This window comes from Nicotiana tomentosiformis, chromosome 12 (genome assembly GCF_000390325.3).
Source record: "Nicotiana tomentosiformis chromosome 12, ASM39032v3, whole genome shotgun sequence".
NCBI lineage: Eukaryota > Viridiplantae > Streptophyta > Magnoliopsida > Solanales > Solanaceae > Nicotiana > Nicotiana tomentosiformis.
In genome coordinates, this window is record NC_090823.1 from 4,083,176 (window position 1) to 4,155,264 (window position 72,089).

The 72,089-nt window shown below is 37.5% G+C and overlaps 4 protein-coding genes and 1 long non-coding RNA gene across 6 annotated transcripts; 2 read left to right on the plus strand and 3 right to left on the minus strand.

Annotated features, from left to right (window-relative positions):
* Positions 1-6,634: 6,634 nt before the first annotated feature.
* On the minus strand, positions 6,635-10,195 carry LOC138902180 (uncharacterized). The gene is made up of 5 exons (XM_070190018.1): positions 9,914-10,195; positions 9,016-9,127; positions 8,605-8,808; positions 8,179-8,400; positions 6,635-7,089 (listed from the first exon to the last, which is right to left on the minus strand). Exons 1-5 carry the CDS (start codon positions 10,193-10,195, stop codon positions 6,635-6,637), a joined length of 1,275 nt encoding a protein of 424 aa, XP_070046119.1.
* A 6,069-nt stretch (positions 10,196-16,264) lies between these two features.
* On the plus strand, positions 16,265-21,487 carry LOC104086052 (probable sodium/metabolite cotransporter BASS5, chloroplastic). 2 transcript variants are annotated; one of them, XM_009590204.4, is made up of 8 exons: positions 16,265-16,647; positions 17,598-17,683; positions 18,239-18,369; positions 18,982-19,175; positions 19,256-19,508; positions 19,592-19,845; positions 19,925-20,007; positions 20,928-21,487. In XM_009590204.4, the coding sequence occupies exons 1-8, from the start codon at positions 16,506-16,508 to the stop codon at positions 21,000-21,002; spliced, it is 1,218 nt and encodes a 405-aa protein (XP_009588499.1). In that variant the 5' UTR covers positions 16,265-16,505; the 3' UTR covers positions 21,003-21,487. The 2 variants fall into 2 exon arrangements, with proteins under 2 accessions (XP_009588499.1, XP_070047552.1); XM_070191451.1 differs by lacking the exon at positions 16,265-16,647 and adding an exon at positions 16,918-17,194.
* A 4,633-nt stretch (positions 21,488-26,120) lies between these two features.
* Positions 26,121-31,257, plus strand: LOC104114332 (uncharacterized). Its single transcript, XM_070191452.1, has 5 exons — positions 26,121-26,491; positions 27,922-28,000; positions 30,022-30,090; positions 30,682-30,850; positions 30,933-31,257. Exons 1-4 carry the CDS (start codon positions 26,154-26,156, stop codon positions 30,787-30,789), a joined length of 594 nt encoding a protein of 197 aa, XP_070047553.1. The 5' UTR covers positions 26,121-26,153; the 3' UTR covers positions 30,790-30,850; positions 30,933-31,257.
* A 254-nt stretch (positions 31,258-31,511) lies between these two features.
* On the minus strand, positions 31,512-33,027 carry LOC104114325 (uncharacterized). The gene is made up of 2 exons (XR_011412712.1): positions 32,770-33,027; positions 31,512-32,041 (listed from the first exon to the last, which is right to left on the minus strand). It is a non-coding gene; the product is annotated as an uncharacterized lncRNA (long non-coding RNA).
* Positions 33,028-44,654: 11,627 nt separating this feature from the next.
* Positions 44,655-47,023, minus strand: LOC104112958 (AT-hook motif nuclear-localized protein 24-like). The gene is made up of 2 exons (XM_009623009.4): positions 45,839-47,023; positions 44,655-45,394 (listed from the first exon to the last, which is right to left on the minus strand). Exons 1-2 carry the CDS (start codon positions 46,338-46,340, stop codon positions 44,973-44,975), a joined length of 924 nt encoding a protein of 307 aa, XP_009621304.1. The 5' UTR covers positions 46,341-47,023; the 3' UTR covers positions 44,655-44,972.
* Positions 47,024-72,089: the final 25,066 nt, after the last annotated feature.

Below are 72,089 nucleotides of genomic sequence, written 5' to 3' on the forward strand. Positions count from 1 at the left end.
AAAACACATAGCATGAAGATGTTAAGAATGTTTCAATTTCATTTTTCAAAAGATATTCTCAAGATTATTCGAGAAGATACAAACAAGTTTAATTAGCTATACTTTTATCACGAATCTTTAAAGTATTTTTTTTCAAATGACATCAATTAAAAATTGAATTTTATGTATTTTCAGTTTATCTCTCTTCAAAGGTTTCATTGTTATCGAGGTAGTGAGATTTTAGTTGCTGAGATATAAAAAAAAGAATTTATGATTTACATAACTTTGTCGAAACGTGTGTGGACGAAAACATATTACTAAAACATGAAAATTTAATAGGGAGGACAAATTAATATGAAGAGGTATACATACTAATTTAGATATTTTATTTCTTATATATATTAATTTTAAATTCCTAAATATTTGCACTTCCTACATATAGTTCAAATAAAAGAGATTTAATAGGGAAAATATTAATTAATTTTAAAATAAAAAATATTAGTAAAATATTTAAATTATATATTCATTTTTAAAAATATTTAAGGATAAAAAGTCAATTAGTATTTCTGGTAAATGTTTCGTTCCTTTGTAATATAGATTTAGTATGATAAATTTGCAATCAAATAATTATTTTGGTTTAATTGAACATGGATTAATAGTTTTGTGATTGAATTAAAACAAAATGCATATTTAATTGTCCCACGTTGCTTTGTAATTTAGACATTATAGTTCCACGATTGAATTGTAACTTAGACATCATTGTACATATTAAACAATTTTAATTATATATATAAATTAGAAGGAAGAGTAGTATCTGCATCCCCGGGAGCAGTAGCCGTTTCAACCGATGGCTCACCATCTTCGCCAGCTTGATATTGGGCATCATCGCCTTCCGATTCCTCTTCAGTGTCCGAAATCTCGAAAACAGAATCAGAAGGACATGGAACGTTAGACCGCGTCGGGAGTCCTTTTTTGTAGCTAACTCAAGCTCGCATGCTTTAGCAATTTTGGCATCAATATCAATAATGCCATCTTTGGTTACTTCCAAGGTTTTTCTCATCATGCTGTACATGGCGTAAGTTTTTTCAACAATGAGGGAAGCCTCTCGGTGCCTGAGTTCTTCTTTGAGTTGAGCGGTCTCGGCAGAAAGATTGTCCTTGGCGGACCTAACATACTGGGGGATAACATCGAGATCACAGACAGTTGAACTATAGAGTCTGTTGTGCTCGATAGTTTTCTTATGCTTCTCCTCCAACCGGGCATATCTTGCCTCCGCAGTAGTAAGCTCTTCGACCTTAGAATTCAAGGCTGCTTCTAAATTAGTTACCATTTCGGCAGCAGCAGCCTCACGGTCATTGGAAGCAAGAACGACATCCTAGACCTCATCCCACTTAGCTTTGACTTCATCAAAACTAGTCCTCAGCGGCCTAATTTTGTGGTTAAGGATCTCTACTTCCTGCTCACTTTGCTGCAAGCGGGCTTCCAAAGCCACGACCTCAGTAGCCCTGGTTTCCAGTTTTGAGAGGCGAAGAACGGTCTGGTCCCGTTCAGCCAAAAGTCGATCCCGCTCAGAAGAAAGTTCCTCCTTCTCACGGATTAACCGATGTAGGCCCTCGGAAGTAAGAAAATTGGCATGCAAGATAAGGAGAGGTAAAATTTAAAATGCACTCATTCAGAAGCTAAGAAATAGCAAGAGAAAGAAAGAAACATACCGATGCGACATTATGCATGGAATTGTTCAACAAACACTCTCCCGAGAGTGTCTGAGTCCTTTCCCAATCCTTCTCTAAAGCCAAGGGCTTCAGATAATTTGCAAGCTCCACCGACCGGGAAAGAAGGTTGCACTCGATAGAGATCGAAAGGGTAACACTCCTCCTCCTCTGAGAATCTTCAGAAGAGGCAGCATAATTTTGCTCCAAATTCCCATGAAAAGGAAACTGAGGAAGAGGAACGCCTTCAGCACGGTCAGGTGCGACCGTTGGAGATGATGTTATCGGTAGAAGCATGGATGAGGATGGAAATAATGTAGAAGTTGTTGGTGGTGAAGAAGGTAGTGATAAAGCTTGTGAATAAGAAGAACAGGAAACAACTACACCAAAGGCAGCACTGATAGTTGGGTGTTCACCGACCGAGGACGACAAGGACCCGGTACTCTGCCTCGCAGTACCGGGTATAACGATTGGGGCCCAAGAATGGGAGTTGGCATTTTCCACCAAATCAAACTCTCCCCAAAGTGCCGAGACATCATCCTCAGCGGATATTACTGTATCAATAGGTTGAGTATCATGTTGAGAGGATAAGGATCGTTGTCTTCTATGAAGATAAACTCCCTCATCACTAACTTCTTCAACATCAATCACTTCGGTGTCTATGACCGGCCCAGAGGGAAGACCAGCCAACGTCTCCACCTAGGATAATTCTGGGGCATCAACCTTTTCTCTCTTACTCTTCTCCCCGGACGCAGAAGAACAATTTCTTTTTGGTTTCTTGTTCTCTATCCGGGGACTCCATGAAGAAATATTTGTGCCCGGAGTAGACCCAGAAGCACCCGTTCGAGAAAGCGCCTCTTAGAGCAACCTCGCCGCATCAGCAGGGTCGGCCAAAACATCCTCTTTGGTAATCTTGACTGAGCCTGGGGTTAGACCTAATTTGACAAATAAGTCAGGAGATTCAGCCAAATATCCACATATGCAAAAATTGAAGCAGAGCAAATTATAGTTAGCACGATTTTTGGCTTTCCACCGGTATTTAATGGACAATTCTTTCCACAAGAGGATTTCGAGCGTGGTGATGTCCAAGATCTTTTGAACCCACCGGTCCAATCCTTCTACCACCGATGGGGGCCATCGGGTCTCTATAACATACATCAGTTGAAAGATCAATACATGCATAAAAAACATTTAGGATGGGAGAACGTATTGAAAGAAACTCACGGGAACGGTTCCAAGCAACCAGAAAGGATGAGGTCGTTATTGAAATAATGTCACTGGAAGCAATTGCAACAAACTGTTCCATCTACCCTCGGTCATTGTCATCATCCATGATGGAAATCAAAATGTCACGACCCAAACCGATAGGCCGTGACGAGTGCCCAAGTTCTACCTATCGAACAACCCTAAGCATTCGTCTAAGATATAAACATGAAATAAGTGTTGGTCATGCATAAAGTCTGGAAATAAACTACTAATTCATATGAACAACCTACGTGAGAAAACATGCCCAAAAGACATATATACATATATATATATATATATATACATATATATATATATATATATATATATGGAATACGGTAGGGCTAGCCGACAAGGCCACATACTATCTAACTATGCATGACTGTCTACAGACCTCTATTAGAGTGTACAACTATATAAAGGACAGGTCTGGGCCCCGTCGTACCCATATATGTATGTAAACACATCGTACCAAAACTCAAAGCAGCTCTGGATCAAATGGATCCCACCAACTCTCGCTGATCAAGGATCCTAAGAAGGGGGACCATCAGCCTGTCTACCTGCACCCGCGAGCATGGAATGCAGGGTCCCCAGGAAAAAAAGGACGTAAGTACGAATAATGTACTGAACATGTAAAGTATGAAAATCAGTACATAAAAGACATAGATGAAACATGGGGTAAAGAATTCCACCTGTGCGTCTAAATAATTTTGTGAATCCTGAAACATTTATAATATCATGCACGTGCATGTAAATGTCGTATCATGTATAGGTATAGGTACACATAACATCATCAAGCCTCTAAGAGCATCCCATCATATCATCTGGGCCACTGTGGGCAAATCATCAACGTATACCAGCTCATCAGGTGGCGGTGCGTATATAACGCCTTAACCTTTTCCCATATCCCATATACATATAATATATGCATATATAACGCCTTCTGGTCATGGGTCACTATACATATATAAATGCATGAAATGCATAAGAAATACGTTAATAAGATTTCTCGAATATCATAAAATCAATATGCCTTTCGGACGAACTTTATCAAATATGTATTTTTCTTAGACCCATGAATAGAGGATATAATAATAATTCACATAGGGAATCAAGAATATAGATACCCTACTTTCTATGAATAGAGTCATTTATGAAAGTTGCATATTTTGCTCGTTTCGTTTGTATCATTTGGATCATGCCAAAAAAAAAAGAAGGGATAGCCTTAACATATCTCAAGTCGTCAATGCAACTCAACAAAAAGCTTATGACAACTAGCGCACCAACCCTATAGCAAAGAAATACGTGTACAATTTAGATAGCGGTAGTATATTACGTATCTCAAACGATAACTCGATTCTAAGATAAAACGGGTATCATTTCCCCCGATTTTACTGCTCCCTCAAGACTACTATAGGCGAGATACAAACATAATACAATCAGCAACTCAAAACCAACCTAATTACAATCTGGGACCTTCAATATAACAAAACCCCCAAATATTCCATATTACACCCAATCAACAAGTTGTCAATTAGCCTGCAACTACAACGACGAGTGACCAACCTACTAAACTACCACATGTGGCGTTTCTCCATGCCATATTTATCCTTCAAAACTCCATAAATCAGTAGCACAATAGACATCCCAAAAGCAACACAAAACAGCCTACAAAACAGACCACTACAAGTCAAATAACCCGAATTCACGGCTTCCGATCACCGTCTCGTGAGGTCTAACTATTAGGAAATGAATTTATCAACTTTTCTTGATATTTTAAATCTTAAATACATAAATTAGGAATTTTATTAACTATTAAATACATTCCAAAACTCAAACTACAAAGAAAAAGAGAGGCGATATAGTGATACTTACGTCATAGGGATCTTCTGATGTTATCGCTTCCTGATTTCGTACCCGGGATGTTAGTATTATTTGAAGATATTAGAGAGCTCAAGGACTATTTTTCATGGTGCCTCTGGTCAGTATATAAGTAAAATGAAGAGAGAGAGAGACGAGTTAAAACATATTTATCAAACTTTTGAAAAGTCAAAAGGTACTAGCTTGGCACTCTCTCATTCGCCCATCTTCCGACGCTTAAATCTTATTATTCGGATGTCGTGTAAATGAACGGTTAAGAGCGCTGGAAATTGAATTCCAAGACCTTCAATTTGGTATATAATATGTCCGAAAAATTCCTCATATAGAATACGAAATATATTTCTCAAAAAGCTCTATTATATGGAAAATTCTTAGTCGATTTTTCCGCAACTTTAATCCGATTTTTTCCAAACTTTATGTGTTTTATGCAACATCATATATAGTCATGTTATGACTTTAAACTCATTTAAATCATGATTAACAAGTCTCATATTCATTATATGTCACCTTGGGACGTACACGGTGTAATAATCTTCCCCTCTTAGAAACATTCGTCCCCGAATGTTAAACTCCTAGAGATTTATAGAAATTTTGGCAGAGTCTCCTCTATAATGGTATCACTACCAACCTGTCATATAGAAAACCCAACAATACAAAGCCACACAGGTCCACAATCATCAATAACACCAATGGTCTTACACGACCAATGACAATAACTAACATAAGAATCAAGTACCATATACGTACCTAAGGCTATAATGTCTCAGTCCGATCCTCCTCCGAAAGCGGAAACAAGTGAGGATACCTAGACTTCATGTCTTCTTCAGCTTCCCAAGTCATATCCTCCACATTATTATTCATCCAAAGTACTTTAATCGAAGATACGTCTTTAGTTCTCAATCTATGAACTTGTCTATCTAGTATATGCGGTATTGAATTTGAGTATTTGACTTATGGTTACGGCTTTTGGTACAGACTGTTCAGACTTATACGGTACGTAGATGCAAACTTCTCATCTTATACGAAATTTGACTCAAAGGCTTGTGGGCTAGGTTGAATTGAGAAATTTCAGTTATGTTGTGCTATCGGACCTATATGGGATAGGGTGACGTGGGATCACCCCGCGTATATGCATGGGGAAGTTACACAGCGATTTAATGGCTTTTGGAACAACTCTGGGCACGTTCGAGGACGAACATATATTTAAGTGGGGGAGGATGTAACGATCAGACCGGTCGATTTGAACATTTGCACTTCGCTCGGTTATTTGAGGGCATAAGTAGCTCCGTATGATGTAATTTGACTGTTGTGAATCGTCGGTTTTGGGTTGCAGGTATTTTGGAATCGAATTGGAAGAAAGAATTTCATTGTTGAAGCTTTAAATTGGAAGAGTTGACCAAAATTTGACTCTTTAGCATTTGACCTCGCATTTGGAATTATGATGGTTCCATTAGCTTCGTTAGGTGATTTTCGACTTAGGAGCGCAACCGAAATGTAATTTGGAGGCTCGTGGTAGGATTAGGCTTGAATTGGCGAACGTTGGAAATCACCATGAAGTCGTACTATCTCCTTAATGTAAATCATTGTATAATCCTCTACTGAATACATAGTCCTGAGAGGCAGAAAATGGGCTTATTTTGTAAGTCTATTAATAATAACCCATATAGAATCGAACTTACGCTGGGTACAAGGTAAGCCTATGATGAAATCCATGTAATCACTTCCCGTTTCCAAGTCAAAATATCTATAGCCTGCAATAATCCACCGGGTTTCTGGTGCTCAATCTTAACCTACTGACAATTTAGGAACTGAGCAACAAACTATACTATATCCTTATTCATTCCGTCCCACCAGTATATTCCCTTGATATCATGATACATCTCCGTCGCTCCTAGATGAATGGAATAACGAGAATAGTGAGCTTCTCCCATAACTTGTTGACGCAACCCTACTACATTAGGAACACATAATAGACCTCGATATCTGAGGACTCTATCTCTTGTAATCTCCAATGGTGTCTTCTCCTTTTGAGGGGTTGTATCTCTATAGTGAGCTAGCACAGGATCTTCATACTGGCGTTCCTTCACTTCAGTTACTAGAGAGGATGTTGTCGTATCCTGAATAGTAACTCTGGTACGACCTGAATCTAATAACCGAACTCCAAGATTAGCTAGCTTATGAATCTCATAAGTTATCTCACTCTTCTCTGGCTGTAAATATGAAAAGCTACCCATATATCTACGGTTGAGGGCGTCGGCTACTACATTCTCCTTTACTGGATGGTATAAAATATCAACATCACAGTCTTTTAGTAGCTCCAACCATCGCCTCTAACGTAAATTCAATTCATTTTTCTTGAATATATACTGAAGGCTCTTATGGTCCGTATAGATATCAACATGAATGCCATACAAATAGTGCCTCCACATCTTTAGTGCATGAATCACTGCGGCTAACTCTAAATCATGGGTGGGGTAATTCTTCTCGTGGTTTCTTAGTTGTCTAGAAGCATAAGCGATAGCCTTACCATGTTGCATCAATACACAACCCAATCCAACGCCCGAAGCATCACAATAGATAGCATAACCATCGGTCCCTTCTGGAAGTGTCAGAACCGGTGTTGAAGTCAATCTGTCCTTCAATGGCTGGAAACTTCGCTCACAAGTATCAGTTCACTAAAACTTGGTTGCCTTCTGAGTCAAATTTGTCAATGGGGCTGAAAAGGAAGAAAACCCCTCTACAAATCTCCTGTAATAACCTGCCAAACCCAGGAAGCTATGAACCTTTGTCGGTGTCATGGGTCTAGGCCAAGTCTTCACTGCCTCAATCTTCTGTGTATCGACTCGGATATCCTCACCCGAAATAATATGACCAAGGAAGGCTACAAAATTCACATTTAGAGAATTTTTCATACAATTTCTTTTCTTGTAGATCTCTGAGCACAGTACGCAAATGATCTGCATGCTCAGCCTCTGAACGAGAATAAACCTAAATATCATCTATAAATACAATCACGAACAGATCTAGAAAGGGTCTGAACACACAGTTCATCAAGTCCATGAATACCGTTGGGGCATTAGTCAAACCGAATGGCATAACACGAAACTCAAAGTGTCCGTATATGGTCCTGAATGCTATCTTTGAAATATCATTTTATCTAACCATTACCTGATGGTACCCCGGCCTCAAGTCTATCTTTGAGAAACACTTGGCACCCTGCAACTGATCAAATAAATCATCAATCCTCGGGAGTGGGTACTTATTCTTGATCGTCGTCTTATTCAACTGTCTGTAATCAATAACATCCGCAAGGAACCATCTTTATTTCTCACAAATAACACATGTGCTCCCCACGGTGATGTACTGGGTCTGATAAAGCCTTTTTCAAGCAAATCCCTCAGTTGTTCTTTCAACTCTCTCAGCTCTGCAGGTTCCATTCTATAAGGAGTAATAAATATTGGCTGAGTATCTGGTAAAGTGTCAATAGCAAACTCAATCTCCCACTCTGGCGGAAGGCCTGGAAGCTCATCGGGAAAAACATTGGGAAACTCATTAACCACCGGAATAGATTGAAGGGTCGATGACTCTACTTTCACATCATGTACCCGAACTAAGTGATAAATATAGGCCTTTCTGATTATCTTCCTTGCCTTGAGATAGGAAATAAACCTACCTCTCGGCGATGCAGTATTACCTTTCCACTCTAGAACTGGCTCCCCTGGAAACTGGAACCGAACCATCTTTGATCTAGAATCAACGTTAGCATAACAAGAAGCCAACCAATCCATACCCATTATAACATCAAATTCTACTATATCTAGCTCAATCAAGTCCGCTACTGTAGAACGACTAAGAACTACTATACAATCTCTATATATCCATTTAGCTATCACTGGTTCCCCAACAGGTGTAGACACCTCAAAAGTTTTAATCAACTCAGGTTCTATCCTAAACTTGCTAAAACCCAACGGAGTGACATACGATAAGGTAGAACCTGGATCAATCAATGCATATACATCATATGAAGAGACTGATAATAAACTTGTAACAACATCAGGTGACGACTCCTGATCCTGCCGGCCCGCTAATGCATAAATGTGGTTCTGAGGACCGCTCGAGCTAGATGCTCTACTTCTGCCTCTACCACGATCGGTTGGTGCCTGTGATCCTTGCCCAGGGGGTCATCATAATGATGACAAACCAGCTATAGATCCTGCTGGCTGAACTATACCTGCACCACCTCTCGTCGGACAATCTCTCATAATGTGGCCTGGATAACCACAAGTATAATAAACACCCAGCCCCACGAGGCACTGCACGATATGATGCTTACCAGACTGAGCACATCATGAAAAGGGTGGCCTCATCTGACTTGACTCACCCCTATACTGAGAACGGGAGGCCCTGGAACTCTGACTAGGACCTGAATATGTTGAACGATCAAATATACTACCAAAAAATTGAGGGGTTGCACTAGTTGATGGCTGAGCTGGATACCTCGGGTACTACTGTCTCTGACCACCTTGAAACTCACCAGAAGGATCTGAAGATCTCGCTCACAATCGACCCTCTACTTCTGCTTACGCTCATCTACACCCTGAGTGTATGCATGAATACAAGAAATACCAATGCATGGATGAAGTGAGACCGACATACAGTCATTGAGCAGGTGCGGCTCCAACCCCATCACGAACCGGTGAACCTGATCCTCCATCTTAGCTACAATAGTGGGAGCATACCTAGCGAAAGAATCAAACTGAAGGTTGTACTCCCGAACACTTATATTACCATGTCGAAGGGTTAAGAACCTATCAACTCTAGCCCGTCTAAGCTCTGGTGGAAAATAATGATGAAGAAAACCCTATGTAAAAATCCTTCCATACTGCTGGATGGGAATCCTCACCTCTGGACAACTCCCAAGACTCGTACCAATTAATTGCAATATCCCGAAGTCTATAGGAAGATAGCTCAACTGACTCAGTCGCAGTGGTCTTTATTACCCTCAAAGTCCTCTGCATCCTATCAATAAATACCTGAGGGTCCTCATTTGGATCTGCTCCAGTGAATATCGGAGGGTCCAAATTAATGAAATCACGAACCCTCGCACTAATGGCCCTATCTGCATGACCAATACCAACCTCCTGACGTCGAGCTTGTGCGGCCACTAATCGAGTCAATAACTGAATAACATCTCTCATCTCCTGACCCGGTGCATCTGGATGAGGAGCTGGGGTCTCCTCTGGAGAAGGCAGGGTATGTGAAGTCTGAGATGGAGTCTCACTATGCGACTCTCCCCGAGACCTGGTAACTCGTGGCACTCTACCTGTAGTCTCATCATCCACGGACTTGCCCTTCTGGGCGATATTAACCTTCTTGGGCATCGCTGAAAACATAACATGTTGTTAGGAAAATGAATTCTTATATCGCACGATCAAAGATAAGAAAGAAAAGTAACCATCCTAAATATCTTGTAGCCTCATGTTTATAAGTGTGGTGCACAACACACCCATAAACGAGACTCTACTAGACACAGTCTGTAGACAACCCTAGGACATAACTGCTCTGATACCACTTTTGTCACGACCCAAACCGATGGGCCGTGACGAGTGCCCGAGTTCTACCTATCGAACAACCCTAAGCGATCGTCTAAGATATAAATATGAAATAAGTGTAGGTCATGCATAAAGTCTAGAAATAAACTACTAATTCATATGAACAACCTACGTGAGAAAACATGCCCAAAAGACATATATATATATATATATATATATATATATATATATGGAATACGGTAGGACTAGCCGACAAGGCCACATACTATCTAACTATACATGACTGTCTACAGACCTCTATTAGAGTGTACAACTGTATAAAGGACGGGACTGAGCCCCATCGTACCCATATATGTATGTAAACACATCGTACCAAAACTCAAAGCAGCTCCGGATCAAATGGAGCACACCAACTCGCTGATCAAGGATCCTAAGAAGGGGGACCGTCAACCTGTCTACCTGCACCTGCGGGCATGAAATGCATCATCCCCAGGCAAAAAGGGACGTCAGTACGAATAATGTACTGAGTATGTAAAGCATGAAAATCAGTACATAAAAGACATAGATGAAACATGGGGTAAAGAATTACACCTGTGAGTCTAAATAAATTTGTGAATCCTGAAACATTTATAATCTCATGCGCGTACGTGTAAATGTCGTAGCATGCATAGGTATAGGTGTACATAGCATCATCAAGACTCTAAGAGCATCCCATTATATCATCTCGGCCACTGTGGACAAATCATTAACGTATACCAGCTCATCAGGTGGTGGTGCGTATATAACGCCTTAACCTTTTCCCATATCCCATATACATATAATATATGTGTATATAACGCCTTCTAGTCATGGGTCACTGTACATGTATAAATGCATGAAATGCATAAGAAATACGTTAATAAGATTTCTCGAATATCATAAAATCAATATGCCTTACGGACAAACTTTATCAAATACGTATTTTTCTGAGACCCATGAATAGAGGATATAATAATAATTCACATAGGGAATCAAGAATATAGACACCCCTAGTATTTTTATGAATAGAGTCATTTATGAAAGTTGTGTATTTTGCTCGTTTCGTTTGTATCATTTGGATCATGCCAAAAAGAAAGAAGGGATAGCCTTAACATACCTCAAGTCGTCAATGCAAATCAACAACAAGCTTATGACAACTAGCGCGTCAACCCTATAGCAAATAAATACGTGGACAATTTAGATAGCGGTAGTATATTACGTATCTCAAACGATAACTCGATTCTAAAATAAAACGGGGAGCATTTCCCCTGATTTTACTGCTCCCTCAAGCCTACTATAGGCGAGATACAAATATAATACAATCAACAACTCAAAACCAACTTAATTATAATCCGGGACCTTCAATACAACAAAACTCCCAAATGTACCATAATACACCCAATTAACAAGTTATCAATTAGCCTGCAACTACAACGACGAGCGACCAACCTATTACCCTACCACGTATGGCGTTTCTCCACGCCATGTTTATCCTTCAAAACTCCATAAATCAGAAGCACAATAGACAGCCCAAAAGCAACACAAAACAGCCCACAAAATAGTCCATTATAAATCAAATAACTCGAACTCACGGCTTCCGATCACCGTCCCGTGAGGTCTAACTATTAGGAAATTTATCAACTTTTCTTGATATTTTAAAGCTTAAATACAGAGATTAGGAATTTTATTAACTATTAAATACATTTTAAAACTCAAACTACAAAGAAAAAGAGAGGCGATATAGTGATACTTACGTCGTAGGGATCTTCTAATGTTATCGCTTCTCGATTTCATACCCGGGATGTTAGTATTATTTGAAGCTATTAGAGAGCTCAAGGACTATTTTTTTTATGGTGCCTCTGGTCATATTCTAAGTAAAATGAAGAGATATAGAGACGAGTTAAAACATATTTATCAAACTTTTGAAAAGTCAAAAGGTGCTAGCTTGGCACCGTCTCATTCGCCCATCTTCCGACGCTTATATCTTTTTATTCGGATGTCATATAAATAAACGGTTAAGAGCGTTGGAAACTACATTCCAAGACCTTAAATTTGGTATATAATATGTCCGAAAAATACCTCATATAGCATAATAAATGTATTTATCAAAAGGCTCTGTTATAAGGCAAATTCTTGTTAGTTTTTCCGCAACTTTATTCCGATTTTTTCCAAACTTTATGTGTTTTATCCAAACATCACATATAGTCATATTATGACTTTAAACTCATTTAAATCATGATTAATAAGTCTCATATTTATTATACGTCACCTTGGAACGTACAGGGTGTAACATCAAAGCATGGTGACCACGCTTGCAAAGATTTATCATCCCCCGCGGAAGATCTTGGGGGAGTACAGATTCATTATATGAGCCAGGGTCAACTCTTCTCTGGTTTAAAATCACAGGCGCTGAATGCAGGCAACTGTCCTCCACACGGAGGGGCTTACTTGTGCCAAACATTCCTGGTAGCGAAGGCAAAATTTCGTTATCACGGAATCAAGCTCCCCACGCAAAGAGAACATACCCAAGGTAAAAGGGTACGTGTAAAAATATGTGAAACCATCTCTGGGAAGAGTCACTCGCTCCGATAGGTCGGGAGCGATGACTTCCAAATTCGGGCAGAAACAATCGTCCTTCACAGTAGTGATACTGGAAGGACGAATGGAAGATGGATACCTACTGACCGCCCATGTACGAGGGTTATCATTGGGAAATTTCTCTTCCAAATCCTTCAAAGTACTAAGCCTATTAGGGATTATGGAACTTACTGTTGGAGGAGTAAAATCTTTATTTTTGTTCTTATTTTTCGAAGAACCATAACGTTTAGATGAAGAAGCCATTAGAATAGGGGAAGAAGAAATTATGTGTTTGGAAAAAATTAGAGAAGAGATGAAGAGCAAGAATACATGTTGGAAGTTAAAGCAACTGGTAAGACACGAAGGAAAAGGGAGTTGATACGTATAGGTAAATTTTTGGGCGGCTAAAATACTTGGCTCTAGTTACCTCGACAGCAGAAGGCGTTCTTAATCATAAAAGGAAGCGTGTTCTAGGCATTAAATGCGGGGAGACAGGCATCTAATCAACCATCAGTACCCTACAAAAGGGATTCTAGTAATTCCCGCCAAAAGAGGATTCTCACCAACTTCCCCGTAACACAAAGTCGTGTCACCGGAAAGCAGGGGGACTATCTGTATTGGGTAAATACGTTATGCTTCGTGGCCACCTAAGAAGGGGACACGTGGAATCAAAACTGCGAGGATGGAAAACCGGGCACAACTACCTCGTGTGTCACCGAGAAAGGCAAGTTCGTAAGGGCATTAAGCATGCTACGCCCGATGACATTTAATAAAGAATATTTCACAGCATTAAAGAGTAACAACTTATTAAAAAAATCTGAGCATTTATGTTTACCATTAGGTTTCCATTATCATACTCCAATAATTGTCATTAGTGGTGGGCCCGACCAATACGCCCACTAAACTATAAATAATAGGCTCAACTATCATTGTAAGGCACAGTTTTTCTGGAATATATTGACTAAATTCCACACAACATCATTTCATCTACATTTTGAGCCAAGTATCTTACATCTAATCGATTAATTCATTATCTTTGGATCAAATTGATTCATCTGTCTAAAAATTACGAACAAATTCAGCTGTATCATTTTACGGGCAAACAAATATAGCATGAGTTTTTCCACTATCAATTACACAAATATCTTCATGATTGATCTTTGATCCAAACATAATTTGAGGATTATCCATATTTTTTAAAATAACAAACAAAATAAATATGATAGTAAATATCATTGTCAAAGCATAACTTTTATTTATGTACAACAATTACATAACCATATTATCTACGACAAAAAATAAAAATAAAAATATTTACATTTCTACGGATTCATCACCGATCACATGAATTGTTTCTTCTTCCGGGAGTGCAAAGTAATTAGCTACATCCAAATGCATGAAGTTTAAATTATCATCAGAAATAAAATTTTCTTTAGCATTTTTCTCTGTCTTCTTCAGGGAGGCTTGATACAACTCAACCAGGTGCTTTGGCATATGACATGTACCTGACCAATGCCCATTTCCTCCACATCTATAACATGCATTTTTTGTCTTTGCTGCTTACACCGCTTCATGCTTTCGTTCTTTCCTTTTCCACTGATGGTGGTGAGGAGGGTTATTTAGTGCATTATTATTACCATGATTGTGTTTCTTCCCCGACCACGCCCATGACCACGACTGGGGCCACGTCCTCTTCCATGCTTAACTTGGTGGAAGTTCGTCTCATTCACTTCAAAGAATGGACAAGAAGCAGTAGGTTGGCTTTCATAATTTTTCATTAATAACCTATTATGTTTCTCGGCTACAAGAAGATGTGAGATAGGTTAATAATACTTTTTGAATCTCATATCTCGATATTGCTACTGCAGCAGCATATTCAAGGCATGAAAAATGGTGAAAGTTTTCTCCAACATATCATGATCAGTAATATTATCACCACATAATTTCAATTGGGAAATAATTCTGAACATAGCAGAATTATACTCACTGATAGATTTAAAATCTTGTAGCCTTATATGAGTCAAATCATAACGTGCATGTGGAAGAACGACCATCTCCAGGTGGTCATATCTATCTTTCAAGTTATTCCACACTATGACTGGAATAGTGAGATATTCCATTTTCAAGCCTTCATCAAGGTGATGGCATAGGAATATCATTGCTTTGGCACGATCTTGGTTTGATGCTTGATTTTTGTCCTTGATGGTGTCTGCCAGACCCATCACATCAAGATGAATTTCAGCATAAAAAATGTAGCTTTTGCCCGTTATATCCAGGGCTATAAATTCAAGTTTAGAAAGATTTGACATCATTTAGAAAAAGAAAGTTCGTACCTCTGATACTTTCAAAGTATTTGCTCGAGATGACAGAGTCTCGTGCTGGTAACGTATTATAAAATAAAGATTGTAAAGTAAAGACAAGTATAGAGAGAAACTGATATATTATTCAAACTTCAAACTTATGTACATAATGAACTGAAATCTTCTCTATTTATAGAAGAAAGCAAGTTGCTTGTGCAAGCTGTTGTGTAAACTGCTACTGTACCAGATATAGATAATCTTTTACCAGGGTAATGTTTATCCATAACAGAGTATCAAAAGAATAAACTCATTGTACCAGATATTAGATAATCTTCTATCGGGAGTAATGTTATCCATAATGGGGTACCGAAAGGATAAACTCATTGTACCATGTATAGATAATCTTCTACCGGATGTGATGTTTATCCATAATGGGGTACTGTAAGGATAAACTCATTGTACCAGATATAGATAATCTTCTACCGGAGGTGATGTTTATCCATAACGGGGTACTGAAAGGATAAGCTCATTATACCAGATATAAATAATCTTCTATCAGGGGTGATATTTATCAATAATGAGGTATCGAAGGGATAAGAGGAGTTATTTCTAATAGAGTACTAAATAGATAAATATATTTACAGCGGAGTCTCATATAGATTAGCTTTTTCAAGAAACTTATTTACAACAGAGTACTAAATAAATTTCCATAATATAATATATTTATAACAATATGATTTTATATCCTCGTATTATAGTTTAATTAGAGATCATATAAAGGCACCGTATAAAGTGTTCTCGTCTTGATTTTACAAGTATTTATAAACCCATGTAACTCAAATCTACCGCTTAAAGTAAAAATAGCGGTGAATATATAATTCATATATTAGGCATGTATAATTGTATATAATCAGTGTATAATCTATGTATATAACTAAAAAAAAAAGTAAATAATTAATGTGACCGTGTAAAAATCCCTAAAAAATAATCAATACAGCACCGGCTGAGAAATAAAAAACAAAATCTCCCCGCCGATTTCGGTTGCCCGCTTTCTGGTGTAGGTTGCTAGGGCCTAGGAGCTTTGGTCCCTAAATAGGGAGAGAAAAGAATTCTCCCTAGTCTTTCCATTTTTAGTAATCAACTCATTGATTTCTAAAATTGGGTCACTGAATCATATAATTAGACACCAAAAACTGTACAAAAATTCGCTTTACTTTGTCTGAAAATTAAGATTAAAAAGAAAAATGAGTCTCAATAGTAAATTTCTTCTTCAGCAGCAGCAGCAGTATCATCAAGGCTTCAAGATTCTGCATCAGAAATCTCTGCCTTGCTTTGACCAACACCCTTTTGTTTCTTTTCCCAAGAAATGGAAATGCTTCCACTCAGGTTTGTTAATTCAAGTACAAAATAAGAGATTTTATGATTATTTTTTTAGTCTCAAGTATAATTCTACTGGCCCTTTTTATGAATTAGTCCAATTATACTTGTAACTTGTAAGTAGAAAAAAGAACAAACTTTTATGATCTTTTATCAGTATCTAGTTTATTTCTACCGTCCCTTTTGAAGAATTTAATCCAATTATACTGTAAGTAGAAATTATTGCTTCCTTTTCCCCCACTTTTGGGACTTCACTGGGTTTGTTGTTGTTGTTGTTGTTTGACTTGTAAGTAGAAAAAAAGAAGACATTTTTATGATCTTTTTTTCAGTATCAAGTGTATTTCTACTGTCCTTTTTGATGAATTAGTTCAATTTGTACTTGGATTCTTGAAGGATACGATTGATTTAAAAACAAAGAAACAGATTTTTATGATCTTTTTTCAGTATCAAGTGTATTTCTACAGTCCCTTTTGATGAATTGGTGTAACTTATACCGGTGTTCTTGAAGGGGTACGTTTAAAGGGGTTTTGATCAACTACGCAATCCACATTGGCAAGTGTTTTTGTATCCAATTGTAGTGTACTTTGCTTAAAGTTTGAATCTTTTTTGCTTCTCAAGTTTAGTTAATAATGAGGTTAATTTCATGTATGGTCACTAAACTACGGTAAAAGGGTCCGGGGAAGGGCCGCACCCCAAGGGGTAATGATGTAGGCAGCCTAGGCTGTTGCAAGTATCAGTAGTTGATTCCACGGTTCGAACCCGTAACCTATAGGTCACACGGAGGTAACTTTACCGTTATAAAGCTATAGTAAAGTCATAAAATTGTATTGGGTAAAATTTAGTTACTTTACTGATACATTGCTACAAAAAAATAGTTTTCTGACTTTACTATTATAGTGATCTTGGAATTAGCTCTTTTTGATGTACTCCTTACTTATAAATGTGATCTTTTTGTATAGGTGGTAATTCAAGACTGTTAATTAGTAGATGTATCTCAGAAAAGTTCTCTGATTCGCTTGGGCCTAGTGACTCTGAATCACTTGAGGTTTTCCTTTTGAACTTTTCAATCTTTCTACTCAAAGTTCAATTGTATGTTTCTGGCTTTGACTTGTATTTGTATGTGGAATAGAGCAATTAGAGACTTGTAATTTATTGGCAAAAACCTTTTTTGGGTACGGGTGTGAATAACATTGTTTCTTTGAAATCTGAGCTTGATCGGTAATATTCTCTATTTATGTGTATAAAGTCCCAAATATGAGAAGCATTTGATTTAGAAAGCAAAATTTCTTGCTCCTTTAGCCACTTCATTTTCCATTAAGCTGATGTACTATCTCTTATTACTATAGAAAGTGAAGGTTTGGATTGTTTCAGTACTTCTCTTCTCTAACGCTTCTTTCTCTTGAACCTGTGAAGCTAAAAGGTCTGAATACCTCACATCTTTGTTCTTAAACCTAATTTGCGTGTCCCCATATTTTAGAAAAGGAAAAGAAAAACATAATAGGGTAAAGAAGGGTTTAAGTTGTTTTCTTGGATGTTTCGAAGCCCACCTCTGAATTGTGGGATTTGACTATCTTTAACAATAGAATTTGTGCTATTTCAGAATCTGAAACAAAAAGAGAACACTCTTTTGACAATTTTGAAGGGAGCAAACTCTTTTCTGCCCCACGTGGTTCTTGGTAGCACAATTTTGGCTCTTATATATCCACCTTCTTTTACGTGGTTTACCAACAGGTTTGTATATCATTCGATCGATGCCAATTTTCTAAATGATTTTGTTCTATCCACAAGTCTCTCATGTTATCTACTTTAAGCCTCGCTGAAAACAAGTGCCTTCCATGTATTAAAGACAAGGTTGCAGGAAGAAACTTATATAAATTTTGCCTGTTCAAATAATTAACGGCATTCTTGACGAAAAAGAAAATCTTTATAACGCTTGGTGAACATCTCATTGGCTGATCATATAATTTGACTTATCCTCATAAATGTATATTGAGACTTCTATGTCTGGCCAATTACCATTAGTTGTAACAAGAGGTGAGGTAGAGACCTGCGCGAGAGGTGAGAGTAATACCATCTTACATGAGAATCATGTTGAAAGTTTTCCATGAAAATATCTAATTTTGTACCCATTTAACACCTCTAGAAAAGGATGGAGGTATAGACTTGAATGCTGGAAAAAGTTCGTCTTTCAATATTGCACTCTCACATTGTCTAGCTAGGAAAGCTAGAGAGCCGTATTATGAGACGAAAAGTTGCAGAGCGTAAACCAAAGAGTCCAAATTGCTTAGTTTTTTTAACCTCATCTTTTAACCTCATAGTTACCATGTCGTTTACCGTTTCTAGGTACTATTCTCCTGCATTGGGGTTTTTAATGTTTGCAGTTGGAGTCAACTCAAGTGAAAAGGACTTTCTTGAAGCTTTCAAGAAACCAGCTGCAATTTTTGCTGGTTATATTGGTCAATTTGCTGTGAAGCCCCTGCTCGGGTATCTTTTCGGCACACTTGCAATGACCGTATTTGGTCTTCCAACTTCCTTAGGTAAAATCTCTGATTACTTTACCGGGAAAGAAAATAGCATGTTCAATGTTGACTAAAGTTCTGTGAGCTGTGTATCACAGCTGCAGGGATTATGTTGACCTCATGTGTTAGCGGAGCACAGCTGTCAAATTACGCTACTTTTCTAACTGATCCACAAATGGCCCCTCTTAGTATAGTGATGACATCATTATCAACAGCTACTGCTGTTTTTGTCACCCCTATTTTATCGTTATTGCTTATCGGGAAAAAGTTGCCTGTGGATGTTAAGGGAATGGTTTCCAACATACTGCAGATTGTCGTTGCACCTGTTGCTGGTGGACTGCTTCTGAATAGGTAATGATGTTGTGAATACTCATTATGTGTATCCTTCTACAATCCGAACTTCACTCTTATGACTTTTGGTTTCGCTTCAACAGATTCTTTCCGCAGATTTGTAATGCAATTCGGCCGCTGTTGCCTCCACTATCAGTTTTTGTGACTGCTCTTTGTGTTGGAGCTCCGCTTGCTATTAACATAGAGTCTCTCGTATCCCCATCTGGAATGTCTGTTTTGTTGCTTATGATTGCATTTCATTTGTCGGCGTTCATCTTAGGTTATTTACTTTCCGGCATAGCATTCCACAAAGCACCAGACGTCAAACCTCTACAAAGAACGCTGTCATATGAAACAGGTTTGAAAGCTTACCTAATATTATCAACCTTCACTTATTGGATCTTGATTTATGTTGTCATTCTACGTCTCGTTTGCAGGCATGCAGAGCAGCCTTCTTGCCCTTGCTCTTGCAAATAAGTTTTTCCAAGATCCTCTTGTTGGTGTCCCTCCAGCTATATCAGTAAGTACACTATCGATTATATGAACTTCCGTATTGTAGAAGATAAAAAGGAGAGTTGATTTGGTAGTAGTGAAATTATAGTCTTTGGCCTAAGCTCTCTAATCAAAGTTCTAATTACTCAAAATTGCCTCGAAGGATTAGCTTTATATCTTTACATCTTAATTATGATACAAGTACTGATACCAGAGGCGGATATAGGATGTAACTTGAGGAGCAAATGCCAATGCATCCATTCGTCTCTCGAAATACTGGGTTCGGTTCTCTTAATATACATCAACTCTAATGAACTTCCAGTATATATATATATATATATATATATATATATATATGTAACGAACCCACTACTCAAACACTAGGTCCACCCCATGGTTTATACAATTCTGAATTGGGTCATTTTTATGAAAGAGGTGGCTCATTTCTATGATGTTTAGTTTTAGGTTGAAGGGACACCGGTACATCTATTTATGTGATATTAGGATTATCAGATAACAGCAAGTAAACGTCCTTAGTAGATGCAATTAGTAATCTGGTAAATAAGACAGGTTACTTGCTTTAACAGGTAAAATGCACTAATAACGTATAAATTCTTTACACTATCAGTGTATAGAAGTTAAAGTCCTTAGTTTAACTCTCCACTGCATTAATTATTTGGTGAACATTAGTGACAAAAGGTTGAAGCTTGTAGTTTTAACGTATGCTCACTTTTCCTTAGCTTGTTCTGAATACTTCTAGTCATTTCTTAGAACATCTCTTCTTTTTTTCTTTCCTTGAGCGGGGGTCTATCGGAAACAGTCTTTCTACCCTTAAGGTAGGGATAAGGTCTACGTACACACTACTCTCCCCAGACCCCACTCGTGGGATTATATTGGGTTTGTTGTTGTTGTGTTTCTTAGAACGTCTGATTTGTACCCTTTTTGCAGGTTGTGATCATGTCATTAATGGGCTTCTCTCTAGTAATGCTGTGGGCTAAGAAGAAAGAAACTGTTATTGGGTGATATAAGATATTATACTTCTAAAAGTGATCTTAAACAGATTATCCACCAAGTTCGAACCGTGCACCAGCTGACCTTAGGGGATTTCTCGGTTATCAGAATAAAAGAGAAAAAAGAGATCTTGAAAAAATCTCCGTCGTGGAAGTTCTTGTAGTGTCAAGAACCTTACAATTAAAAGATGGTATCATATCACCAAAATTTTATGTGGAGTGTGTTTTTTCTCCTCATCATTCCATCTGTAATTTTTCAAGAAATGTGTTGCCCAAAAGGCTCTGTGTTGAAGATTTCAATTGCCCAGTATTACTTTTTGGACAAATGCCCTGTATTATTAAGGGATTCATAAGCATACTGAGCTCACATTCATAGAAGTTTTAAGCTTCAATTTGCGGTATTGTGATTTAGATAGGTCTGCTTACACACTATGCTCTTCAGACTCTACTTGTAAGATTATACTGAGTTTTTTGTTATTGTTGATTCAGATTGTGACATCTTTGTTATTTGACTGTCGCTTAATATAGCGGCTTGTCGAGCATTTGACAAATTCACACCATCCATTTTAAATAGGATTTTTTCCCTGTATACACGAACAATCTAACACGTAGAAGTTCCTTTTCCTCTTTCCCTTCTTAGTTTTGTAGGCTTTCCGGTAATAGACATTTGGGGATTCCCGAGTCTTTCCTTTCTTGTAAGGGTGACATGTGGGCCGGTTAGGACCGGGACCGCAAGCCCACATGGGCGGTGGACCATTTAAAAACTAGCTGTTTGGTCTGCCAAAATAGTCGTTGGCTATTTGCAAAATAGCCATTTAACCCCCCAAATTTTGTTTTAACCCCAAACTTTTTATAATTACACTTTTTCCTTATTTTAACTATAAATACCCCATCATTCTTTCATTTTTCTCACAAAATCATCAATCTCTCTCTAATATTCTTCTATAATTGCTTACTTAGTTGTTACAATTTGTGCAAAATTGTGAAGTTGGTGAATTGAAGTCTTCAACGATAATTATTTTTCAACAAGTTCGTCAATTCGGTAAACTCGTTCCAACTCTTAAGTTTTAATATTATAGTTTTATTTGTATTTTTTACTTTGCTTGATTAATTAAGATAGCTTATTCCCTAAAAAAATATTTAGTAAAAATAAGGGAAAATCCAAGAGTGGTGAATCTAGTGGCCAATCTGTTCCTCCTCCGCTTCCCCCGGCTCCCCGGCCGAAACCTGTTACCCGTCCTACACCTCATATTCTTGATAGTGATAATAGTTTATTACAATTTATCGAGAGTCAATTTTTCCATAATATTGCACCTGGTGAACAATTAAACCATGAATATATGAATGCTCGTTATGGTAATCCAACTATTGATGAAAATGATGATGAAGAAATAGATTTTGATGAAATGCAACCGGATGACGATACACCCACTAGTCCTGCTTCTGAAGTTAACCCAATTAATAATAATCCAAATGATCCCCCGTCTGACCCTCCTGTTATTGCCCCTACTTTTTCTAGACAACCTTCTAAACGGGCAGAAACATCTCTTGTTTGGCCATTTTTTACTCAACTAAGAGAAAAAATAGGGCTAAGTGTAAAACTTGTGGCAAAGAGTTAGTTTTTAAATATGTTGGAAGTCGGGGGGGACGGAAAGTTTGACTAGACACATATTGCTACACCCTCAAGATAAAGCTAGATATTTTCGTATGAAAGCTTTGGCCGAGGGGACAAGTGCACCTAGTCAGGCTGACCATAGTACCAGGTCAAATCAATTTCAATCGGAAATTAACACTGCTACCGGTGATATTTTATATTATGATCCAAAAAAAGATCGGAAAGAATTGGCAAAAATGGTTACTGTTATGTGCTTACCTTATAGTTTTCCTTCTAACCCTCACTTTGTGCATTATATTAGAAAATTTTATAATCCTACTTATAAAGGTTTTCCTCGCACAACCGTAAAGAGTGATTTTATAAATATAAACATGAATATGAACAATATTTGCGCTATGTATTTACTCATATAAATTGTTGTGTTGCTATTACAACTGATATTGGTAGAAGTGGTAATGACTGTGATTACCTTATTGTTACCAGTCATTGGATTGATGAGGATTGGATAATGCAAAAGCGCATTATTGCTTATAGAATTATTAATTCACGCCACACAAGACAGTTTATTTCTAGCACGATTACGGATATTCGTAGATATTTTTGCATTAGTGATAAAATAATGTCAGTTTCAATGGATAATGCTACTAGTAACACAAATGTTGTAGCCTTGCTTACCACTACACTAAATCCTGCATTTAGTAACATTTTTCATGTTAGATATATTTGTCATATTTACTATTTAATTGTGGGTGATGGTATGCGAATTTTAAATGTTGAAATTGAAAAGGTTAAAATGGTTCTTAATTGGCTTTTTTATTCAAATCGTAGTAGACTTAGAGAATATTTTAAAAGATGCGATGAATTTGGCCTAAGAGAAAGAAAGGTTCTTAAACTTTGTCCAACTAGATGGAATTACATGTATGAAAGTTTAGTTGTTGCATATGAATATAGAAACTCCATAAACTCAACGTTTAATGCTCATGTAAGTGATGATGATGAGCACCTTACAAATGCTGATTGGGCTAATATTAAAATGCTTGTAGATTTTTTAGAAAAATTTCATATTGCTATAAATAAATTTTCTGGGCAATATTATCCTACTATTTCTAACTGTTTAGTTTATATTGCAGAACTTGCAAATTTGTTTGATCATTTTTCAGAGGGTGGGGAAATTTATCAACTTGCTATTGATTCCATGAGAAAAAAAAATTTAAAATATTTTTTTCCTATTCCCCCTATTTATGGTGTTGCTGCATTGTTAAATCCTACTATGAAATTAGGAGGTCCCTCAATTTTGGTATGAAACTATTTATAATGGTTTAGCACTTGAAGATGAGGAGTTGTCTAAACTTGCGGACGTAGTAGCCTCAATTAAAATAAATGTTCAAACTATTTATAATGCTTATCAAGTTGCATTAGATCATGCTAGACCAAATGTTTCAACTCTTTCTTCTTCTAGTTCTCAATCATCTAAAAGAACTGCGGAAGTAAGAGCACTTAGTGCTTGGGCAGGGTTCAGGGGTTCTCAAGGTTCTAGTACTAGTGATTTTTCACAACTAAATGAGTTTGAAGTTTATTTGTCACAGGGAATTGAGGAAGTGAATCCCGACGGCTCATTTAATATTTTGGAATGGTGGAAGGACAAAGAAAAACACTTTCCGATTCTTTCAAGGATGGCCCGAGACATTTTAACTATTCAAGCTTCAACAGTGGCATCAGAGAGCGCTTTTAGTCAAGCAAGATTTCAACTCGGTGATTATAGAGCGTCTATGAGGGAGAGCTTAGAAAAATCAGTACTTTTCAGAGATTGGATCCGTTCTGAAAGAAGAAATTTTGGACTTGCTGAATCACAACCAGAGGTAGACGAAGCTTATGAAGAAATGCTAGCTGAACTTGCGGAGGATGATGCTTCGCCTGGAAGCAGTGATGACCAAGCTTCATTTCCGCCACCACCAACGGAAATTCCTCCGGACCTTGAAGGATTTATGAATTTTGTAAGAGATACCATGTAAATTAATATGTAACTTGTATTTTGGCACATCTTGATTAGTTACTTTTTCTTCTCAATTGTGGTATTAGCACCTTGTTGTGCCCATTCCATAGGGGGGAGGAAGACTAAGAAAGATATTGCCATGATTTTTTAATGCTATAATAAAAATATAACGCATTGTTTTGAATATCTCTTTACAATATTTTTGTCTTTTTATATACCTTAAGCTATACATATAGTATAATATAGTATATACTATACTATACTAAATATATATATATATATATATATATATATAGTATAGTATATAGTATAGTATATATATACATCTTACTATATACATAGTATATAAGCCATATTCGATAGTATACATCTTACGATATACTATATATACATCTTAATATAGTAAGATGTATATATATATATATAGATAGATATATATCTTATATATATATATATATATATATATATATATATATATCTTAAGATGTATATATAGTATATAAATCGAATATTAATGTATAAATCTTAAGATGTATATATAGTAAATCGAATATAGCTTATATATCTTAAGATGTATATATAGTATAGTATAGTATATATATTATAACGCATTGCTTTGAATATCTCTTTACAATATTTTTGTCTTTAAATTTGAATTAAAAAATTTAGGTGACAATTCTATAATATAATTTACTAGGAATTGCCTTAGATATTTTTATTATCATTTTTTTCTCTAACTTGTATAAAAATAATTTAAAAAATAGAAAGTATCCCTTGGGCCCACTTAGGCCCGAGACCGGCTCATTTAACACGAGACCGTTAATTCGTGGTCCCGGACCGGTTCCAACAAGAAGCCCAGGAAGCCCGGGACCGCTTAGGACCGGGCCCGCGAAGTCCACTTTGGACCGGGGCCGGCCCACATACCACCCCTTCTTTCTTGTATGACACAATGTCTTCTAGTTTTGTATGGTTAACCGGATTGTTCGGTGTTTAAACTCTTATTTTATAATTCAAATATAATTTTTAATTTATGTATGTGATTTTAAAAAAAATTACTTATAAAAAATAGTATACATGCAACACACGAATGTTAAAACTAGTAGATTCCTCTTACACACGAATTGTATGACATGATCTCCTCTAGTTTTGTCTAGTTAACCAGACTGTCTGGTGCGTAAACTCTTACTTTATAAATCAAACATAATTTTTAATATAATATTTATGTGATTTTAAAAAAAAATACAAAAAAAGGTAGATGTGTAACATGATAATAGTTTAATAGATGGATAAAGGAATTGGGTAGCTTTTAACAGATTACGCCAAATTTAAATCAGTAATCCTAATTACAATTTATGTGGTCCAAAAATATTCTACTACTGCATACTGTATTTATGTTTTTTTTTAATTTTTAATTTTTAGTCGACTACTCATCAATTTAATTTTTTTTAAATGCTTACTCATAAGTCATAAAGGACATTTTTGTCATTTTATCTCTTATCTAAAACATCTTTACTCAAAATCCAACACTCCACTTCGTAGTCCTCAAACAAACAACAATGGCAGTTGCAACCTCATTATCTCTCTCAAAACTACACCTTCTTCCAAAACAAAAACAAACCCAATTGACCTTATCAACTAAAGCTCCAAACTTTCTATTCTTTTCAAGAAAAAGAGCCCAATTCCCAGCACCCATTATCAGTATTCCATCTCAGAACTTGAAATATAATGCTGCCATTGTTTTGGGTGTCACTGGACTTGCTTTTACAGTGTTAAATGTGGGACCTGCCTCTGGTTCTGAATTAGCTTTAATGGGTTCTTCATTCCAATTTAATGAACCCTCAAATGCTCTCTCATTACACACTTGGGCTAGTCATGTTTCTAGTGTTGTTGAGTGGTAATTTCTCTTTTTCATTTTATGTGATTATATTTATCTTTCTGGCCCTATTTGTGGATATTGTTTGTTTTTTTTACTGTTCCTTTCATATCTCTTGAGCCGAGGGTCTTGAGCCGAGGGTCTTTCGGAAACAAGCTCTCCATCTTGCAGGTACGGCTAAGTTCTCCGTACACACTATCTCTCCAGACCCCGTCTGCGTACACACTATCCTCTCCATACTACACGCGTGTGATTTCACTGCGTTGTTGTTGTTGTTGATATTTGTCTGAAAAGGAGTTTATGATTTTAATTTGATCCATATATTATTAGAGGCGGATCGAGATTTGGACTCTATGCGTTTGAGATTCTATCACCATTCATTTAATTTATTGGTCCGAAATCTATTATTTTACTAATTTAGTAAGTATTTAAAAGGAAATGGAGCCATGGCATAACTGGTAAAGTTGTTGTCATGTGATCAGGAGGTCACGTGTTCGACCCGTGAAAATAATCTCTTGCAAAAATACAGGGTAAGGCTGTAGCTTAGTGCACCGGGCTGCTCTTTTAGTAAGTATTTAAACGCCTGTACAAGGTTTGAGCTAAAGCTACGGGGTTCAGAATACGCTGTAACATATGCTATGGATTCGCCCCCGATTAATATTATAGGTAAAATGTCCAAATTTACCCGTCTACTATTTGAATATCTTAATTTTAACCTCCATTATACTTTGGGGTCGTCGTACTCTTGACATTAGTAAATCGCCTCATGTTTGCCCTTGACTTTAAAGAAGCTCCCACATGAGTTAGTGAATTTAGTGTCTGAAAATACTTGGGGAAAAGTGTTTAATTTACTCCTCTACTTCCGACTGTTGTTTATAATTATTCTCCGTTACACTTAGCTCTGTTAGGGTCAAGGGCAAGTACAAGATAGTTCGCTAACGAGGTATGAATGATCTCAAAGTATAACAAAGAGTAAAGTTAAGATATTTGTATAAAAGAGGGATAATTTCTACCCTTTTCCTATTAGTGCTAGTTAAAGAATATAATAAGTAATAGTTTAAAGATTAGTTTAATAGATAGTAAAATATTACATTAAATAGGTCTCCGTGTGACCTATAGGTTACGCGTTCGAGCCATGGAATTGGCCAATGATGTTTGCATTGGGGGTAGGCTGCCTACATCACACCCCCTTGAGGTGCGGCCCTTTCCTGGACCTGCGTAAACGCAGGATGCTTCATGCATCGGACTTCCCTTTTAAAATATAACATCATATATAAATTTGAATAATATAATGAATTTGAATTCTTGAAAATTGCGGTAATTGGGATAGGAGGAGTATTATAATGTGCAATGCACTTCCTCGCAGTATGGGGTTGGCGGGTTGATCTGTTCATATGTTCTTTTTTCTTTTGTGCTAAATGAAATGACTGATTATTTACTTTGTACAAAAGGGTAACTGCTATGGCTCTGGTTTGGCAATACGGGGAGAAATCAGGGTATGAATCTTGGAAGGGACTCTCCTGGGCTATGGTAAGTAATCTTGCTCATTCTTGTTTGTTTAATTTGCTCAAGTTCTGTTCTTTATGCCTGCAATATTGAATCTGCTTTATGTCAACGAGCTTCACATTAACTGTAAATACTTTTTGAAAATGACTTATCACATTGCGTGTCAAATTTCTGTTTGGTTGATGATGCATGCTATTTTGGCCCTTCTCAATCTTTGTTTCAACTGTTGTTAAATGAGATGGTAGTTTAGTAGACTTGGCGTCGTAAATAGGCAGTTGAACTCAAAGTACTCCAGCAAGAACAGTCTTTGAAATATTTTTGTTGCTCAAAAGACAAGAATTTTCATGCTATGTACTATATAGAACTTGAAAAAAAATAAGTTGGGCATATTCATATGTAAACTATGTAGAGTGAGTCAAAGCAGAACTACATGCAAAGCTTTGCGACATTGCACTCCTTGCTGTAATATAAGAGTCGCAGAACATCTGATCAGGGCCTATATGTGGTGCAATAGAAATGCCTGTTATGATTAAATAGTGTTCTTCTGGAAACACAGAACCGTTAAAGGCCAGTTCGGTGCACTAAGCTCCCGCTATGCGCGGGGTCTAGGGAAGGGCCGGACCACAAGGGTCTATTGTACACGGCCTTACCCTACATTTCTGCTAGAGGCTGTTTCCACGGTTCGAACCGTGACCTCCTGGTCACATGGCAGCAACTTTACTCGTTACGCCAGAACTGTCTTTCCTATTAATTAAAAAATTGTGTTCTCTTATTTATATTCATATGTAAACTCTTTTCACTTGTTATAGTATGACCGTGCTAAGATGCTTTAGGCCTTTAAACTTCTTTTCTTTAATTTTCTCTTTGTGGATTGTGGTTGAGTTTAATCAATTAGCCGATCAGCATTTTATTACCAAAGAGTAATAAACACAAACAATAAGAGGCTGAAATGAATATGTTTAATGTCGCCCCTTATTGCAGTCAAATTATCATTCTTTGATGATTCCGATTATCTCCCACCAATCCATTTCCTCAATTCCACCGATCCCAAACCTTGCGGAGGATAGTAGTGTTCTGATTGATTCATGGATGACTCTTTGAGGGAGAAGTACGGGTGTTTATGAAGTCTTTTTTTCTTTATTTTATTATATTTTCCAATATTATCATCAGCCCAAAGCAACAATAACAACTATTCCTCAATTCCAAACAGGTCTGTCAACCAAGATACAAATTTAAACTTGTGGATTTTGGCCGACCTTAGTGACATTGCTCTCCATCCGTGAAATGCTTCATAGGGAGCGGTGGCAGAAAACATGTACATGTGATTCATATAGTTGGCAGCTATCCATGGAGTTTATAACTTTTCGCACTTTAGGTTTCCTTTTTCATTTTCTTACCTTTCCCATAAACATGGGCAACACAGTTCAAATGTCTAAATTTTGTTGATTTTTATTATTGATTTTCTTTTTAATAGTATGTAGTCAATGACAAGACAAAAAAAAGGTCATTCAAGAAGAGAGTTTTTCGGGTTGTCAAAATATATATTTTCTCAACAAAGTGATATTTTTTTGTTTGATTAGTCATGCTGAGTTATCACTTCATGTTTCTCTTCGATCATTTGGCATTTATCTCAGTATTCCTTTCTTCCCATCTCAGTATCTTCGTCCTTTGTTTTTGCGCAGTTGTTGGCTCGTAAATGATACTTACGAGTTAGGAATAGGCTTTAAATTTACAATTATATATATATATATATAAAGCTTATTTTCAATACTACTCTTATTTTATTTTGGCATGATGATAATGAGTTGAGCTTAAAGAAAGAAATGAAGATTCATATTACCGACCCAACTTTGCTTGGGACTGAGGCCTTGTTATTGTTGTTGTTGGCTCGTAAATGATGTTTCTTATTTAATTGGTGAATTGGTCGCGCTGAATTATCACTTCATGATTCTCTTTGATCATTTTGCATTTATCTCCATTTGTTTTTTCCCCATCCTCGCGTCTTGTTGGCTCATAAGTGACTTCATTACGACTTTTTAATTTAGGTGCCCCTGCTCGGAGGAGCACTCTGCGCTTGCACTTGGCATTTCTTTTATAATTCGGAGTCTCTTGAGGTAAGTAGATGTAATTCTTTTCCTAGAACGAAAATTATGAACTTCTATTGGAATAATGATTGCAGTGACATTCAGCCGAGTATATAATATGACAGTTTGACTATCCTAATACGCAGCCTGGTTTAGATATAAGCCCCTTCATATTCTCTTGTGAATAATCTTTACAAAATATGTTAAGCCCTATGTAATTAACATTAAAAGGGAGTAAGGGACAAATAGCGAAGCAAATAATGGTGATCAGGTTAATGTTCTAATGGATTCCCAAGGAAGATGTTTGTTGATCTCTCCTAACCCATTCACTTGTAGGCAGAGGCGGATCCGGGATTTAAACTTAATGGTTTCAGATTCGCAATTCTACCACATCTTATCTAATTTAATGGGTTCAAAATTTATTATTTCTACATATCTAATGATTTTATGGGCAAAAATACAGGATATGAGCGAAAACTATTGGTTCAGTTGAACTCATAGCTTCTACACTGGGCCTCTGCTTATAGGCTGTCGATAATATTTAGGCTTAAAATCTTGGGTAAAGCAGAACATTTTTTCTGTTATGGAGATATCACTTACGTTTCGTGCATGAATTTTCAGGTAGTAGTGGCTCTCCAAGCAGCTTTGACAGTAATTGGTAATGCCACAATGTGCTTTGCAGCATTCCGGATATACAAATTATCACAGAAGCAGTCAAAAGAGCTGTGAGCGTATAGCCGAGTGCAGTTTCTCCAGTCTCCTCATCGGATCAAATCTCTGCGTCTAACTGGTAACTTGTGCTGTTTACCTCTTATGCATTGTAGTGCTTAGGTAAACTATCCCTGAATTGTTTTCACTGGAAACAATAATAGGAAGAGGTAAATATGGCGCGTACTGAGACTACACGATGTGTAGAATGCGATGAAGTGGTGGGTTCATAGGAAGAACTAAGAAGTTTTCAGCAAGCTGATACCTTTGTGGACTGAGCTCTATCTCGGGAAGAAATCAGAAGCGGATCCAGGATTTAAATTTGATTGGTTCGTCCTTTAAGGGTCATAGACTGAACTTATGTGTACTTCACAATTAGCTTTGACAGATTTAAATCACATTTACTTTTTAAACTGTAAACATATTCGAGACAATAGCCCTGACTTTTAACACCAAATGCGCGGTGAAATGATTGAGATTTCTTCTTGAGTTCGTGAACTAAGAATGAAGAGTTTCTTAACGTGAAGGGTTTTACTCCCTAAATACGGAACTAGTATATATACATAAACTGGAACAGGTTGAGTATGTTAAAATTAAATTCCGACTTGTTTGGAATTGAAACATAATATTGTTTGTGTAAAATATCTTTTACACTGTGTCAATATAGATAAGTTAATCTGTCTATAAACATAGTGGTTTACAAAGATCATTAGTAGCATATATAGTTTGAATGAGACATATAGTAGACACATGGTAAATATTATTTGCCATCCATTTTTTCTCAATAATATAACAGTTATTATTAGCAGAACTTTTGTGAGAGAGAGAGAGAGAGACAAAGAACATAAGCTAGAAAAGCTACAATAAATGAAGCAAGGGTTTTCTTCATATAGTTATAGAGGCGGAACCAGAACTGAGGTTTATGAATTCTAAACTTGATATCAAACTCGTAGCTCGTCTTAGTTACAGAGTTTAAACAAAAGCTATTGGTTCGTCCTAACCAGTAGCTAATGCTCTAGCTCCGCCACTGATTCTTCATTGACGTGGTTGTTTATGAAGAAGAAGCAGATTAAGGCCGGTGGCGGAAACTCGATCCAACTGAGAAAATTTCTTCTGAATTTCAGACATTAAAGCAATGTTTTCTTGGCGAAGGAGGTTGGCTTTCTTCCTTAATTTCTCATTTTCTTCTAACATACTCATGTTTTCCATGTACAGCTTCAAGTTTCTCAATTCCATGTCCTTCCCTGCTGCCTTTTCCTCACTTTTCTTCCTCCTAAAAAGCCAAAATACTTTTGATCATGTAATAAATAAAGAGTTTAACTAATAAAGGGGCAGCTCAATGCACAAATTATCCGGCGTTTACGTCGACCCCCGCTACAAAGGGTGTGATGTAGACAGCCTACCCGACAAGCTGGGTCACTTAGATAACTTTTAGAGTTTTAATTTTATGTACTGATGGTGCAAAAATAATATTCAAACAATCAGGTCGTTTATAAGGTAATTACAAATGAATCTCTATAATAATCATTAATTGGTAACATAATAAAATGGTAGCCAGCTAACCTGCTATCATAGTATGAAACTGTCGATAGTATAAAAAAAAATTATATTGTCAGTGGATATAACTTAAATCTGAACTTTTATAGCAAGCATGAACTGATAACTTGCAAAACACGGTAAATTATTAAATTACAATGATAGTGTAAAATTTATTTACGTTGTTAGTGTCTCTATAAATTATACGCATAGAGAAAGCAACAAGAAAGTCACACCTCAGAAGCAGTGGCGGAACTAGGTGTGCGGAAGGGGGTTCAGCCGAACCCTCTTCGCCGAAAATTACAGTGTATATAAGGTCAAATTTTTTTCATGTAAATATATTAGATATTGAATTCTCTTAGTTTCTTCGCGTGTTTACCTTTTTTAATTTTGAACCCCCTTGGTGAAAATTCTGCTTCCGCCACTGCTCAAAAGAAAGGAATAGTATAAACTGTGTAAAGTTACCTATGAACTTGGATTCTGGAGCGCTTTGGTTTTTGTTTCTGGCCAGAAATGTAAAGGATACGTGATGCATTCAATTCTGAAGAACTGATACACATTTCTCTCTGTGTGTGGTTTTCTTATATATACTTCTTCAGTTTTTCTTCTGTTTTAATTACTTGAGAGGAGTAAGAAGAAGAAGTTTCGAATAAGGAAATGAAATGAAGATTTGAGAGAAATGTGAAGATAATGAGATCCTATAAATAGGTGGACCTTGTTGTTATTTCGCGTGTACAAGGAAGATGAGATAATCATACAGTTTCAAGATAATATTAGAGTAAACAATGGGGATGGACTTATAATTTAAACTTAATGAATTTGAACTCTGAGAATTTTTAACTTGAACGTATTATGTATTTTTAAAATTACCAGTTCTAATTCATTTTAATATTTGTTTCTATGATGTATCCTCGTCTGAATAGAGGTCATCGGTTCAGGTCTTACCGGCCTTTATTATCAAAAATAATTTTTACGTGCTTGATTTACGAAAATATTTTAACTCACTTATAAGAGAATGTGATGTTATTGATCACATAATTTATTAGTAAATAAAAGTGTAATCTCTTTAATTATTTAATTTTTTTAAATAAGATGATTGTATAATTTAACATAAAGTAATTTATGAGAGAGAAAGATAAAAAGAAAGAGAGAGGCTAATATTTTCAAGTATGGTAATGATGACAAGAGGACTCATGATTACTAACTCCATATATTTCCGTGAAGAAAATGCCTAAGAAAAGGAAATGTCTCTATGCCTTACAACTTATTATTATAATCTATAATCTTCTCTTTTGCTTGCATCAATTTTATGAGTTTGGAGAAAATTCCCAAAAAAACAAAACACAAAATAGTATTATTGACTTATTGAGGTTGTTTGTTATATTTAGATGGAGAAATTCATTCACATGTCACCTTCACCTACTATTTTTGTATCTTTTTACTGTTTTACTATTCGGTTACATGTTTATTGGGTGTGAGAATAAAGTCTCACGTTGGTAGCTGAAAAAATTGAAGCCTACATATAAGATGTAGGAATCTATTAATAGTGTGAGACTTTTAAGAAAAATTGTGCGGGCTAGCCCAAAGCAGGCAATATCACAAAATATTAAGAGTATCTTTGGGCGACTTAAGCCCGACAACTGGTATCAGAGGCCAAGTTTGATAGCACGAGTATGGCTAGTAGAGTGAAGGTGTAGGGTTCGATTTGCTTACCCTTAAGAGCTTGGAGACACGCACACCACAAGAAGCTAGTTGTGAATTGCAATTGCCATAAACACTCTGACGATATGGGCGGCATACGGTTAGAGACAGACCTATGCAATGCCTAAAGGGGTCACCGACACCCATGAAGTTCGACAAAATTTTTATGTATACATATATATGTCGTTAGAAATAGTGATATATTAGTAGTGGACACCCTACATACAAAGTAGATTTTGGTTAAATCCAAAAGTGCACCCCCGACCTTCAAATTCTGGGTCCGCCTCTGCATACGGCGAATCTCGAAAATTGACCCACATATCGTGATAATTGACCACATGAAACTTAGCGAGGAGGAGACATGTGGATCGTGATGATTGGCCATATGGAAATTAGTTCGAGGAAAAGATTGTTGGATGTGAGAACATAACCTCACATTAATAGCTGAAAAGATTGGGAGCATATCATATTTTTGAACCCCATTTGTCACAATAGTAGATGTTTCCCTCATGTCAAGTGTATATGTATATACAAGAATTTTGACCTAAATACACTATAATTTTATGATGAAGGAGATTTGAATGAACCAAGGCCGGTTAGGGGAGCAGAAGAGGGTTTATCCGAATTCTCTTTGCCGAGAAATTCTATTGTGTATATAAAGTTAATTTTTTAATTTATGTATGCTAAATGTTGGTGAATCCCCTCAGCTATTTTGAGGGATTATTGTATTAATGCACTTAATTAGTCTGGCGTGCGCGCTGAGGATTAGATTTGTCAGTATTTAATTAGGTTGAAATACCTTTGATAAAATTTTAAGGAATTATTAGTAAATAATGCTTATATTTTGGCTTTCAAAAACATTCATTCTGCATCTGAGCAAAGACACCAATTTAGCAAAGGACCTTGTACGAGGCATTAGATCTTTGATAAATGAACGAAGATATCAATGTACAAATAACAGTACGAAATAATCAATTATATTCCTTTTTCCCTTTTAAAACATTTTAAGTTTTTTACCTAGGTAGAACTACATCAATCAACATGGTAGAAAAGCATAGTGTACTTTGAATATGTCATTGTCCAATTTAAGTTTAAGCTTAACTAAAAGTGCAGCTGCGATGATTATTAAAAGTTTGCATGGATAATTATTATTCAATTAAAGAATCTAATTAGTCACAACTTACGAGCTAATCAATTGAATATGTCAATATCAACACGAGGGACCTTTGTTTTAGTCCTTTAAGCTTTAGTCTTAAACTTTAGGGATTAATTGTGAACCATTTATTGATCTATTCCTCGCTTTGAGACTTTTATTACTCTTTTTCAAATTTGGACCATTGAATAGGAAAAAAGAAGCACTTAACGTACATTTCCTTCTCTATCATTTTCTCTTTTGTTGTGATCAAATCCAATATCCCCCCATTATAATTTGCTTGAACACAAATATCTAAGAGCAAATTCAATTTTGAGTTTGACTTTTATAAATTGACAACGATTGAACCTATATAGAACCATGTGCTTAAGAGGGCGTGGATACTTTTGCGGCCATAAATTTCCCCCCGTTCTACCTCCTTTTGTAATAGTGATCTATCTCGACAATTTCACTCGCGAGCTATACATTTTAATCAGTCTTTGCCTAGTAAGATATGTGTAGTTGTTCTCCCTTTGTTTGCCTTTCTCAGTAGGAAATTGCAAGTTTCCAATTTCAAAGAAAAAATTAAAAAAATCCGCATACTATCCGATTATCCAAATGATTAACTCAAGTAATTATTTTTTATAAAAAGAAAAATTGTAGACCCTGAAAATAAGGCAAATTACCATGTTACAACAGACCAAAATATACTAATATAATAGTGAAATTCTTTGTACTGTCAATGTAAATAGGTAAATCCTTTAATTTTTAGGACCTACATAAGCCCTTTGTCCTCTAGCCATTCAATCTGTATTTGATGTAAAAATAGTACGGGCTAGCCAGTTTTCGGGTTGGTAATTCAAAAATAGTCAGCGTTTGCAAAGTCATTGAAAAATAGTCACTATTTTGCTGCAACACGGATCGGACCGGTCCAACATAATATACTAGAGATTGATGCACCTATGTATGAACTTTCAGCATATTATGCTGGAACTCTAGCGCGCGGAAAGTTCCAGCATAATATACTGGAGATTGGAGCACCTGTGCAGGAACTTCCAACATATTATGCTGGACCGGTATATTATACTGGAACTCCAGTATATTATGCTAGAATATTTTCCGAATTTTGAATAGTGTTTTCGTTCAGATTTATCTTTACATGAAAAGTGACTAAAATTTCGATTACTTTTGAAACTCTGACTATTTTTCAATTACCACTTGTAAATTTGGCTATTTTTGAATTTCTCCCCGTATTTGATGGCAACGTTATGATTAGCAAGGGTCCATAATCCTGCTCGTACTATTAGGTCCAAAGAGAAAAATCTAAAACTTGAATTATTTTTTTGAGATATATGTATAGACGAAATTAAATTCCTACATTGTGTTGAGGTCCTATGGAAATACTTCCTTTACAAGTCTATATGCACTTGATTGAGCTTGTATCTTTATCGAGTACTCTTAGAACAATGACATGCACTTGAAATCCCAAATATTCTTTTAATTATTACAAAATCTGAATTTTTAAAATTCGTCAAAAAAAATATCTGATACTCCTACTCCATATTGGTTATAAATAATGGACAAGCAAGCATACCTAAAGTATGTAATTGAATACGAATATCAATTAATAATTGTTATTGTTAAATTATTTGTTCAGAATAATGGTAAAGTTGTTCGGGTGATCTATAGGTTTTAAGTCACAGGTTCTAGTTAGAGGCGAACCTAGAATTTGAAGGTTATGCATGGATACACTTTGCATTCAACTAAAATCTGTTTTTTATGTAGGGTACAACTAATATCACTATTTTGTAATACATATATACATTGAATTTTTGTCGAAATTTATGGGTGTTGTTGAGCTCTGTGTTTAAAATATAGGTCTGTCTCTGGTTCGAGCCATGGAACCAACCAATAACACTTTCATCGGTAGGCTACCTGCATCATACTCCTATTAATTGGAGTATTAGGTGCATCTCTTCTCAGATCCTGTATGAACACGGAATGTTTTGTGTATTGGATTGTCCCTTTTTATAGTTAAATTATATGATTGATATAAATATCTAGTGCTCATAAATATTTTCCATTCCAATAATATTAATTAGTAATGTGATAGAACTAAGTTGAATAATGAGCATAACATGGTAGGGGAACCTTGGCGTAACTGGTAAAGTTATTGCCATGTAACTAGGATGTCGCAGGTTTAAGCCGTAGAAACAATCTCATACAAAAATGGAGGGTAAGATTGTGTACAATAGATCCTTATGATTCGATCGTTCCCCGGACCTCACACATCACGGGAGCTTTGTGCACCGGGTTATATGTAATCAAATAATGGTATTTTGAATAGTAGCATATATAGCCACTCAAAAAACTTCACTTATTCTATCTTTTACTACTGCCAACTACACACTATCGCAATGTACATATAATGAGAAAAGGGACCAATTTATTGTCTAAAAGGAGTATCTGTTATAGTCAACTGGGAAATGAATTTTGCTTTTTGCCATGTCCTGCTCCATTCTCAAGTGTACTTCAACAACCAAAAGTTTAAAAAGAATCAAGATTACATTTATTAAAAAAGAGAAAAGGGGTGACTTCCTCTGTCAAATTAGAGTTATATATACACCAATAACACCACATGCACAAACAATCATGTTAGCCTATGCATTTACTCCCTTCATCCCAAATTATCTCTTGTGTTCTCTATTCTTGAGATTCAAACACTACTAAAAAAAGAAAGGAATTATCGACGGACAAATTATATAGCTAAAGAGAAAAATCTATCGCTAATCTAATTTAGCAACGAATTAATGACAGTTATCAAAAAAATTATTAGCTACGAGCGATTTACTAACATATTAGTTATAAAATTTATAGTTAATTCCGGATTTTTTTTGTAATGAATTAAATTATGTTAACTTTGACTAATATCTATTATTTGTCACAATATCAGTGAATTTTTACATTTCTGTATTGAATGAGTTGTGTGTTTATATCTATTGGAGTATTTGTTATTTGTTATAATTTCAGTGAATTTTTTCATATAAATTTAAACTCCGCATCATATATACTGAATTCGAATAAACCTGATAACCTAAAGCTACAATATTCGCCCCTGTATTCAAACTGTAAATAATGATGTCTATATATACAATGATTCTTGTAAAGACGATCACTTATAAGCTATATTAATGTATATAGATGCAAGTCACTTGGCCCACTTTATGTTGAACAATTTTTCGTTATTTATTAAAAACAATTCAAAATGCACCACACATGTATATATTGGCCAATTAATGTTTTATTCATAAAAAAATCGATTTGATCTTGGGAAAAAATAGAAAGCTAAGCATATTAAAGGTAATTTTATGAAATTTCACTTATACCTTAGATATAAAGTAAGGTTTACAAAGATAAGTTATCCCGTCTGAGTTAACTGATTAAAAAATAGCTAACAAGCACCACGTGATGAGAATTACTTTTAGATTTTAAAGCTCATTTTATAAATTAGTAGCTACGTGTTTGGACAGACGTCCTAAAGTTAATAATAAGCTAAAATATATTTTGCAAGTAATAAAGAACTAAATTAAGAGCATGTTTGGCTAAATTTTATAAAAATTCCACATTTTAAGAAGCACTTTATCAAAATACCTTTTCGGAAGATGAATTCTAGTATGTTTGGCCGAGCTTCTTTTTGGCCAGAAGAGTTTTTTTTCTATAATTAAGGTGTTTGACCAAGCTTTTAGAAGGAAAAAATACTTTTGAGTAGAGGCAGAAGCAGTTTTTGAGGAGCATAAAAAACAGCTTTTCCCCCAAAACATTAGTTATTGTTCAAAAGTACTTTTTGAATTATTCAAACACAAGCTGATTCTTATCAAAAGTTGAAATTACTTTTTGAAAAAAATACTTTTTAAAATAAGTAAATTTTAGAAATTTGGCCAAACAGGCTATAAGTAGTAGTGGTGGTTCTATCTGAAGTAGTCTTCTTCAGGCTAAAATCTAAATTTTTGAAAGAATTGAGTAGGCTTTAAATAACACGTGTAAAAGCGGTTCCCTGGTGCAAATCTTACCTTTTCTTTAGCGGGCTGAGTAGTTTGGACCAGGCTTGATATCATTAAAGCCCAAGTAGCCCATCCACGACAGATTACATAAAATTGGCCCAACTGAAATGTTACGATTGTTTTTTGGAAAATTACCAGTTATGTCCATTTATATGTAGTTCATTACCAAAATTGATCAATTCATAAAATATTATAAATATTAGCCAAATATTACTAATATTAGCCAATTAGCTATTTGTAGCAAAAAAATGTCAAATTATTGCTTTCTTTTGATTGAGTGTTATTAGAATAGAATGGTGCATCTTAAGAAGCTTGAATCTTAGTTTTGGGATGATTTAGTGAAGTTTTGAGGTGGTTTGAATTGAAAATACGAAATAAAAAATGAGCATGAAAAAAATGATATGTGTATCATTTGTGTATCACATATGTATTATATTTGTATCAATTGCGTATCACATGTATACCTGTGTGTGAGATACATTCGTGATTCATGTTTGATACATGTGTCGTAGAAGCATTTTTTGAACTCGATTTAATTACGAATTTTGATACAAAATCAGTCGAAATCACCTCCAATCTTCCTCAAATTTTGTATATTGACTTTTCTATATGTTTTCAATAAATTTCAGCTATATCCATTGAAAAAATTCTTTTTTTGCTTAGATTTTTGGAATATTGTATTTTTTTTATTTCATCACCTTATTTGCTACCTCATCAATGAAGTTTCCTTTCCGTCTTGCATCTAATGTTTCTAATCACGTTTAAAAATGTGGAAGGAGATTTTTGCATGTGATTCTTTGAGATAAAGAACCTTATTTATTTGATTTTTTAATTTTTATATGTGCTTGGCTAGTTTTGGTAAGTCTATGACTAATGGCTAGAGGTTGGTAAGTTGAGACTTATTTGGGACATTTATGTAAGTTTCCCTTCTTTCTTTCTTTTTTTTAACTTTTTGATTTTTTGTGGTGTTATGATTCATGACTCAGAAATGAGGCTTGGAAATTTGATTGCAAGACTTGGGTTGTTAATGGAAACGGACTGCATTGGCAGGATGGATTAAACCTTTCTACCTTAATTAAAGATTTCGAGCTCGACCTCTGACAATGGAGAAACCTCTTATAGTAATTAGGGTCACTTTTTATTTTAATGAATTTTACGCAATACAGTATATGAATTAGTCACTCCATCGTATATCAAAGAACAACTGGTAATTGTTCGCAAATATTAACTGAGTTGGTTGAGTGAATGATTTTCCACACGGGAGACTTGAGATCAATTCCCCTCACAGCAGCCGCCCCAGTCAGAGTTCGTCGTATCGGGATTGCCTAGTGCAGCTTATATCTCTGATTGGTTTGCGAGCTATTACACAGTGAGCATGTTATCCAGTGTGCACTGGTTGCCCGCAAGGATTGGCTAAGTTGGTTGGGTGAGTGATTTTTCACGTGGAAGACCTGAGATCGATTCCCCTCACGGCAACCTTCTTAGTCAGAGCTCGTTGCATCGACCTTGCTTAGTGTATAGTTTGCGAGCTATTACACAGTCAGGGGCGGCCCAACCTCATCGGAGGTCTAAAGCAAAATCTTAATAAGAGGCCTTAATATATCACAAACATCTAAATGCAGGGGCGGCCCAAGCTCATCGGAGGCCTAAAGCAAAATCTTAATAAGAGGCCTTAATATATATAATGAACATCGTTTTTAAAAAAATTAGACAAGTGAGGATGTGGAATTAAAAAAATGAGAACTTAGTTTTATAAAATACAGAAAATTAAATGAATTTAACGTTGATTGCATCACAACTGAAATGGGAGAACCCAGAAAATATAAGTGACTCCTTTTTTTTAGTAAGACCCTTTCTATATTTGGTAACAATTCAACTTTAGATTTTTCTTTTTACCATTAATGAGATGATTTCTAGCCCAAAAAATTTTACGATTTATTTAAGATTACAAGTTTCAAAAGCCTTCCTTTTTTCATAAAATCCATGTCCAGGCAAATACTTTCATATAAATTGGGACGGAGAGAGTATAATTTATGTAAGAAAAATAAATAATAAGTTAGATTATTAGATATAGTTACGTGACCAACTAATGAATAGAGAAATATAATTAAGTAAAAAGGTAAAATAAGATTGACAGAAAACTATTTTAGTTATATTAATTAGAGGAAGAAATCGATTTATTAAAAATTAATATGACAATAAAGAAATAAATTTATCAATAATAAAAGATAATTATATAAATAATATTCTACTATATATAGAGAAATACTAGTAATTTTGGGGCCTTTAAATATTTGGGGCCTTGCTTTAGGGTTGGGCCGCCCCTGTACACAGCGAGTAAGTTATCTAGTGCATAGCGGCTACGGTTTTCGAGAGAACTTAAAACCAAAAAAAAAAAAAAAAAAAAGAGCTATATATGAGGAGTTTAAAATTCGTTGGAAAAAATATAATGTGCATCAAAAGGTCTAATTAAGATGTCTTACGTACAAACACAATGATTATTTAGAATCTTTTGGTACTCCACCCTGTTTAGAGTCAACCAATTCATGGTCTTCTTTGCTTCTGATGTTTTAACAGAATAAAAAAATTAATTTTGAAAGAAATAAAAAAGTCATGTATCATACTACAAAATTCTTTTTCAAATAGGCATGAATGAGTTGGCTTCCTTTAGCCAACTATGCTATACATGTGGCATTAAAATATAAAGAGAAGAAAACATTTGCAAATCTGATGCAAATGTAAGATTTTTAACTTATAATTTGTCTAAATTTCTACAACTTAGATAGGGAGTTCAAGGTATTAGAGATTAGAGACTCATTACCAATTCAATATTGAACTGATGTAGCTAATTAATATTGAGCTATGGCTTCAATCGAACTCAATATTTTTATTTTAAAATATAAATATATATGTAAAAGCTCATAAAATCAACAAATAAATCGGGTGGTGTGTATAAGTAATTTTCTCATTTATTACTCTAGAATGAGGAGTGACATTGCTCTTTGTAAACAACAATTGAGATAGGGAGCACAAATATATTTACTTTGATAAACATGTTTTGTATTAATTGATTTGATCTGAACAGGGCGGATCTATATAGAGGGAAGGGGTGGTACGCCACCCGGTCGTTCCAGTAGAATTTCATATTAGTATTGGTATTCCACTGATATTTCATGTAAAAAACGTATAAAACAAAGTTGTGTCACCCTGAGTAACAAAGTTCTAGTAGGTTCCATGGTCCAGGTGCTTCCTGCTAATCCCGAGACCCAGGATTGAATCTCCTCCCACTCTGTTTTTTAACAAAGCCTGTTTTGCTTTTCCTTGTTTCCTCTTTTCCATGTTTTTCTTTTCTTCTCTTTCTCTTAATTACTTATTTTCATCTTTGTATTCTCTCTTTATACAGTTTCATTTTTATTAGTTATTTAAATTATAAAAGTATATTTATTTCTATTTTCCTTTTCTAAATCTCAAATTTTGAAATTTCAATATGTTTTAATCATTTTTCTTTTGATTTGGTTAATGTTATTTTTTCTTCAAGGACCAATATTTTTAGTTTGGTTATCACGTGTGTATTTATGCACCAAAAATCTTATGAAGTAAACTGAATTAATAGAAAAATGGAACGAACCGAACCGAACCGAGTTAATTCAAAACTGAGCGAACTAGCCAAATGTACACCCTAATTCGACCTTTTTGACTAGAGATAAGTTTACATTAAAGACAGTGACACCTGTAACCATCAAATCTTGGATCCGCCTATGGATCTGAGTATCATGTGCGAATAATATTTTACCTAAACGAACAACCGTGAGAAATTAAAGGTGAAGAAGCTCTCAAGTGTGTCTTAACCTATGTTGCTCAGACTATTCAAAATTCTGCCGGATGCATGTCGGATCCTTCAATAGTAGTGCATTTTTGAAAGATCCGTACGACTGCGATAACATTTTTGAAAAGTTCAAATAACCAGAGGTGGTACCAGGATTTCAATTTATAAGTTTTGAATTTTAGAATGACGACTTTAAGTACTAACGGTTATGCTTTAAATTTAATATATATACGTATTTAATGAATTTCTTAATATAACGTACACTATTAAGCAAAAATTACTAAATTCGATCGAATTCATAGCTCGACTTCTACCTCCGCCCTTGTCTTAACTATTCCTTGAGAGGGGAGAGAGAAGGAATGGATAAGCTTTGAAGCTTCAAGCATATATATATATACTGTATTAGCACATGTGCATGAGCTACTACATATGGGATGTTGCACTAAAAGCAAGCAATAGACAGTGAGGGGAACTAGTATATGTGGGGGAGGGGTGCATGCTTATTTTGTTTGCTTCGGTGCAAAGAATCTAACCTGTATTTCAGCTTCGAGGTTACAAGATTTCAAGAAACACATTGAAATTCTAGTCAGTCAAAGGACTCTGAACAAATAAAAGCTGGCTGGTATTTAAGTAGGAAAAAAACGTACCGGTACACAAAGTATTCCGTATTCATGTCGGGTTCGGAAAAAGATTGCATCATTAAGGGTGTGATATAGATAACCTATCATAATGCAGACATTAATAACTACTTCCATACCTCAAACCCGTAATCTATAGGTCATGCAGAAAATCTTAAAGAATAATACATTTTCCATCGAGTTTCGAACTGTTCATTGACTAACCATAGGATTATGTTTCATTTATAAAATAAGAGACAGTCAGTCAGTCCAGATCTGACCAGACTGTATATAACATAACGCTAAACGTTATTTTGCTTTTTGCCTCGAGAAAGAGCTTCTCCAGTAACTGTGCACGTGCAAACCAGTGTCCAAATGTGACTCATGTCTCCTTTCATTTTAGCTATTACCATAAATCTACTTAGTACTAAAAGTTTCAAAAGAAGAAAATAAAGAGTGAAAAAAGGGAAAATAATTTCTATACGCTAGTACTATAAATAAATTTTACACTGTCAAATTATATAAAGGTTATCTGCACGTAAACCTTCAACTGAAGAGGAATTTACAATCTTAAAAAGAAGGTAAAATACCGACCAGAATAAGTAAATGTGATCTAATAGTGTAAAACTTTATCTATATTGACAATGTATATAAATTTAAATTATTACAAAATCAGGAGTTTACAGCAGACTATACCTCTTCTTGATCTTTTTTTAGTCATAGTTCAACACCAACATATTTGTAACAAAATTATAAATAGAGAAGACTTCTCCTAAATGGAAGCTATAATTTAAGTACTCCAACTATCAAGAAAGAAAACATGGTCATTACTCGAGCACTACTATCATGATTATGAAATAATGATACACAATAATGGTTTTCATAGATATTCATGATTTGTTTTTACTTGTCTTTGATAGGGAAGAGTTTAAATTCGACTATAATCTATTTATGGAATATAATGTAAATTTCATGAACATGGAACTCATATAGAAAAAAAGGATTTTACAACATTCAGCACATGTCAAATGACAAATATTTCATATCATTTGATCATCATATCAAACTCACATTCGAAAAACCTAACCTGAAAAAGGACTTAAAATTCAAAGTGTAATGTTACTAAAAGGAACATTATATGAAGAACTTGAAATGGTCAACCCACGAAAACCCTTTACCTAGAAATCATTGCTAAGATTTCTTGAAGACTACTGAGAGATTAAAGGATATGGCCCTCGAGTTTTGGATATGATCCAAAACTGGAGGGCCATGACCTTAAAAAAGTGAATCAAAGAAAATTACCCGACCCGTCGTCTATGAATTTCAGCTAGTTAGAATGGAGGTTGACCAGTTGCCCAATAACCCTCAGAAGGTAATTGAACATTGTTGAGAAGGTTGGGTGGCATTCCATGAAACAACGACGGGTCAATTAATAATTGTTGTTGTTGTTGTTGTCGTTCTCCTGGAGCAATAGCTCGAGGAGAACCTAGTGAACCTCCTTGAGGTGGAAGCGAATTCAAATCATCCTCCTCTAGTGGAAGTCTTTCATAAGCTGCATTGCTAAACGAAGCTGCCATAATCACAACCGGACCAGATGCCATTAGTGCCCCTACCACACAACCTCCCACCACTTGTCCTTGTCCGCCGGCTAAATATATAGTTAATCCTGACGCTGCTGGTGGTGCTGGTGGTGGTAGAAATGATCCGGCTAAGGATAAAATCTCAAAACGCCCATGTAGGGTTGCAATCGCACCTGATAAGCAAAAAAAAAAATAATGTTACCAATCGAGATTTTTTGGCTCAATTTTATAGCAACTCCTCCCGAGCCAAGGGTCTATTGAAAACAATCTTTCTATCCTCACAAGGCACGGGTAAGGTCTGCGTACACACTACCCTCCCAGACCTCACGGCGTGGGATAATATTTGATATGTTATTGTTGTTGTTTATAGGAATTCCATTTTTCACCTTGAATTAGTCAAAATATGAAAGCACTAGGTCTTAAATATTAGTCTATCTTCGAATGTGGGAAGGATAGACATTCAGTTCGATGAGAAAAGATTCACATAAATTCGAATTGATTGATTAGGAAAGTTGGTTCTGTAACATTAAAAGCTTAAGTATCCGGAAATAAGGAGGACCAGTTAGTTATCAAAGAAAAATGAAATTAGAGAAAAACTTGAAAGAATAATTTTGTACCTGGTGAAGCTGGTTGTCTTAGGTTTACATTAGTAACATTGCCTGTTCCACTCATAATACAAACCCCTCTTTGACGTCTTCTTGAAAAATTTGAAACACTTTCCATAATATCACAACCATCTGCAATTTCCATGACATGAGTTCTAAGGGCATTTGCACTATCTCTAGTGATGATAATTGGTGCCTTGGGTTTGTTCTTGGATCCAGCAGGTCTACCTCTAGGCCTTCTATTGAACTCACCATCTCTATTGGTTCCATTAGAACCTAATTCGTCGTTTGATTCCTCAGCATTTGAATTATTATTGTTATTGTTGTTGTTGTCGTCGTTGTTGTCTTCGCGATCTCTCTTTTGCCCGGACATGTTTAGGCCACTTGTTCCACTTTGTTCATCTTCTGAGTTGTGTTGGAATTGAAGGTGGTGTTGCTGCTGCTGTTGGTGGTGTTGTAAGTTAAAATTTCTTGTATGGAAAGGAGGGGGGAGTGAATTGTTGGATGGATCCATACTCTTTTAGTTTAATTTGCAGAGGCAGATCTAGAGCAGGTTCAGCGGATTCAACTAAACCACTACTTTATGTTAGAATCACTTACCCGATGAAAACAAAGAAGCTGAAAATGCAAATATCTAATAGATCGCGTCTACTTTGACCCCGTTGACTCTAAATCTTGAATCCGCTTATGTTATTCTCTATTTCTTCGATAAGATATGGAGATGAAAAGACTGGAGAAATAGAGTTGGAGAAGCAAAGAAAATGAAAGTACAAGAAAGGGAAAGGATGTAATGATATGAAAGGTAGATAGTGGGGAAAGGATGAAAAAGAAAATGAGTAGACTTTGGTTGGTTTCTTTAACTCATATTCTTTTTTCCTGTTTTCTTACTTTTGCAAGGGGGGGTTTGTTGAATCAAGAAACTCACATATTCTTCATCATAAAGAAGAAGAGAAAAGAAGAACAAGTGGACTTTTGGACATTTTGGGTGTCACCAACCAAGAATTCACAGCTTGTAAACTCACCCTATCTGTCCAACTTGACAAATATTCTTACTAATCAATACTATTATATGATGCCAGCTTCTCTGAAATTTCTAAGTGCTTATTTTCCTTACTTGCAGAAGACAATAGCAGCACTAGAGTTAGGGTTAGCTAACTTATCTTGAGAAAGAGAAAAGACTTGGATCTGGCATGTTTGGTGTAGTTTTTGCATTGGATTGCCCTTATTAGAGTTTAACCTATATATTACCGACAGTGTAAAGTAATTTTTACAATATCTGATCATTCAAAAGATATCTACACGTAACCCTCCATAAAAAGTGAGATTTGTAATCTTGTAAATAAGTCACATCACCTGTTAGGACAAATAAAAGTGACAAGAAAATTTATTTATGATCGGCGTATATAAAATGTATACATTGACAGTGTACAGAATTTTTATACTACCAACATATTTTAACATATTAATTTGCCGTTTTTTAGATTATACTAATCCATATCTGATGAGTACAAGTTACATGTATTTATTTTTTAAGTTATGTTAGTGAAAACTTATTCGAACGTCAATATAGAAGTTAAACTTGGACATAGAATTTGGATTTGGTTTTGCTAAGTCTGACTGTTCATGGACGGTGGACTGGTCCCCTTTCCCCTCTCTATATCTGTCACTCCCTGTGGGGTATGTGAGGAAATAGATCGATATAATATAAGTTTTTTATAGTATTAATATATATATAGTTGAAAAATGCCTTCACCACTCAATTTATATTCAACCTTATATGTCCATTTATTTGGCCTATCTCAATTAATCCATTAACATTACTAATTTCTTTTTCAGTTTTCCTTGACTTAAAAGAAAATAAGTAAAGCTTTTTTCTTCAGACACATAGATACTGAAACTTGATTGGTTAAGGTTTTCTTTGTTTTTCTTTGTACATGTTAGATTTATATGCTTGACAACTTCTTGCTTGGACAGTGCTATTATCCGTTTTGTCCTTTTCTTAAAGAGTACAAGTTATTCGCATTGACAGGTGTAAAAAGATTATAGCATAAGGTCTAATTGGCGCAAAATGCCTCAAGACGCCTCAGAGCAGGTCTTGTCGTAGCTAAAAGACCTGCTATGCTGTATGAAGCATTTGATATATTAGGTGATTACGTTTCTGAAGTACATTAATAACCTGACAGACTAAGACAATGCATATATGAGGGAATTGAACTTTGAAAAAGTTTCGAGTGCTAATATTGAACTAATGGCCTAATGAGTGTATACGTCAAAATCTGTCTTTAGAATATTTAGCGTAATATGGTATTAAAAAGAGTTATCGATCGAGCTCGTCCAAGACACAGCAAGGTCAATAACCGATGTGCCGACATGAGCCGTGGTCAAGATATCGACAGAAATCGCAGTCAAGATGTCAACAATGATCGAGGTCGAAATTGACTATTGATGATAAGACTTGTAATGGCTAATTTATCATGACAGGGCACTAAAAGGGAATATTCTAGTGCATATTCCCTGCATTTATACTATTTGGAATTCCTAACAAAAAGTGAACTTTTTAGATTACCTTTTTACAAATATTCTTGTTCATATATTATTCCCCGTCTTTCCATCAGATCCGAGAATTGTTCATGCGAATCTTGGATCTATCTGTCATTCTTCATTGTCAGGCAAAATATTCGTCTCACTCATCCATTATTTGGTGAATCATTCTCTTTATTTACTTAAATGTCATTTATTGAGATTTATTGCTAGCTATATCTCCATTAATATTCTTGCTTCAAGAATCTCTTGCATTTATTGTCACCAACCGTACACGGAATCTGTCCCATCCATTGTACGTATGTGCTCTTAGCATCTAGAGTTATTATCCTTAGTCAGATTTAACCCCTCACTACATAAATTAATTAGTTCAGATTTAACCCCTCACTACATAAATTAATTAGTTTAACCAGAGATTATATTTTCTGGTCAAACAATTTGGCGTCGTTTGTGCGAATTTTCTAGCTAAGTTTTTTAGTTTCTTCTAGATCTACAACACTGGTGGCTGACAAAAAAAAGAACATTTTTCTCTCTGCACGCATATATCCAAAATGACGGGTAACAAAGAAAAAAGAACGAGAATAATGAGCGACCTCCCAACCAACCTCATGGACATCATCCACGAAAGCTTTGAAGTAGTGGATGAGGGCACAACGCCCAATGTCTCCCCTAAGCGAGGTGGATCACCCATCCCCACTACAGCATCACAAAATCCCTTGGCAATACATCCCTCACATCCGTGGGAGAGGAGACACCGCCAGCGATAAAGAAATTCCTTGAGGCCTGGTTGACTGATAAACTGACTAACGTCCTCCATAAACCCATTCAGGATGCGAACGCTGCAAATGCGAGAACCTGTGCTGCACCACCACTGAACGAGCAACATGATCAACCTCCCCCTACCCGCGACGACAGGTATCACTCACAATGTTGTTAACAATGCATGCGATAACAGTCTCATAGCCATTCCAAAAAGGATGGAGGAAATAGAAAACGAGAACAATGCACTTCAGGACCAAATGAGAGAACACCAAGAAAGGGTCAATAAAATACCGGGCATTCCTAAGTTATTGCCGAAGAGAGATGTCGGTCGGTTCGTCGAGAAGTCATACATCGATAACGCTGCCCCGCATGCCATACCGAAGACCTTTAAAATGCCACCCTACCTGAAAATATATGATGGCACGTCTGACCTCGAGGATCATGTAACCCACTACGACACCGCCATGAAAGGCAATAACCTCGCCAAAGGATAAGTATCCTCCATTGTGCTAAAGAAATTCAGCGAAACCCTCACGAGAGGTGCATTGACTGGTACTCGCAACTGCCAACTCGTTCCATTGAAACATTTGAGGAAATGGCCGATAAATTTGTGACGGCCCATGCAGGGGCCAAGAAGGCCGAGGCAAGAGTGAATGACATCTTTACTATCAAACAGTCTCCGGGAGAGGGACTGAGGGACTTCCTTGCCTATTTTAACCGAGTAAGAATGACTTTTCCCAATGTATCAGAAGGAATGGCGATAGCCGCTTTTCAAAAGGGGCTGAGCAGAAATAGTTCAAGGGAGACAAGAAAATTATTGAGTCGTCTTATGAAATACCCCCCCCCCCAAACAACTTGGGACAAAGTATATAATGCGTATTGTGCCGAAGTCGGAGCAGACGAAGATGACCTCAATGTACCGACTCATCGATTGACCTCAGTACAAGCAGAATCCAGAAAAGATCTAGCAGCCTCGCGGCCAAACTAGGAACAACATCTCCCATATGTCAGAGCTTGACAATATTTGCGTGTCACCTCACAATTTCTGCGTGTCACTTACAGAGCTCGTCTACGCCATGGAGAAGTTTGGACCAAAGGTTAAGTGGCCACAAAAGATGAGGTCAGACTCGAATACCAGAAAATTAGACGCCCTCTGCGAGCTCCATCAAGAGCGAGGGAACAAAACTGAAGATTGCATCGGCCTAAGACATGAGGTAGTAAACATGCTGCGATAGGGACACCTCAAAGAATTGCTGAGCGGTCGGGGAAGGACCAACTTTTCCAGGGGACGCGAACAATATCAAGGGCCACTGAAGCCGCCCTCGCCAGCCCGCACCATCCACATGGTCATCAGCAGTGGAGACGACGCTTCCATCAATGTGAAGTGCACTATGACCCACAAGCTCAAACAGTATATCACCCACGAACGGTATGATGAACTCGAAGAAGGTATCATCTTCGAGAAGTCAGATACCAACAGTTTGGCATTCCATCACTATGACGCTCTTGTTATTACTTTAAGAATTTTAAATACTGACGTAAGACGAATTATGGTAGATGATGGTAGCAGCGTGTGTACTATCCATCCCCGAGTACTCACACAAATGAAACCCGAGAACAAGATTGTACCACGCTGCAACACACTAACAGGCTTTAACAATGCAGTTGAACGAACATTTGGCGAGATCACAATCCCCGTCCTGGCGGGTGGCGTCTCTCTGGAGACCACATTCCACATCCTTGACCAGGACATAACATATAACGCCATAATAGGGCGACCGTGGATACATTCCATGAGAACCATACCCTCCAGCTTGTACCAAATCATCAAATTACTAACTCCATGGGGCATATTCAGCATACACGGGGAACAACGCACATCCCAAGAGTGCTACCGCATCGCCCTAGACTGCACGGACACCCAACAAATGAGAGATAAAGAGAAGGAAGCATAGCAATCTACATGTTTGAGGTCGGTAGGTGATGATATCGAAGACTTCATCAGAGACCCTGATGTGGCCGAGGCCATAGGATTTAACATAGAGGACCTCGACCCCATTCAACTAGATGTCAACGACCACAACAAGAAAGCTTACATCGGCTATAAACTCCAAGAACTGGGTAAGTTTCGCAATTTTTTAATTGCTAACACGGACATGTTTGCTTTTAGACATATAGATATGCCAGGTATTCCAAAGGAGATCGCCACACACAAATTAAATATCGATCCACTCTACCCCAAGTAAGGCAGGTTTGACATAAGTTCAATTCCGCAATCAATGACGCAGTACGTGAAGAAGTGAAAAAATTATTGGAAAATGGCTCCATCAGAGAGTCAAAGTACCCCCAATGGGTCAGCAACGTGGTCATGGTGAAAAAGAAGAACGGAAAATGGCGGATGCGCGTAAAGTTCACCGACCTGAACAAATCTTGCCCCAAGGATTTGTTTCCACTACCTCATATCGACCAGCTCATCGATGAGACAACCGGGCATGAGTTGCTGAGTTTCTTAGATGCCTACTCAAGCTACAACCAGACCCTTATGGATGAAGAGGACCAGGAATAGACCACCTTCATCACCCACCAAGGGACTTACTGCTACAGGGTCATGGCTTTCGGATTGAAAAATGCAGGTTCAACTTACAAAAGTCTGGTGACGAAGATGTTCAAAGAACAACTTGGAAAACCGATGGAGGTATACATCGACGACATGCTGGTCAAGTCCAAAAAGAAATAAGATCACATCGACCATTTAAGAGAAGCCTTAGGCATACTTAGGCAATACGGCATGAAACTGAACCCCGAACAATGTGCATTCGGTGCGGCCTCAGGAAAATTCTTGGGTTTCCTAGTGTCGCAACGGGGTATCAAGGTCAATCCCGACCAAATCAAGGCCATCAAGGGTATACCAGAGCACTTGACCACCAAATATCTAGTCCAAAAACTAACTGGCAGTATCGCCGCTCTGTCAAGGTTCATCCCATGATCCTCCGATAGGTGCAATAAGTTCTTCGGCGTACTCAAAAAGAAGAACGGCCCCCAATGGACCCCTGAGTGCATCCAAGCACTGAAGGAGTTAAAGGTGTACCTGTCCTCGCCACCATTGCTCTCAAAACCGGAACCAGAACAACCTCTCTTCATTTATCTCGTTATATCGGATGTAGATGTGAACGCAGTCTTGGTCCAAGAAAATAAAGGTACGCAATCTCTCATCTATTACATTAGCAAGACACTAGTCGACGCCGAGACGAGGTACCTCCATCTTGAAAATCTAGCTCTAGCCTTAGTCGTAGCTTCATAGAAGCTTAGACCGTATTTCCAATGCCACCCCATCTCGGTCGTCACGACTTTCCCCTTAAGAAGCATTTTACACAAACTCGAAATTTCGGGCACATTGGCCAAATGGACCATCGAACTAAGCGATCATGATATTATATGTCGATCGCAAACGACGATAAAGTCTCATGTCCTCACCGACTTTGTCGCCGACTTCAGTGCGCATATACTGCCTGAAGTAAAAATGGAAGTCGTCCACGCTTCTTTCTAAATACACGATCTCTGGGTCCTATACACCGATGGTGCATCCAACACATCGGGTACTGGACTGGGACTCATACTCGAAGTCCCAACAGGCGAAGTGGTTCGCCAGTCCATAAGGTGCAAGGACATGACTAACAACGAGTTCGAGTATGAGGTCATAATTACAGGACTAAGACTAGCACTCAAATACGGGGCGTAGCGTCTAAGTCTACATTGCGATTCTCAGCTTGCGGTCAACCAAGTCATAGGGACTTCCCAAATCAAGGATCAAAGGTTACAAAAATACCAGACCGAAATATGCAAACCACTACTCGAGTTCGACGAATGTCAGCTCGACCAGATTCCCCGAGCACAGAATATCGAGGCAGACGGCCTCTCCAAATTAGTAGCAGCCACCAAAAACATCACAATCGGAGACCAAAATGTGGTCCACCTCCTCAACTCATCGATAGACCAAATCGAGGTAAGAATCATAAACCTAACTTGGGATTGGCGCAACCGTATTATTACATATTTATAGGACGACATACTCCCCAATGCTAAAAAAGAGGCCAAGAATCTGCGAATGCAAGCGGCCAGGTACAACATCATTCATAATGACCTGTACAAAAGGACATATGGTGGCCCCCTAGCGAAATGCTTGTGCCCAAATCAGACGCGGCACATCATTGAAGAAGTGCACGAAGGCCACTACGGAGCTTACTCCGGAAATCGAGCTTTGGTCAGGTGCCTCATACGAGCTGGATACTACTGGCCCACCACGAAAAAGGAGGCCACAGATTTCGTGAAAAAATATGAGCAATGCTAGAAGTATGCCCCAATGATCCACCAAGCAGGCGAACACCTACACTCAGTAACTTCCCATTGGCCGTTCATCAAATGGGGAATGGATATCATGGGCCCTCTCCCGGACGGATGAGGTAACGTACTATTTCTCTTGGTTTTAATTGATTATTTCTTTAAATGGGTGGAAGCAGGAGCATTCGCGCAAATACGCGAACAGGAAGTAATCGCCTTCATATGGAAGAACACCATATGTCGTTTCGGTCTCCCCAAAAAAATCAACTGCGATAACGAACCCTAATTTGCAGGAAAGAAAGTTGCCGACTTTTTTGAAAAATGGCACATCAAAAGAATACTGTCAACGCCTTACCACCCCGCGGGTAACGGGCAAGCGGAGTCCTCCAACAAGTCAATATTGAACATCATGAAGAAGTAACTCGAAGACGCCAAAGGACTATGGCTGGAGATATTACCAGAAGTACTCTAGGCCTACCGAACAAAGCCAAAAATGAGCATAGGGGAAACGCCATACTCGTTAGTCTATGGGACTAATGCAGTAATACTAGTCGAGGTCGGGGATCCCAGTCTAAGATACTTTCGCGAAAAAGGACCCCAAAATGACGACAATAGAAGGAAGGAACTTGATGAAGCCGGGGAATGAAGAGATATGGCCTACATAAGAATGGTCTCCCAAAAGCAACAAGCAAAACGCTATTATAACAAGAGGGCAAAGATCAGGCCACTTAAAGTCAGGGACTACGTGCTTAAAGCTAAAACACAACCAAGCAAATACCCACAGGAAGGCAAACTAGGAACAAACTGGGACGACCCATACAAAATCATGGCAGCAACAAGCAAAGGGTCATTCACACTAGAAATAATGGAAGGAAAGTGACTACCAAGTAACTAGAACATTACACACCTCAAGTACTTCAACCTTTAAAGGACGAGGTCCCTAAAGTCACACTCTTTTCTCTCACTCGAGTTTTGTCCCAATTGCGTTTTCTCGAAGAGGTTTTTAACGAGGCAATGACAGAGATACTTCAGGATTGATGTACGCACATACGAAGACACTAGACCACCAGTTCATTACTCGATCTCTCACTTTTTTTCCAGCTCGCCCAATGAAGGGACTAGATGGACTGGGACTGAACTACCTGCCAACGCCCAGAAAATATGTAAATCTCTCCAAGAATATGAATAAAGCACAAGTACATGAAGTTTATTTCTGCTCTCCCCAAGCAAAGGTTACATTTGACCTCGTTCGAATTAACACCTACTCGACCCGTTAAATTCGGCCTTGTTCGAATTAACACCTACTCGGCCCACGACCTCAATTGATTAAAGGTTACATTCTACCTCATTCAAATTAATACCTACTCGGCACACGACCGCAATTAATTAAAGGTTACATTCGACCTCATTCGAATTAACACCTACTCGGCCCACAACATCAATTTATTAAAGGTTACATTCGATCTCGTTCGAATTAATACCTACTCGGCCCACGACCTCAATTGATTTAAGGTTACATTCGACCTCGTTCGAATTAACACCTACTCGGCCTACAACCTCAATTAATTAAAGGCTATATTCGACCTCATTCGAATTAACACCTACTCAGCCCACGGCCTAAATTAATAAAAGGTTACATTCAACCTCGTTCGAATTAGCACCTACTCGGCCCATGCCGAATGCAAATCAAAGGTTATATTCGACCTTGTTCGAATTAGCACCTACTCGGCCCACTGCCTCAATTAATTAAAGGTTACATTCGACCTCGATCGAATTAGCACCTACTCGGCCCACGACCTCAATTAATTAAAGGTTGCATTCGAACTCGTTTGAATTAACACCTATTCGGCCTACGGCCTCAATTAATTAAAGGTTACACTCGACCTCGTTCGAATTAACACCTATTCGGCCCATGACCTCAATTAATCAAAGGTTATATTCGACCTCATTCAAATTAATACCTACTCGGCCCACGACCTTAAATAAATGAAGGTTACTTTCAACCTCGTTCAGCCTACTCAAACAAATTGGTTACGACAAAGTCAATCAAGCAATAAAATCAGAAAAACGCACAAACCCGAACAAAGAAAATGAATCAGGTACGAATAACAGAACACTTCATACTTAGAATATTTGTTCTTTACAAAGGCTAGAATCCACGCCTACAAAAAGTACACACAAATCTGCAACTAAACAAAAAAGAAGAATAAATAATCACTGCCTGGCCTAGCGGCAACACCAACTTTATCGCCCAGACCATCTCCACCTACCTCCTCGTCGTCGCCATAGCCAATGGGATATTCATCCTCGTACCAAGCATCCTGTTCAACCCGATCCACGCCCGCATTCTCCTCTTTATCACCTGCTTCCGGTGTAGTGGGATCATATTCGCAAGCAAACTGAGCCTCACGTGCCTTATCACGGCCATCCTCGAGGTTGGCTTCTAAAATAGCCCCCGCCCCATCAGATCCCTGAATATGTCCACCTAGGCCTCATCATGAATCCATTCCTCATACAAATACCGCAGAGCATCAGGAAAAGAAGAAGTCCGGGAAGAGGACGGTTTAGCCAACAATTGCGCCTTCTCGGCCTCAAAAGAAGCAACTCGATCACTAAGCCTCAAAGCCTCTTTTTCTAGCTCCCCTACCCACTCATCAAGCCTCTCCTCTCTTAGCTTGGTCGTCTCCAGGGCACTCTCCTTCTCAGAACGTGGAATACGGATCACAATTGTAAAAGCCTCCGCTCTTCTCACATCCCGACAACTGAGCCAACTTTACCTTCTCTAAGCTTGTCGCCTTCTCAACGACCTCACCACTCAGAGCGTCCACTTTGAGTTGGTACTCCTCGATCTCGGCACGCAGTGAAACCACCTGAGCCTGAGGATCGGTGTATTGGGCCTCAACCACTATGCTCACCTCAAGTTCTTCTTCTTTGTCTCTCAACGCCCCCTCAAGGACGCTGTATTTTCTGATGACTCTCACCAACTCATCATCCTTTTCCTTTAACTCGTCTCGGAGAGCCCGGAAATTGCTACTCCCACCAATTCGTCTGCAAAGCTCGTGATGTTTATCATAGTATACGCGATACTTCCACTCCATCTTTTGAAAAATAGCCTTACGCCTCTCCTCCCTCCGGGCATTCTCGATCTCCTAAATCATGGTCTAAAAGAAAGACAAAACGAGGAATAAGAACGAAACTATTCTCAACAAGAAAAAAGAACGGAGAAAAAATCAAAAGGCTTACCCTAAGAGCGAGGCCGGCTATATTCCTCGACAAAGTAGCATCCTTAGCTTCTCAGGGGTTTTACCCTTCACATTGGAATAGATGGGACCAAAAGAAGGGACCACGTCCTCAGTATTCACCAGCAAATCCCGGTCCAAGGAGATCCCAATGGTCCACGTGATCCCCTCCAGTCTCACCTCAAGTCGGGTAAGCCCTTCCCTCGTCATCCTCACCTCCTAGACATCCATATAGGAATCCGTCTCATAACCTTCTTCGGCTATGCTTTTCCTCTTTGTGTCAACCTTAGAAAAAGGATCCTCGGCTGGTAGCGAGGCCGATAGCTCATCCTGCCGTAAGATGTCAAGGACTCTCACCGACGGCCCTTCAAAATCCATCACGGCCTCAGGAAGAGATGTACCCTACTCGTTCCCCGACGACGGCAGAATCGTGGGCGATAACTCGACATCAACTCCAAAATTTATGGTCTCTGTTTCTCGAACGACAAAATCACCCATCGCCGATCTCGCCGTCCGGACGGGATCATCGCTAACATATACAGATCGCCTCTTATGGGGGAGAAAGTTATCATTATTCGACAACAACTCCTCTTCATCGTCCTCGACTACTAGATGGTGTAGAGGGGAGATTGAGAGCCTTGCCACAAGCATAGTCGATGACCGAACATACCTCAACGTAGCAGAAGAATAGAAGGTGCCTTCCTTTTACGGAACGCAGGAGCTGGAGCCCTCGACCTTCTTGAGGATCCTAGAGCTGAAAAAGAAAAGCCAAAGAAGCATTTTTAAAAGACTGTCACCTCTTGTGCAAAATCGTGACGAGCAGACAACAACAAGGTCAAAATGACAGAGATAAAGGATAACAAGTGACCATGTATAAATAAATACATATAGACGAACTCACGGGTCACGGAAGGCGCGGACCCAAATTTCTTGATAAATGTCGACCATTCACGAATCCCTACTATGTGAGGCAAAACTTGGTTGACCCGATTGTGGACGTCACCAAGCAAAGGAAGGGGCAAAGTCTCGGCTGCATAAAGAAAGGACGGAATACCAGATCATGACTGAAATGGACAAAACAAATGCTAAAGGAAAAATACTTACGAGCATAATTCCAAGCCTCGGGAAACCTGCTCGCGTTGGACACCACGTCCTCGGTCTTGACAAAGAAATAGTAGATACAGAACTGACTATTTGACTTATTTTCCATATTCATCGCCAAACGTTTACTTCCTCGATGGCAAAGATGCAGCATCGCCCCTATAGAAACTGGGGCAAAGATATGCATCAGGTGGCGAAGTGAGACCCCATGGCCAGCCAACTCCACATATTTCGTCAACATCTAGATAAATTTATAGACTTAAGGGGAGTTGAGCTGGGCAGACACCGTAGTAACGGCAAAACTCCTCTCCCAATGGGAGAATAGCAAATGAATAACCTACATAGTACGGGTACATGTAGAACGCGCAATATCCCGGGCGATGTATCTGTACCACATCGCACCCCGCCGGAATCAGATTGATGTGAGTCGAGATTTTGAAATCTTCCATAAACTCAGCAAGGTCGACATCATTCTTCATTGAATCTGAGACCTCAAAATCGTCGTCAGGAAATTTTGAAAAATCAGATCTATTCTCACTACGAGGAGTTGTTTCCTCTACTGTAGGAAACCTCTCGTCTTCAAGGGAAACAGAAACATCATTGTCGTGAGGAGGCATACGTACCGCCAAAGGGGTATGACCATCTGCCATGCCGGAACCAGAAGGTGTGTTAACCATATTTTTGAGAAAGGAGGTTTTAAGCACAAAAGGGTTGAAAATAGTAATAATCACTAAAAATGCGAATGAGCTTCGAACAATTGAGGGAGAAGAAGATGCAGAGTATGCTGTGTACCAAAAGCTTCGTAAATGTTAAAATATTACCCACACATCCCTATTTATAAATATACAGGCATCGAAACCGAGAAATCAGGCCATCATTACCTAGTGCAGGTACCGAAACGACAGAGGTGTGAGAAACAACACAAAGCATCGGAAAAACACGTCATAATAATGTATGATGTCATGACGTTACTCTGAAACAATGCATCTCCAAAGGTTGCAGCTCATGAATAGTCATGTTGTCACCTCGTCTAAAGCGCTGCTATCCAACTTGCTCGCCTAATTTTGTCAACTACGACAAAACAAAGTCCGCTCATCAAGACCGACCTGACTCGGCCTTAATAAGCGGATGGACTAACTGTAAAGGCAAAACTCCGTCTTTAGAATATTTAGCGTAATATGGCATTAAAGAAAGTTATCGGTCGAGCTCGCCTAAGACACATCGAGGTCAATGGTCGAGGTGCCGACATGATCAGTGGTCAAGATATCGACAATGATCGCAATCAAGATGTCAACAATGGTCGAGGTCGAGATTGGCTATTGTTGATAAGAATTATAACGGCTAATTTATCACGTTAGGACACTAAAAGGGAATATTCTAGTGGATATTCACTGCATTTATACTATTAGGATTTCCTAGGCACAAGGCCTTATATATGTAGAAAGAAGAGACAATGATAGGGGAATGCAATATTGATTATAATAAGAACAATTTTGAGAAGAAGACTCTCATTCTCTCTCGCAAAAACACAGAGATTACCTTTTTACAAATATTCTTATTCATATATTATTCCCAACCTTTCAATCAGATCCGAGGATTGTTTATGCGAATCTTGGATCTATCTGTCATTCTTCATTATAAGGCAAAATATTCATCTCACACATCCATTATTGGGTGAATCATTCACTTTATTTACTTAAACATCATTTATTGACATTTATTGCTAGCTATATCTCTATTAATATTCTTGTTTCAAGAATCTCTTGCATATATTGCCACCAACCGTACACGGAATCTGTCCCATCCATCGTACGTATTTGTGCTTAGCATCTAGAGTTATTATCCGTAGCCAGATTTCCTCACTACATAAATTAATTAGTTTAATCGTAGATTATATTTTCTGGTCAAACAATGAGCTATAAGATTACTTCAGTTAAAGTGTTCTAACGAGGATTTTTCTAATTAGTGGAATGTTAATTAAGTGAAACATATTGCAAAAGTAAAAGATAGTTTCATTAAATACTTTTATAATCTAAATACTTAAATGGGATGATTGCACTTTTGATCCTTTGATTATTGATATATGTACTGATTTTGGTCCTTGTCAAATTTGGCTAAGCCCATTTAGCATTCAATTAACTTAAAATTTGTACTTTTGGTCCTTTTACATAGGAAATATATGATATCTAAGCTATTTTTAGAACTACATCACCAGGGGCGGATTTCACGCCCCAAACTCGGGGGGGGGGGGGGGGGCGACTGGCACATGATACTCGAAGGCCCGTGCGAACCGACGTCTTTTCCTACATATTTTTATTCATAAAACTGGGCCATTGAGGCCTTTGAGTAAATATTCAAGCGAACGCTACTGATTGTGGGAGAGCCTTATATATATATATATATATATATATATATATATAGAGAGAGAGAGAGAGAGAGAAATATTTGCCAACATAGTCATTACAATATTTACATACTTTCAAAAATTAGATTTCATAACCCAGCCTCGGGGGGTGCGACTGGCACACGATACCCGAAGGCCCGTGCGAACCGACGTCATTTCTTACATCTTTTTATTCATAAAACTGGGCCATTGAGGCCTGTGAGTAAATATTCAAGCGAACACTATCGATTGTATATATATATATATATAGAGAGAGAGAGAGAGAACTATTTGCCAATATGGTGATTACAATATTTACATACTTCTAAAAATTGGTCTGCAAGCCTCTAAGAGTACCTTAACATATCTTGGTCGGGAAAGGGATCCACCATTCCCAAAATGATTAGAATATACATTTCAGTACCTATTGACTTGGAACAGCTACTCCGAAGGAGTGGAGAGAAAATATTAATAGCTGGAACAAATACCCTACTGAGGAGGGACATCACCGGGTCTATCTATACCTATGAGCATGATCACATCGCCCAAAAGAAGGCGTTTGTACAAAGATTGTAGTGAGTATGTAAAGTTGACAATATACTTGTTAGTCGAAAACATAACATAGAAGATACGGATATACAACTTCAACCTGAGTAGCAGAGGCAAGCTACAGGGGGACGTACATTGTGGTAACCTCGAATCATAAATGCATGCAAATTTTATAAAAATAATAATGTCATTCTTCAGGGACATATCATCTTGTATCAAGTGATATTCAACCGCTCTTTGGGGCATATCACATCAACAACCTACCTGAGCACACATGAGCTCGGTATACTATCTCGTACCCGGCCTCATATGGACTCGGTAATATCATCCCGTACCTGGCCTCACATGGACTCGGTAACATCATCTTGTACTCGGCCTCACGTGGACTAGTAACATCATCTCGTACCCGACCTCACATGGACTCGATAACATCATCTATTACGTTATTTTGTACCATGCCACACATGGGCTCGGTGATACCTCGTGTTATATCCTCCAGTACCCAGCCTCACATGGGCTCGGTAACGCACAATAAGTATAGATGTATTTATATATAAATACGACACATGTTGAACTTACTTAAACTTCTAAAATTAAACCTAGAATAGGCTTCACCTTATAGCCTTACAGTGCCATCTAGAAACATCTTTAACTCAAACGAAAACGCTACCGGTAGCAATGAACAAGAACATGAGAAACTTTACCAAGGAAAACTTAGTACAACGAACTTTATAATACAAGGGTCATTCGGAAAGAAACGCTTATATCAAGTCATGCAAGGAAGGAATGTCTGCCTTATATACCTTTTTGAAAAACTAGCTACACCTTCTGGGTTCTTATCCTCCTATAACAGAATGTGTCACTTCTAAGGAATCTTCAAATCAAGAGAACAGAGGAACGTTGGATTCAGGGATGAGCACGAGATCTTTACTCTAATCTTTTCACCAAGTTTACCTTTGATTCTAGCACTGAATTGTTTAGGTAATTTTCTTTGGAGACTTGAGAGTTTTTAGGTGAGTTAAGTTGGGTGATACTTCTAGAATGGAAGATAAGGAGTTGCGCTACCTTTTTATACCCTACCAAGCATAGGAATTTCCGCCGCTACATATGCAAAACGGGTTGCTCCCCCCCCTCCCGGTTGCAACACCCGGTGATAGTTAGCGCAAGTCTAATAAAAGAGTGCAGCCCTCTTTGTCACCCGACTTGTCATCGGCCGATTGGCCAGACTAGAAACCAATCTTATAAATTTTAAACTTTACGTGTGGGGTGTAACAACGGATCTAGGGGATAGAACGAGGTTCTGAATCCCATTCACCAAAAAATTATACATTATATATAAAGTCAATTTTGAAATGGGATTTTGAACCCCCTTCGCCTAAAATTTATACTGTATATAAGATTAATTTTTTTTGTTTATGTATATATATTAAATGTTGAATCTCCTAGGCTTCTTAGCAAGTTTACTTTTTTAATTTTATTTTTTAAATTCTCTTAGTAAAAATTCTGCCTCTAATACCCTATATCACTCTCAAATATGGAGTAACAACACAAATTTAACATAAGATATTTTTAATAATCTATACATATTTAACAATGTCCAAGTTTCTTTCAGTTTTAATAATATGTACATATTGCTCACTTGATATTTAGAATATTTAGCGTAATATAGCATTAAAGAAAGTTATCGGTGGAGCTCGCCCAAGACACAGCGAGGTCAACGATCGAGGTGCCGACATGATCCGTGGTCAAGATATCGACAGAGATCGTAGTCAAGAAGTCAACAATGGTCGAGGTCGGGATTGGCTATTGATGATAAGACTTGTAACGACTAATTTATCAGGATATGGCACTAAAAGGAAATATTCTAGTGCATATTCCCTGCATTTGTACTATTTGGGATTCCTAGCAAAAAGTCCTTATATATATAGAAAGAAGAGACAATGATATGGGCATGTAATATTGATTCTAATAATAAAACTTTTGAGAAGAAGACTATCTCTCTCTAGCAAAAACACAGAGATTACCTTTTTACAAATATTCTTGTTCATATATTATTCTCCGCCTTTCTATCAGATCCGAGAATTATTCATGCGAATCTTGGATCTATCTGTCATTCTTCATTGTCAGGCAAAATATTCGTCCCACTCATCTATTATTGGGTGAATCATTCTTTATATTTACTTAAATTCCATTTATTGACATTTATTGCTAGCTACATCTCCATTAATATTCTTGCTTCAAGAATCTCTTGCGTTTATTGTCACCAACCGTACATGAAATGTATCCCATCCATCGTACATTTTTTTTCTTAGCATCTAGAGTTATTATCCTTAGTTAAATTAACCCCTCACTACAAAAATTAATTTGTTCAATTGGAGATTATATTTTTTGGTCAAACAATTTGGCGTCGTTTGTGCGTATTTTCTAGCTAAGTCTTTTAGTTTCTTCTAGATCTACAATATTGGTGGCTGACAAAAAAAAACATTTTCTCTCTGCACGCATAGTTCTAACATGAAAGGTAGTAGAGAAGAAAGAACGAGAATAATGAGCGACATCCCAACCAACCTCATGGACATCATCCACGAAAGCTCTAAAGCAGTGCATGGGGATACAACGCCCAATGCCTCCCCTAGAAGAGGTAGATCACCCCCTCCCCACTGCGACATCACAAAATCCCTTGGCAAGACAGCCTCCACATCCGTGGGAGAGGAGACACCGCCAGCGATAAATAAACTCCTTGAGGCCTGGTTGACTGATACACTGACCAACATCCTCTATAAACGCGTTCGGGATGCGGCCGCAGCAAATACAAGGACTTGTGTTGCACTACTAGTGACTGAGAAACATGATCAACCTCCACCCCCCCCCACCCCCCGCGCAATGACATGTATCACTCATAATGTTGTTAACAATGCAAGCGATAACGCTCTCACAGTCATTCCGAAAAGGATAGAGGAAAAGGAAAACGAGAACAAGGCACTTCAGGACCAAATGAGAGAACACCAAGAAAGGGATGATAAAATACCGAGCGCTCCTAAGTTATTGCCGAAGAGAGATGCCGGTCAGTTTATCGAGCAATCGTACAACGATAACGCTGCCTCGCATGGCATACCGAAGACCTTTAAAATGCTGCCCTACCTGAAAATATACGATGGCATGACCGACTCCGTGGATCATGTAAAACCCACTACGTCACCACCGTGATAGGAAATGACCTTGTCAAAGGACAAGTATCCTCTATTCTGCTAAAATAATTCGACAAAACCCTCACGAGATGTGCATTGCCCTAGTACTCACAACTGACGTCTTGTTCCATCAAAACCTTTGAGGAAATGTCTGAGGCAAGAGTCAATGACATCTTTGCTATCAAACAGTCCCCGGGAGAGGGACTGAGGGACTTCCTCACCATTTTTAACTGTGTAAAAATGACTTTGCCCAATGTATCAGAAGGAATGGCGGTAGCTGCTTTTCAAAACGGGCTGAGCAGAAATGGTTCAAGGGAGACAAGAAAATTATTGATTCGGCTTATGAAATACCCCCCAACAACTTGGGATGAAATACATAATGTGTACTTTGCCGAAGTCCGAGCAAATGAAGACGACCTCTATGGGCTGACTTATCGGCTGACCTCAGTACAAGCAAAATCTAGTAAAGATTGGAGAAGTGATATCAGAAAAGATCCAGCGGCCTCACGGCCAAACCGGGAAAGACATCTCCCATATGTCAGAACTATTGTTGTACCCCCATCTCGCCATGAAGAAGGCCCACCCCGATTAATAATAGGGACTCACCAGAATGAAAGAGGTATGACCCCTTTATTATCTACTCACAATTTTTGCATGTCACCTACAGATCTTGTATACGCCTTGGAGAAGCTCAGACCAAAGGTTAAGTGTCCACAAAAGATGAGGTCAGACCTGAATACCAGAAAATCAGACGCCCTCTGCGAGTTCCATCAAGAGCGAGGACACAAAACCGAAGATTGCGTCGCCCTAAGATAGGAGGTTGTAAACATGCTGCAACAGGGACACCTCAAAGAATTGCTGGGCGATCGGGCAAGGACCAACTTTGTCATGGGACGCGAACAACATAAAGGGTCATCGAAGCCGCCCTCGCCATCCCGCACCATCCATATGATTATCGGGTGTAGAGACAATGTTTCCATCAATAACGTGAAGTTTACCACGACCCACAAGCTCAAACGATCGATCACCCACGAATGGTATGATAAACTCGAAGAAGGTATCATCTTCGATAAGTCAAATACTAACAGTTTAGCATTCCCTCACTATGATGCTCTTGTTATTACTTTACGAATTTTAGATACTGACGTAAGACGAATTATGGTAGACGACGAGAGCGGCACGTGTATTATCCATCCCCGAGTACTCACACAAATAAAACTCGAGGACAAGATAGTACCACGCTGTATCACACTAACATGCTTTAATAATGCTGTTGAACGAACATCTAGCGAGATCACACTCCCCGTCCCAGTGGGTGGCGTCACTGTGGAGACCTAATTCCATATCATGGACCAGGACTGTCACGACCCGAAATTTCCACCTTCGAGACCGTGATGGCGCCTAACATTTCACTTGCTAGGCAAGCAAATGTTAGAATAATTTAAACTATTTTTAACAATCCCTTTTACTTAATTAATAAAGAAACCAAACAACTGAAACAAATGTCTGAATTAAAGTGAAAAATCCAAAATAATAATGATGGCTAAATACCAAACCAGGATTGGAGTCACAAGTGCACGAGCTTCTAGAATAATACAAACAAGGGTCTAAATAAAAATAAAGTTATCTGAAAGAAATCACACAACTAAAATAAAGTAGAAGGGGACTTCAGAGCTGTGAACGTCGTACAACTATACCTCAAGTCTCTTAACTGATAGTTGAATCCTAGAAAAATCTATAGTACGCCGATGGGACCACTCCGGAATCTGCACAAGAAGTGTAGAGTGTAGTATGAGTACAACCGATCCCATGTACTATGCAAGTGCCGAGCCTAACCTCGACGAAGTAGTGACGAAGCTAAGGCAGGTCACTTACATTAACATGTACGCAATAATAATAATAATAATAATAATAATAATAATAATAATAATAATAATAATAACAATAATAATAATAATAATAATAATAATAATAATAATAGTAATAATAATAACAACAACAATAATAATAATAACAAGAATAGAAGTAAGACAGGTAAATCATATCAATAATTAAAATTATTTCAGTAGTCACAACCAATTATTTATTTTCTCATTCTATTGCGGTGTGCAACTCGTTCCCCCAATATAATCGTTCTATTAAATTCTGTTGCGGCGTGCAACCCGCTCCAACAATATAAACTTAAAATATAATATGTTGCGGCGTGCAAACCGATCCCCCAATATATTCATTTTCATCTCTGTTGCGACGTGCAACCCGCTCCAATAATATAATTTAACAACTCTTAAATGTAATAAAAATACTCCAATAAATACCACATTCAATAAGAAATTATTAGGAAACAAAGCATACAATATTTATAAATTATTTAGGAAATAAGTAATGACAAGTAGCAATTAATTGTGGAAATGAGGGAAAAAATAGGCAATTTAATATCTAATATACTAAATATCAAGTAACAATTAAGTCACATAAGTCAAATAAGCATGTAACAATTATAGCATGAATTCAAGACTTAATATTTGGCGAGGAATATGAGAAAAACAATTAATATAATAATCAACTCATGATAAAGGAAATAATTTATGATTTCCAGATAAATATGCAAACAATCAATTTGACGACGTATAGGCATTTGTCACTTTGCCTATACATCATTACACATAAAATTCACGTAATAAATAATTCAAGAGTTCTATTCCCTCAAGTCAAGGTTAACCATGACACTTACCTTGTTCCGAAATTTTAAATGATCAATCAATTATAGCTTTTCCTTTCAAATTATTCTCCAAACCAATAAAACCTAGTAAACTATTTACCAAATAATTCAATTTGAGCTTTAGAAATTATTCACAATTCGAAAGAGACTTAATTTAAGTCATTTTTGGAAAAGTCAACGTGGGGCCCACTTTTTGAAACCCGACGAAAAATTACGAAATCCGAAAACTCATTCCGATACGAGTTCAACCATACTAAAATTATCGAATTCCGACATTGGCTTATCTTTCAAATCCTAAATTTTTGTTTTATGAAGTTTCTATAATGTTCCCCAAATTTTCATCTCAAAATGTTAATTGAATGATTAAAATAATGATATACTCATGTATATTAACCAAATCCGAGTTAGAAATACTTACCCCGCTGAATTTCTTTAAAAACCCACAAAAACTCACCACAAACCGAGTTCTCTAGGTTCAAATTGTACGGTCGCACTTCAGTAGCTCTGCACTACCAGGCTTCAGTAACTTGACAATAATATTCTCTACAAATTTCCAAATGATTAATTGTATACCTTTCTGGAAACTATACCCAAAGGGCTACAATTTTTATTTTTGAATCATTTTCATAATCCTTATAGATTAAAAGATATAAGCTTCCGAAGCGAGACCATCGAACCTGCAGAACCTCCTTTCTGAGGCCGCGGGAGGAATTCTGTGGGTCGCACAATTTCAACTTCGGTCCGTACAATTACCACTGCCTCCGCACTCTAGGAGTTTGAGGGCGCACATCCGCACTCCAAAATGTGCACTCCGTACTTCAACTGCTCCAAAACATTATTAGAGTGTCGAAATGCCCAAACTCGTTCAAAACTCACCCCGAAACTCACCGAAGCCACTCAGAACCCCGTTCAAATATACCAACCAGTCCCGTAACATAACGTGGACCTACTCGATGTCTCAAATCACATCAAACAACATCGAAACTATAATTCGCACCTCGATTCGGACTTATGAGTTTATAAAATTTTCAATTCTATAACTCACGCTGAAACATGTCAATTCAATCCAGAAAAATCTCAATTTTTGCAGGTAAGTCCCAAATAACATAACGGAGCTATTCAAACTCTTGGAATCTCAATCCGAGTACCATATCGATAAAGTCAAATTCACGGTCAAACTTTGGAAATCTAAACCTTTAGATTTCTAGTTTCCGCTAAATGGCGATAATTTGAGCTAGGGACCTCCGAATTCGATTTCGGGAATACGCCAAAGTCCCAATTTAAGATAAGGACCTACCGAAACTGTTAAAATACTGACCCGGGTCCATTTTCTCAAAACGTTGACCTAAGTCAACTTAGTTGAGTTTTAAAGCTCTATTTCACATTTTAATTAATTTTTCACATAAAAAACTTTCCGGAAAAATTTTCAAACTGCGCACGTAAGTTGGGGAATACTGAAAAGTGATATTTGAGCTTTTAGAACACAGAAATAATTATTAATTTAAAGATGACCTATCGGGCCATCACAACGACACAACATAGAACGCCATAATAGGGCGACCGTGGATACATTACATGAGAGACATACCCTCCAGCTTGTACCAAGTCATCAAATTCTTATCTCCATGGGTCATATTTAGCATACGCGGGGAACAACGCACATACCAAGAGTGATACCGCATTGCCCTAGACTGCATGGACACCCAACAAATGAGGGATAAAGAGAAGGAAGCATAGCAATCAGCAGGGTCGAGGTCGGTAGGCGATGACAACGAAGACATCATCAGAGACCTCGATGTGGCCAAGGCCGCAGGATTGACCATAGAGGACCTCGACCCCGTTCAGCTAGACGTCAACGACCACAACAAGAAAGCTTACATCTGCTGCAAACTCCAAGAACCGGGTAAGTTTTGCAAATTTCTAATTGCTAATGCGGACATGTTTGCTTTTAGCCATGCAGATATGCCAGGTATCCCAAAGGAGATCGCGATACACAAATTAAACGTTGATCCACTCTACCCCGCGGTAAGGTAGGTCAAAACTACAGATATAAAGGATAACAAGTGCCCATGTATAAATAAACACATATAGAGAAACTCACTGGTCATGCAAGGCGCGAGCCCGAATTTCTTGATAAAGGCCGGCCATTCATGAATCCCCATTGTGTGAGGCAAAACTTGGTTGACCCAGTCGTGGATGTCCCCAACCAAAGGAGGGGGTGAAGTCTTGGCTGCACAAAGAAAGGACGGAATGCAATATCACGACTAAAACAGACAAAACAAATTTTAAAAGAAAATACTTAATGGCGTAATTCCAAGCCTGAGGAAACCCGCTAGCGTTGGCCACCACGCCCTCGGTCTTGACGAAGAAATAGTAGAGTTTGAATTGATGATTTGCCTAATCGTCCATCTTCACCACCAAACTTTTACTTCCTCGGTGGCGACGATGCAGCATCGTCCCCCTGTAGAAACTGGGGGCGAAGAGATACATCAGGTGGCGAAGTGAGACCCCACGGCCAGCCAACTCCGCCTATTTCGTCAACATACGGATAAACTTATAGACGTAGGGGGAATGTTGAGTCAGGAAGACGCCTTAGTAACGGCAAAAGTCCTCTACCAATGGGAGAAGAGGAAAGGAATAACTACATAGAACGGGTACGCATAGAACGCACGATATCCTGGGCGATGTATCTGTACAACATCGCGCCCCGCTGGAATCAGATTGATGTGAGATGGGATTTTGAACTTTGCCCTAAACTCAGCAAGGTTGACCTCGTTCATCATCGTCTCTAAGGACTCATAATCGTCTTCAAGCAATTTCAAAAAATCATATTTATTCTCACTATGATGAATTATTTCCTCTACTGTAGGAAACCTCTCGTCTTCAATGGCAATGGAAACATCGTCGCCATGAGGAGGCATACTTACCGCCAAAAGGGTAGGACCAGTCGCCATGCCGGAACTAGATGGTGCGTTAACCATATTTTTTAGAAAGGAGGTTTTAAGCACATAAGGGTTGAAAATAGTAAGAATCACTAAAACTGCTAAGGAGCTTCGAAAAATGGAGGGAGAAGAAGATGTAGAGTATGCTGAGCACGAGAAGCTTCGTAAATGTTAAAACGTTATCCTCACATCCCTATTTATAAAGATACAAGTGACGAAATAGAGAAATCAGGCCATCATTATCCAGCGCATGTACCGAAACGGCAGAGGCGCGAGAAACAACGCAAAACATCGGGAAAATGCGTCATAATGACGCATGATGTCATGACGTCATTCTGAAACAATGCATCCCCAAATGTTGTAGCTCACGAATAGTCGTGTTGTCACCTCGTCTAAAGCGGCGCTATCCAACTTGCTCGCCCAATTTTGTCAACTACGAGAAATAGAGTCCGCTCATCAAGGCCGACCGGGCTCGGCCTTAATAAGCAGATGGACTAACTGTATAGGCCAAAATCCGTCTTTAGAATATTTAGCGTAATAAGGCATTAAATAAAGTTATTGGTCGAGCTCGCCCAAGACACAACGAGGTCAACGGCCGAGGTGCTGACATGAGTCGTGATCAAGATATCGACAAAGATCGCAGTCAAGATGTCAACAATGGTCGAGGTCGAGATTGGCTATTGATGATAAGACTTGTAACGGCTAATTTATCAGGATAGGGCACTAAAAGGGAATATTCTAGTGGATATTCCTTGTATTTGTACTATTGGGATTCTTAAGAAAAAGGCCTCATATATATAGAAAGAAGAGACAATGATATGGGCATGTAATATTGATTCTAATAAGAACACTTTTGAGAAGAATACTCTCTCTCTAGCAAAATGAGAGAGATTACCTTTTTACAAATATTCTTGTTCATATATTATTTCCCACTTTTCCATCAGATCTGAGGATTGTTTATGTGAATCTTGGATCTATTTGTCATTCTTCATTGTCAGGCAAAATATTCGTCCCATCCATCCATTATTGAGTGAATCATTCTCTTTATTTACTTAAATGTCATTTATTGACATTTATTGCTAGCTATATCTCCATTAATATTCTTGCTTCAAGAATATCTTGTATTTATTGTCACCAGCCGTACACGGAATCTGTCCCATACATCGTACGTATTTGTGCTTAGTATCTAGAGTTATTAACCTTAGTCAGATTTAACCCCTCACTACATAAATTAATTAGTTTAACCGGAGATTATATTTTCTGGTCAAACAAAGACATCTATAGTTAAAAGTTTAATACTTAATAATTTGTTAAGTTTATGAACATTCATAATTGTTAGAGCCTAGGGGGATTAAAAATGCACATATCAATTAATTGAATGTTAAATCTGCTAAACAAGAAATCACAAGGATCAAAATAAGTATTTGTCAATAATTTAGAGCCTAAAAGTGTAAATTTCTCTAATTAAATATACGTCTAGAAAAGTGAATACTTTAAAGACAGATAATATATTGATAAAAGGAAGTACAAACTAGCTAGATAGCAGCAAAAGAAATAAGTGTCAGTCTACTATTATAATCAAAGTTTCAATTTTTCCAAGAGACACATGCACCATTATATTCTGCGAACTCTTATCTACTCCACAAGTTTTTTATTTTCTCAATTTAAGTATCGGTGGGTTGCAGTTCGGCACGTGTCAACCCCCCCACCCCCCCGGGCCCAAATCCCCGGGGTCTGGCAACTCGTTAAACTTCATCTACTGCTCTTCCTTGTGCTAACTTTTCAGTTAAGGGGTAGAAATCTTGTTTTAAATTAGAATTTAGATAGATAAAATATAAATGAAACTAATTGAAAAAACGGAATATGATAACAAAGTTGTTAATCTTCATTTTGTAATAGAGTCAACGAGTTTAGATTATGTGTGATATTATTATATTTTTTATATATTTGAAATCGTTTTTTATATTTGTATATAAAATAATAATGCGCTCAGTTAAACTTTCTGAACTCCCATAAATCTAATTTTGAAAAGCAAAAAAAAACTTTACCACATCAAAGAAATAATTAAGAATATATAGCAAAAGTGATTATTAATGCCGCCCATGGTCATATGTTTTTATCTGTTATTCGGTTACTCCACGTAGTTGGATTTTTCATGTTAGCTAGCCAGTTTATGTAATAGGTAATTGACCACCTCGATCGACCTGCATCATTAGAAGATAACAAACCTTGGCACAATATTGTTTTTTTGCTTGAATGATTTATGATGTAAATTAAGAGTCCACCAAAATGTGTAGAGAATCTGGTTCTCTGTCAGTTCCCACAGAATACACACAGCGGTAAGTAAATAACACAATAATATTTTACGTGGAAAGCTCTCAGCTCACGAGATTAAAAATCACGACTTACACTCGTAGGATTTCAGCTTCACTAACCGAGCAACTTTAGATTACAGTCTATTATAACCTAGGAATTAAATTCTTAATCCTTCACCTACTTGCAAT

Bases quoted from the DNA above. Each gene is read 5' to 3' on its own strand.
- LOC138902180 (XM_070190018.1), bottom strand. From the start codon at position 10,195: ATGCCCAAGAAGGTTAATATCGCCCAGAAGGGCAAGTCCGTGGATGAT. The intron at 8,809-9,015 runs GTTTGTCATCAT...TGATTGATCCAG, and splicing joins GCCAGCAGGATCTATAGCTG to GTTCTACCTTATCGTATGTC. The intron at 7,090-8,178 runs GTACATCACCGT...TATACCATCCAG, and splicing joins AAAAGGCTTTATCAGACCCA to TAAAGGAGAATGTAGTAGCC.
- LOC104086052 (XM_009590204.4), top strand. From the start codon at position 16,506: ATGAGTCTCAATAGTAAATTTCTTCTTCAGCAGCAGCAGCAGTATCAT. The intron at 16,648-17,597 runs GTTTGTTAATTC...CTTTTTGTATAG, and splicing joins ATGGAAATGCTTCCACTCAG to GTGGTAATTCAAGACTGTTA. The intron at 17,684-18,238 runs GTTTTCCTTTTG...GTGCTATTTCAG, and splicing joins GTGACTCTGAATCACTTGAG to AATCTGAAACAAAAAGAGAA.
- LOC104114332 (XM_070191452.1), top strand. From the start codon at position 26,154: ATGGCAGTTGCAACCTCATTATCTCTCTCAAAACTACACCTTCTTCCA. The intron at 26,492-27,921 runs GTAATTTCTCTT...TTTGTACAAAAG, and splicing joins GTTTCTAGTGTTGTTGAGTG to GGTAACTGCTATGGCTCTGG. The intron at 28,001-30,021 runs GTAAGTAATCTT...TTTTTAATTTAG, and splicing joins AGGGACTCTCCTGGGCTATG to GTGCCCCTGCTCGGAGGAGC.
- LOC104112958 (XM_009623009.4), bottom strand. From the start codon at position 46,340: ATGGATCCATCCAACAATTCACTCCCCCCTCCTTTCCATACAAGAAAT. The intron at 45,395-45,838 runs GTACAAAATTAT...TTTGCTTATCAG, and splicing joins AAGACAACCAGCTTCACCAG to GTGCGATTGCAACCCTACAT.